Source organism: Lolium rigidum, unplaced genomic scaffold (genome assembly GCF_022539505.1).
Source record: "Lolium rigidum isolate FL_2022 unplaced genomic scaffold, APGP_CSIRO_Lrig_0.1 contig_7894_1, whole genome shotgun sequence".
Lineage (NCBI taxonomy): Eukaryota > Viridiplantae > Streptophyta > Magnoliopsida > Poales > Poaceae > Lolium > Lolium rigidum.
In genome coordinates, this window is record NW_025901512.1 from 1,662,412 (window position 1) to 1,723,966 (window position 61,555).

At 44.2% G+C, this 61,555-nt stretch overlaps 1 protein-coding gene and 1 long non-coding RNA gene across 22 annotated transcripts; both read right to left on the bottom strand.

Moving 5' to 3' along the window:
- Positions 1 to 31,613: 31,613 nt before the first annotated feature.
- Positions 31,614 to 39,145, bottom strand: LOC124682252. Of its 21 annotated transcripts, none has more exons than XR_006996212.1 (13): positions 38,718 to 39,144; positions 38,019 to 38,560; positions 37,487 to 37,534; positions 37,215 to 37,376; positions 36,625 to 36,731; positions 35,559 to 35,878; positions 34,387 to 34,608; positions 34,073 to 34,218; positions 33,528 to 33,601; positions 32,974 to 33,087; positions 32,497 to 32,860; positions 32,156 to 32,374; positions 31,614 to 32,074 (listed from the first exon to the last, which is right to left on the bottom strand). It is a non-coding gene; the product is annotated as an uncharacterized LOC124682252 (long non-coding RNA). The 21 variants fall into 21 exon arrangements; XR_006996210.1 differs by having other exon boundaries at positions 37,215 to 37,389; XR_006996214.1 differs by having other exon boundaries at positions 37,215 to 37,313; positions 38,718 to 39,143.
- Positions 39,146 to 55,581: 16,436 nt separating this feature from the next.
- Positions 55,582 to 60,482, bottom strand: LOC124682259 (transducin beta-like protein 2; the record flags this gene model as incomplete). Its single annotated transcript, XM_047216980.1, is given in 9 exon segments — positions 55,582 to 55,800; positions 56,080 to 56,124; positions 56,220 to 56,423; positions 56,796 to 56,886; positions 56,966 to 57,040; positions 57,126 to 57,265; positions 59,540 to 59,835; positions 59,913 to 59,973; positions 60,407 to 60,482. Coding segments are annotated over 9 exon segments (1,074 nt in total), but the record flags the coding sequence as incomplete, so codon positions are not given.
- Between the last annotated feature and the right edge of the window lie 1,073 nt (positions 60,483 to 61,555).

The window sequence follows — 61,555 nt, forward strand, 5'->3', positions numbered from 1 at the left end:
CGGGATGGACAATATCCCACTCTTGATCCATATGCCTCAACTCATACTTTCCGAATACTTAATCCCACCTTTATAACCACCCATTTACGCAGTGGTGTTTGATGTAATCAAAGTACCCTTCCGGTATAAGTGATTTACATGATCTCATGGTCGAAGGACTAGGTAACTATGTATCGAAAATTTATAGCAAATTGAACTTAATGACGTGATCTTATGCTACGCTTAATTGGGTGTGTCCATTATATCATTCATCTAATGACATAACCTTGTTATTAATAACATCCAATGTTCATGATCATGAAACTATGATCATCTATTAATCAACAAGCTAGTTATACAAGAGGCTTACTAGGGACTCCTTGTTGTTCACATAACACACATGTATCAATGTTTCGGTTAATACAATTATAGCATGGTATGTAAACATTTATCATAAACACAAAGATATTATAATAACCACTTTATTATTGCCTCTTGGGCATATCTCCATAGAAGGAGTATGTCATTTTGAACAAAGAGCTTGTGACCTACCATAGAAGGAGTTTGCAGGAGAGGGAAGACGCTGCTGAGACAGGAGTAGACCAAGAAGCTACGGGCTTGCGGGGAAATTTTCCCGGGGTGAGCTCCTCGAAGATATCATAGAGCGTGCACACCAACGACATCTTTGAGAAGCTCTGCCACGGGAGATTTCCCAACCCTTTCCTCCGGCTGCTGACACGAATAGACCAAGAATGGAGATGGAGGCGTTCACGGGTTTGCGGGAAAATTTTCCCGAGGCGAGCTCCTCGAAGATGTCGTAGCGCGTTCGCACCAACGACATCTTCGAGAAGTTCCGCCACGGGAGATTTCCCAAACCTTTCCTCCCTACCTTCTTGGTTGGCTCGTTGAGCTTCTTGCGATTTGCGATGCTCCTTTTATAGGTACTGCACCGCCTTATCCTTCATCTTGTTCCTCCGATAGGGCGTCGTGCGCTACATGCCTTATTCACCGAGCAGTGCGTCCACCCACGCGCCGATGGGGACCCTGATTCGATCTTATCCCACCGACAGTTTTGTCCACCTTTAGTCCCGGATGCACCCACCGTTAGTCCTCGTTGCACCCACCAACCGAGACTAAAGGTTAGTCCCGGATGGTGGCTCCACTATCTCGCCGATAGTTTTGTTAGATGGCGCAACAAACCCACCTTTACTCCCGGTTGCACCCACCAGCTCCCTCCTTCGTCTTGTTCCTCCGACAGGGCGTCGTGCGCTACATGTCTTATCTCGCCGAGCAGTGCGTCCACCCAGGCGCCGATGGGGACCCTGATTCGATCTTATCCCACCTACAGTTTTGTCCACCTTTAGTCCCGCTTGCACCCACCTTTAGTCCCGGTTGCACCCACCGGCTCCCTCCTTCATCTTATTCCTCCGACTTCCTCTCCTTCCTCATACGCATAAGCCATCCTTCTTGTACTCATTTTGTCCCTCCTCTGCTCACCACCAGCTCCAGATTCCTATCCTAAAAACCATCCTTCTCGTACTAGCAGAACCGGCACCCTAACCATAACCCTAAACCCTAACATCGGCGACATCGACTACTACAACCGCGAGGTGAAAGTTATTCAAATTCAGAAAATGGTTAATAGTTTGACTAGTTAGAAAAATTATTTTTCAAAACATAAAAAGGTTTTAGGTTACTTATTCAAATTCAAACACTTTTCATGTTGAAAGTATTGTCAGATTCAAAAATATGCAAAAGATATTAGTTCATACATTTTTAATTGAAAATGGCAAAATGGTTAATAGTTTGAATTGTTAGAATAATTAGTTTAGAAATCAAAAAATGGTTTTGGATTACTTATTTAAATTCAAACACTTTTCATGTTGAAAGTTTTGTCAGATTCAAAAATATGCAAAAGATATTAGTTCATACATTTTTAATTGAAAATGGCAAAATGGTTAATAGTTTGAATTGTTAGAATAATTAGTTTAGAAATCAGAAAATGGTTTTGGATTACTTATTTAAATAAAATACTTTTCATGTTGAAAGTTTTGTCAGATTCAAAAATATGCAAGAGATATTAGTTCATACATTTTTAATTGAAAATGGCAAAATGGTTAATAGTTTGAATTGTTAGAATAATTAGTTTAGAAATCAGAAAATGGTTTAGATTACTTATTTAAATTCAAATACTTTTCATGTTGAAAGTTTTGTTAGATTCAAAAATATGCAAAAGTTATTTAAATTCAAACACATTTGAAATATTTAAAAGGATGGAAATAGGGAAGCCTAAAAATATGCAATAGGTCGAGCACATGCGGGAGACCCTCCAACCACAGCAACGCCTACTAGAAATTACGGAGGAACTGACGGGACTTTTGATGAGAGAAATAATAGACGACAAGGGCTTGCTTAGTTTAAATAGGAGCTGGTGATGATCCCCGTGTAATAGTTCGAATAGACGACGGGCTCTAGTCCCGGTAGTCATGAGCTCCATGTATGTAAGGGACAAAATTTATATATTTTTTTTTTGAACAGGGGTCGGTCCCGAAGGACCTGGAGCTTCATTAATTTCCGTTGGTGGAAGTACATCTTACAGATAGGGCCTCAAGTACACAAGAAAATACAAACACGCCCTTACAATTTGCATCTAGGACCTCAAAGTAAAACTGAAAAAAGCAATCAAGTCCCACTCCTTCTCCACCATGACGAAACTGGAGCTTAGCACAGCCAACCTCAACGTATCCGGGGACGACACCACTTGGGACGTGGAGGCGGGAGCCTGCTGCACTACAGCCGAAGGGCCTCCGAAATGGCATAGCAGCCTGGAGGTTGTAGTAGACCATCTGATGCCGGCCGGAAGAAACCGTAACCGACGCCTGAGGTGGGAGCGGTCGCCTTTTGACCATGAAGAACAACGGCGGACTCGCCGTCGTGAGGAAGCTCCCAGGAGAAGCATCGTCGCTCCCCGCTGCAGATCTGAATACCACCAGGCGAGGGCAAGGAAACCCCTTTTTCCTCACCACCATGACGAGAGGAAAAAGAAGGCTCCCGGATCCGACCGAAGGATCCAGAACTACACGGATATTCAGCCTTATTGATGGAGGATTCCACTCGCTCTCTTCCTCACCACCTTCGGCTTCTCCCAACGAAGCTCCATGGCGAAGAGAAGAACAGCAAGACGAGCATGGGATCCGGCCGGAGAGATCCCACGCCAATCTCCCGGCATATAGCCAACTACGGGCAGAGAGCCAAACATCCATAAAGGAAACTACCTACTGCTATACAGGGACGGGTCCCTCACCCAGCTCGTCGCCGGCGACCGCCGGAGAGGAGGGGGAGGGGTCAAGCGGCCCGGATCTGGAGAGCTCTGGAAAGATAAGGAGGGTTCGAGAGGAGAGGAGGTGGGGGAAGACTCAATTTATATATATTTGTTTGCTCGATCGTAATACAAGTTATCTGATATATATAATGCATGAACATTACAAATATATGAAAATTATTTTGAAATGAAAAAAATGAAATAAAATGGGGGTGGTGGCAAGGGGGGTGGTGGCTGCACCCTGCCCCCTAAACCCTAAAGGAGGAGCATGCTGCGCGCGCCACGTAGAGGACCTTTTGTCCCGGTCTGTGTTACCAGCCGGGACAAAAGGGGGTGACCCCTGCGCGCCCCGCGGCGGCCACGTGGTGGACTATATGTCCCGGCTGGTAAGCGGGCCGGGACAAAAGGTTCAGCCTTTTGTCCCACCTCCGTTGTTCCGGTTGGCCAGCCGGGACAAAAGCCTCTTACGGACCGGGACAATAGGCCTGTTCTGTACTAGTGGAACGACCCTAGGATGCGGGAGCCAGCAGGCTACACAGCAGCCCCAACAGCCGTGAAACCGCAGCCCACCAAGCCCATCTAGGCCCAGATCAGGCCCTGGCCGCACCGCCGCCGGTAGCCACAAATTTGTTTTTTTCTTGTAGCTCAAAATACAATACAATGTCTAACGAAAGTTTGCACGAGTATTCAGAACATATATATGTATGTATTCACGGAATAAATGTGACAATTTTTTTTAAATGTAGATATATAATTTTTAAATATTTTGAAAACCAAAAGCACTGGTGCTCATGTGCACCAAATCTGCTTCCCAGTTATCTTGCCTTGTCATACACTCATATGGCAGCTCGTCGTATGCATTGCCGTTGCGCATGACAAGAAAAAATTACTGCTGGTAGCCTGGGAGTTTGGTTGGTTGTGATGTCATGCTGTGTCACTCCGGCCCACGGTTTTTTTTCTCGGCCGGAATTTCGGTGGAAACCGAAAATACCGCTACCCACCGAGAAATGTTGATACCAACCAAAAAAATTCGGCTACATTTGAATTTGAATTCAATAGTAGGTGAAATAGGCAAAGTATGTTACATCATTCATCAAATCTAGTTTGGCGTGGTGGTTTGATGGCATCTAATCTTCGTTAGGTCGTGAGTTCGAGAACTTTACCAAACGCAATATCTATTTTTATCTGGTTAATCTGAGTTTTGTGTAAAAAATTAGTAAACTATATGGAACCATGATTCGAACTCGCAACCTGCTGTTACAGGAAGCAAAAGTTCTACGCTGCGTTGCACATGAACTTCTGTTAGTTAACACTAAATATTTATTTTTTTGATGCCAGAATATTTTGAATTCAAAATTTGTTTGAAAAACTCGTTCGAGAAAAACCCGAGATTTCCGAGATTTCGTGGTAACCGTATTTTCCGGTGCCCTCCGGTAAAAAATTGTTACCGAGAAAAAAAACCTTGCTCCGGCCTCTATAACAGCCTCGGCCCCCTCTGCTTCCTATATATAGTACGCCATTGCTTCCTACGGTACGCCATTAATTCAGCGAGTATATAAACAACCCGTCCATGGAGGTATCGTTTTGGCTCAACCCGTCGTATACAAAATAATTAAAAAAAGTTTTAAAAATGTTAAAAAAAATTGAAATAAAATTTCTGGTGTACATCATGATATTCTATGTTCGTACATAAGTTTTCGTGGGAAAACAACATTTTATGTGATATGTACAAAAAAGATAAAAAAATGTCTTATACGTAGTCGTGTTGGAGCATCAAAATTTATCTTTTTTACACGAGACACAGAAAATATATTTTTTTTATTAAAAACTTGTGTATGAACATAAAATATCTAGATATACATGTAAAATTTTATTTTAGAATTTTTTAATACTTTAAAATATATTTTCACACAACAAATTTATATACACCCATGAGCGGAAGTGGATTTCCCCCTGTCGATCTGCTTCCTACTGCTAGCTACTCCCTCGCTTCCCCTCCATTGTTGCAGCACCCACATCCATAGCGTATCGAGCGAGCTATGGCACTGGGAGCGTTCAAGGCCATCACGACGCACAGACTGGCGGTGCTGCTGCTCGTCTTCGTCTTCGGGAACTCCTTCCTCATGCTCCCCGCAGACCCCACTAGCACCTGCGCTGGGTTGGTGGTGGCCGTGGCCGTGGCCCAGGAGTAGCTAGTACAGATCAGATGCCCAGGAGTAGCTAGCATGGATGCCCAGGAGTAGCTAGTACGTGGCCCAGGAGTAGCTAGTATAAATTGCCACAATGTATGTTCTGTTTGCCTTTACTTTGCTCTCTGCTGCTTGCATTACACTAGTAGAAAAACAGCCTTTGGCAACCGGTACCAATTAATCGGGACTAAAGCCCCCCCCTCTTTGGTACCGGTTCCTTACGAACCGGTATTAAAGGTGCCTCCACGTAGGCATGGAGGAGCCCGCGGGGTTGGAGACCTTTAATACCGGTTTGTAACACGAATCGGAACTAAAGGTCGCTAATATTTTCAGTTATTTGACAAGTTTAGGCTCTAACTACACTTAATCTCTAGTCAAATTACTTACTCGTAGTTAAACTTCCCGCTCGGTCACCCATCCTCCCACTACTCCAACACTAGCACGCTTAACTTCCGAGTTCCTTTCCGTCCCGCTTCCAAGTCATTCGCGCGCATGTTATTGATACTAGTATCATATTAATCCTATTAACATGTAGATCGATGTCACACTTCTTTATTGTTTGAATTCCAAATAATTATTTTAATAAATAAAAGTAATGATGTAATAATAATCTTGAATAAGCCAAATAAACATTAACTTTTTTAATTTGTATTATTTTTAATTTTTTTAATTTTCTTAAATTTTTTATTTGACAACCCTAAAACCTGAAAATTTGAAAATCTAAACATGGCTAACCTTTATGGTTAAGAAATAGTAATTTTTATGCAGGATGAAATTATTAATTTAAAAAATAAAAAAATATAAAATCCTGAATTTCTGGCAAAAACTAAAATGTTCCTGCTTTCATATTTCCATTTGGAATTTTGAGAATCTAAAAATTGACCAACCGGGTAAACCCCGGTGAATTCGGATGTAGCTTTTTTCCACGATCATTTTGATATATTATACGTTTTTTTTTCGATGTCGTATGCAACCAGAAATGCCGTTTTACCTTTTTCTAAACTTTTTTTGCAAATGAAACCATTCGACCGCATGTTTGCCTCAGCCACGTGGAGAAAATTATGCATGCCAGTAATGAACTCGGGACGGCGTCGGTCACCGTACATCCATTGTCGGTTCATCTGCATTATATAAGTATATCAAAAATCATTAATTACACAACATCATGAATATATGAGTTACCAAATTAATTAATATTCAAGTTCATCACATAAAACTAAGTTTTTTTAAAAAAAAAAACAAGAGGCTCACCGAGGTGGTGCCGGCTAGGGGACGACGCTGGCGATCGATGGCGGTGAGGACGGGGACGATACTAAAACCAACAAATCATACTTTAATTTGAGCTCAAATTGCATATAAAACGAATAAAATCGAACACCTTGCTAGCACTAGAAAAATGATACGAGTTAAACTAGCAAAGAAATGAGCTAAATTAGGAACGCCGGAAGAAATGATGATATTGCTAACCCTTGGATAGATGGGTGCCTTCAATCTTGACAAAATGGTGGAGAAAAATGCAGATTTGTTGGAGTGTGAGAGGAGGAAAATATTTGGAAATGTGAGAGGAGAAACAAAAATGGGGCTGGAGACCCTTTAGTACCGGTTCTTTATACGAACCGGTACTAAAGGTGCAGCGCTGGCCCCACCTCCGCATCAAATAAGGTTGCCGGCGTTCTGGGCAGTGAAACCGGTACTAATGCAACCTTTAGTACCGGTTCGTAAGGAAACTGGTACTAAAGGTCAAATCCTTTGGCTAGTTTTCTACTAGTGTTATGGGAACAAGTCAAGGTGTCGATCGGCAAAATACTATGCCGATGGCTTTTTATCGGTGCCGTCGGCATAGGCCCTGAATAAGGCAGGTCGTGAAGCGTCGGCACAGCAAAGCCGTCGGCATAGGAAAGTTTATACCGACGGTGGCCATCGGCACAAAAAAAAGGCCATCGGCACAAGCTCGGTCAGGCAGACGTCGTTATTTTTTCCCCTCTAGCCCTATGCCGACGGCCAGGCCGTCGGCACAAGCCTAGATTTTTTTCCCTCCAAGCACCCCCTAGATCGACTTTTTAAGTTTCAACTAAATGGTAGAAATTGATAAAAAAATTCAAAAAATAAAATCCTTCGAGATGTCCATGTGTTATGTCATCTAGTTGCAAGAGAATTTAACAAAAATGAATTTCGATCTTTTTTTGCAAAATTGCGTCGTGTATCGGTAAAATGGCATTAACTTTTGCATACGACGTCGGAAAAAAAATTAGTATATCAAAATGATCTTGTGAAAAAACTTTTGCATCTGAATTCACCAAGGTTTTCCCGGTTGGCATTTTTTTGATTCTCAAAATTCCAAATGAAAATATGAAAACAGGAAGATTTTAGTTTTTGTCAGAAATTTAGATTTTTTAAAAAATAAATAAATTAATAATTGCATCTCGCATAAAGATTACAATTACGTAATCATTGATGTTAATTTAAATAATTGTTTAAAATTGAAAATTATAAAGGGTTGTAATATCACGGTGTAGGAGTTAATAGGATTGATAGGTAGTATTATAAACAAGGTGTCATTTCTTTCTTGGAAGTTCAACTTGAAGGAATAGAGAAATTAAGCGCGCTAGGATTGGAGTAGTGTGTGGATAGGTGACCAATTGGGAAGTTGGATCATGAGTGTAATTTTACTTAAAATTAAGTGTAGTTAGAGTTAACAATTATCCATGTGAGAGATTAAGAAAATTTGAATTTTTTTTGAATTTTTCTATGCTGACGGCCAAGCCGTCGGCACAAGTTGTTGTGCCGGCGGCAAATGCATCTATACTGAGGATATATTGTACCGATGGCAAGGTGCCAACGGTGGCCGTTGGCACAGCCTATGCCGGCGGCTAAATTGGCCTATGCCGACGGCACCTTGACTGGTTTCCGTAGTGTTGCGTCTTCGGTTTTATTCTGTGGTCTAAGAAATAGTTGTCACAATCGGTGCCTAAAGTTGTCCCATCTTTGGCGTAACACCTTCCCATGGTTTTGATTACTAGATGAATTACTACACACCACAAATTTTAATATCACGGCTAATAAATTCAGATTCAAGTGTTGTTCGAAAAATTCTTTTCAGAAAATGGGAGAACTGGCTCTTATTAAGAACACTATAGGAATGGACGCATACGCCGATGGCCGGCTGCCCTCGGCGTAGCCACGCCTGGCCCTCGGCGTAGGCTACGCCGACGGTAGACCTCGGCGTATGGCATCGGCGTCTACCACCCTCGGTATAGTAGCCGGGCTACGCCGACGGCAAAACCGTCGGCATGCAAATTTTAAAAATTCGAATTTCCTTTTTCCAAAAAAAATTCAAAAAAAAATTTCGAAAAAAATACTTTTTTTTATATGCCGACGGCAATGTTTTAAATTTTTTCAAATTTTAATTTTTTTTACACTAATTTTTTTTTACTTGTTTATCTTTCACCCATACACTTTTAACTCTAAGTACACTTAATCTTAGGTCAAATTACAATCATGGTTAAACTTCACAGTCGGTCACCCATCCTCACACTACTCCAACCTCAGCACGCTTAACTTCTTGGTTCCATTCGGATGAGCTTCCCTTAAACAATTGACACCTTGCTGATAATAATAGCCTATCAACCCTATTAACCATTGGACCGTGATGTCACAACTCTTTATTTTTGAATTCCAAACAATTACTTAAGTAAATAATAATAAATATATAAGTAACAATGAATAATAATATTGAATTCTAATAACAATAAAATTATTTTATTTTTTGGTTTTTTTCTATTTAATATGGAATAATTAATATCTTTAAATCGAAAAATCAAAATTCCACAAATAATATGTCTAAATCGATCAGAAAAATGAGAGGAATCTAAATATAACATCCATATCATCATTTGAACCTAAAAATTAGAGGAATCCAAATATGACATCCAGTTTGCCATCTGGCCAAAACGGCCCCCTCGGGAGATGCGAAATGGCCGTACCGGGCGCGCTGGTGCACCGTTCGCCAACACGCTAAACGAAAAAAAATTAGCACATAAAGTGATGTGTTATAGAACTAAAAATATTTTTCGCGGAATTTATTGAGCGACGGAAAGTGTACCCCTATTTCAAACCCGATCAGTTTCCAGCGGATTTGGCGGGACGCCGCAGGAAGCCGCAGGGATTCCTAGATAGCTAGCGCGCACATATGGCATGTGATATGTGGTGCGGAGGTGGTGTCCTACCACTACACGGAGGTCTCGCGCAATACTAAAATACGCCCCATGTAGCTGCTTCACAAAAAAAAATCGATTTGCCACCCCGAAAATGAAAAAACCATCGCCCATAGGTCGGATTGGAAATCCGCTCCCGGGGCCATGCCTTCCTTCCCAGGGACCACGCACGTGCCAAATATGGCCTCGTTCCGACAAACTATGCGGTGTCACAGGCCGTTTCCTACTCATTTGCCCTAAAATCCATAGAACTCCGGATCTGATAGCCCTGTTTATGAAGGGTTTTCCAAAATAATTGCCGTATTCTAATTCCGACCTTTGGAGTGGTTACCAGGACACATAAAATGATGCCATGCGGCTCCAAGGGATTTTCTGACTTCGTTTAAATTGCCATTTGGCCAAAACGGGCCCCCACGGAGATGCGGTATGCCCGTACCGGGTGCGCTAGTGCACCTGTTCACCATCACGCTAAACGGAAAACATTTAGCACATAAAGTAATGTATCATAGACATAAAAACATTTTTCCTGGAATTTATTGAGCGACGAAAAGTGTACCCCTAGTTCAAATCCGGTCAGTTTCCAGCGGATTCGGCGGGACACCGCAGGAAGCCGCAGGGATTCCCAGATAGCTAGCGCGCACATATGGCATGTGATATGTGGTTCGGAGGCGGTGTCCTACTACTACGCGGAGGTCTCGCGCAATACAAAAATACGCCCCATGTAGCTGCTTCACAAAAAAAACCGTTTTGGCACCCCGAAAATGAAAAAACCATCGCCCATGGGTCGGATTGGAAATCCGCTTCCGGGGCCTTGCTTCCCATCCCAGGGACCACGCACGTGCCAAATATGGTCTCGTTCCGACAAACTATGCGGTGTCACGGGCCGTTTCCTACTTATTTCCCCTAAAAGCCATAGAACTCCAGACTTGATAGCCCTGTTTGTGAAGGGTTTTCCAAAATAACTGCCGTATCCCAATTCCATCTTTTCGAGTGGTTACTAGGACACATAAAATAACACCATGCGGCTCCGCGGGATTTTCTGACTTCGTTTAAATTGCCATCTGGCCAAAACGGGAACCCGAGGACATATAAGAAAGTGTTTGAATTGTTACTATGTTAACATGGTACTGTACATGATTCAAATATGCATGATTTTGACATAAACGAATAGAGGATATTTTTCTGAACATTTTGATACCTTATACGCATTTTTCTGACATCATATGAATTAGTTATGATTTTTACAAAATTAGACAAATTTAAAAAATATCTTACGCCGAGGGTGGCCGTCGGCGTAGCCCTGCCTACGCCTAGGACCAAATATATGCTGAGGGCTGCCCTCGGCGTAGACTTCGCTACGCTGACGGCAACGATACGCCGAGGGTCAGACGGGCTGGCTGGCCGTGCCGGGCCATACGCCGACGGCCCCGACATTTGGCCGTCGGCGTACGTCGCCATTCCTGTAGTGGAAGGCGGGTCGAGGCACCCGAGCCAGAGATGGCCTTCAGCCGCAGCTTGGTTTCTATCACATGTCCGTGAAGTAATACATCACATCACAACTAGCAGGATGAAGGAGATGGATGTGTGTATAAATCGGCTTGGCTAGCTTGTTCCATATTAGGTTTCTTTTTGATAAAAGGCATTAAATGCCCAACTTTAAATTAATAAAGCCAGAAGTTCAAGATGTTTACAAGCACACACCACCGCACCACCCCCGTAGGGAGGATGATCAACAAAACAAAATAACCGGGGATGGCCACCCCACACACATGCCGCAAGTACAGGAAGAACAAGTGCACTTGAAATCAACGGCGACATCCCTTTAAGCTTTCAGCTTCATGGCTTCATGGCCACATACAGCTCCCTTAGCTCTCGCACCATCCAGCTTAGGCCCTCCTTTTCCAGTGACTTGAATTTGATGCTCCACAACTGCAAAAATATGATAATTTTATAGATTAAGTCAGCTGGGTGGTTGAGCACCTTTTTCTCAATGGTGAGTTTATTATGGGTAGTCCACGGAGCCCGGGATTGTGCTAGGAAGAGAACCCATAGAACTCGACGTTTGAAACCCGTAAAAACGGATAGAATTGCATGAAATTGGGGGAAGTTTGCAGGACGCCAGTTGCACCCCAGCAACTGCCGCAGAACTGACCAAGAAAAAACAGCCAGAGAACACGATCCTCCAAGGCTCCACAGAGAGAGCAGCGGCCATTTGACGGGCCCTATCGAATAGCGATTTGTTGGCTGGAGGGAAGTTTGTCAAGCGCTAACTGCCAAGAGAAGATCTTTATTTTGAGCGGGAGCTTCGTGTCCCACATGTCCTTAAAATGGGCTACCGTTGCTCCTTGGGATAGGCGAGCATACATTGATTTGACAGAGAACTTGCCAGATTGTTCCAAGTGCTAGGAAATCTTGTCCCGCCCACGAACAAGTTCGACACCTTGGACACGCTGAACCAACTCTCTCCACTGGCGCAGGCCCTCCTGGTCCAGGGAGCGACGAAAACGGATCGCTAAGTCAAAATCGCGACAAGCACACGCAACCGAGATGTCCCGTGACTCGCAAATCGCAAATAAATCAGGGAAGGCGTCCTTAAGAGGGGCATTCCCTAGCCACCAATCAAGCCAGAAGCTTGTGTGAGTCCCATCCCTAACTTCATGCTTTGCACCAACCTTAAAGAGGTGCTTCACTTTGTGCAGGCTTTTCCAAAATTGGGAGCCGCCACCGCCATTGCCAGAAAACAAATCCTCCACATCCGCATATTTGGCTTTCACGATCTTGGCCCAAATCGTATCCTCCTCTTGGTATAATCTCCACACCCACTTGAGGAGAAGAGCCACATTCATCTTCTTGGTGTTGAGTAGGCCAAGTCCCCACATTTCCTTAGGTCTACAAATCGTTGGCCAATTCACAAGGTGATATTTACGTTTCGGCCCCGAGCCCTCCCAGTAGAACTTGGATCTGTGCGAGTCAAATCTTCCATGAATCCCATCATGCAAGAGCAACAAACCCATGGAAAACATTGGAAGATTATCGAGACAAGCGTTGGAGAGAATAAGTCATCCACCCGAGGACAATAGTCTTCCCAACCAAGGCGCAATCTTGACCGCAAACTTTCTAACCAAAAAGAGCCACTGCTCCAGAGTTAATTTTCTATCAAAGATAGGGAGGCCAAGGTAGATGAAAGGGAACTCTCCCAATTTGCAATTGAGTTTGTGCACGACACGAATTTGAGCAGCCATATCTTGGCCCATAACCATGACCTCGCTCTCGTGGTAGTTTATTTTTAATCCTAACATGTCCTCGAAACACATCAGGAGGAATTTGAGGTTTGTAATGTCTTCATCAGTATTTTGGATCAAAATCAGGGTGTCGTCAGCATATTGCAGATGCGAAATTCCCCCAGGAATAAGCTCTGGAACCAACCCATGTATGTGACCTGCCTCCATTGCTGCAGAAAGAATGCCGGACAGCGCTTCGCCAATGAAGTTAAACAATACCGGTGAGAGCGGATCCCCTTGTCGCACTCCCCGCTTGTTGCGGAAAAACGGACCAACGACGCCATTGATACAGATCGCAGTCTGGCCACCCGAGACTAGCTGTATGATCTGGTAAATGTATCCTTCATCGAATCCTTTACAACTCAAGACCTCGGTCAGAAACTCCCAGTTGACCCGGTCGTATGCTTTCTCGAAGTCAAGTTTTAGCAGAATTCCCCCTTGCTTCTTGATCCTGAGGGTATGAATGATTTCAATCAGCGCAAGGGGGCCGTCCAGGATATTCCTTCCTATGATAAACGCAGTCTGATTGGGGCTGATGATACGGTTCGCAATTGGATCTAGGCGAGTGGCGTAAGCTTTGGAGATGATCTTGAAAATCACATCAATGAGGGTGATTGGTCTATATTGGGAGATGTGTTCTGCCCCAGGAACCTTCGGGATGAGAGATAGAATGCCAAAATTCAACCTTGCGATATCAATGCGCCCCAGCACAAAGTCATTGAGAATATGTAATATACCAAGTTTGAGTTGTGGCCAGAATTTCTTGAAGAAAAGAACATGGAATCCATCTGGGCCAGGGGCCGTGTCCGTTTTCATCTCGTTGACTATGGACTCAAGCTCCAATTCCGTGAAGGTAAGAGCTAGGTTAGTATTCTCCTCCTCTTATACACGCCTAACACTAACCCATATGTTGGGCGCCAACCCACTTCCCCGTGGAGTCGTGGTACCAAGGAGTTCCCTGTAAAACTCATAGATATGTTCTTGGATCATTCTGGTCTCTGTGATGACGCCCTCTGCACCAGTGAGTGAAGTGATATGACATTTGCGGCGCCTCCCATTGGCCACCGCATGGAAATAAGCGGTGTTGGCATCTCCCTCTAGTGCCCACCGAACTCTACCGCACTGCCGCCAGTATTCCTCCTCAACCCTGTATAAGTGGAGCAACTGATCTTCCAAGTGGTATCCGATAGCCCAGGCCTCCTTGTCTAGCCCAGATGAATCAGCTTGGACATCCAGCTGCGCGATCTGAAGGAGCAAGGAAGCTTTTGATTCTTTTGATTCCTGTCCCAAGTTATGACTCCAACCTTGCAGATTTTGTCGAAGTCCCGCACTCATAAACACCCACTAGTCGATTATATCCCTACCACCCACCTTGGTGAGCAGCCTATCCCACGTTGCCGGCACCAAAGGGAGAAATCTTCCCGCTCAAACCACCCTGTTTCGAAAAAGAACCGATTACTGCGTACAGGGAAACCTTCCCATGTATCAAAGACCAAAGAGGTATGATCAGATCCCAGACTGGTCTCCGCTGCAAGCGAGCAGAGGGGGAAAACTGCCTCGAAGGAGGCCGACTTTGTCGAGAGCCGAACGAACATGATTGAGCTGGCGATTGGTCCAGGTATACCTCGCCCCCGTTCGAGGAATTTTCCTAAGCGCCCAAGAGGTGATGTTATCATTGAACAGGTCAATCAACGGCCAGTTCAGGTTGTCATTATTTTTATCTGCCGCTGACCTAATGAGATTGAAATCACCACCCATCAGAAGAGGTAGTGTTGAGGAGGTAATTTTTTCTGAAATTTCTGCCAAGAAGCCACGGGCCCTCCCGTGGTCCGCTGGCCCATAAATCCCCATGATTTACATCAAATGATTAGATGTTTGGTGAAGCACAGAGAGGCTAAGGAAGTGTTGGCCCTTATCCATCCTTCCAACCTCGAAAATACTGTCTCTAACCCCGGTGAGCATGCCTCCGGAGTGACCGTTTGCCGGAAGCCACCACCAGAAGAACTTTTCCCCAACTTCTAGACTCCGAAGTCCCGTATCTGTAAACTCTTGTTTTACTGTTTCTTGTAGGAATACCATGTCAATCTTGTGGAGGCTTAGATACTCCTTAAGGATGGTTCGGTGCCCCCTCCAGCCAAACCCCCGGATATTCCAGAATAAGCACCTCATTGGGAACCCTTCCCTAGGGCCCGTGCTTGGCGGGTAACAGGACGATGACCAATAGGATGGGGTCTACGAGCAACCCTTCTGCGGGTGAGCCGTGATGGCAACACTTTAAACTTCCCACTATTAGACAGGGGCTCGTCTTTGGGTTGTACCTGAGAAGGGTCGACAACCGCCCCCTGGATGGCTGCGGCCTGCTCAAGGTCCTCCTTAGCTTTTGCAGCATCAAGTTCGATTTGTTTCCGCGCTGCAGCAAGCTCCGCTTGAGCCAGTTCTCTGGCTTGGAGGAGGGCAACCATATGGGCTGGGGAGCCCTCCGCCGATTTGAATAAAATACAGATATCCTTTGCAACTTGGAGGAGGTGTTCGACGGAAGAGGAATGAAAGGCAGAAAAACTAGCAAGATCAGGAGTGGACGGGGAGTTACCTGGTGGCGCAGTAGCAGGGCCCACATCACTTTTTGGTGCAGCAGCCTTCGACTTGGTTGTGTTCCTCTTGTCTGCAACCGCACGGATAGCCCTCTCCAGCATTGGTCCTTCTGTGTGTCCCTTTCCCCTGGCACTTTTGCGTTACGAAAAAATTACTCTGGTACATGCATTATCTTTGGTCGATGAGAGAGATCGGAAGAGGGTGGGGTGGCTGTGTAACCTATCAGATGTGTGGTACTGTCAGAAACATGACTGTGTGCTAATTTTTTTACAGGATTGCATTGGGGCTATTGATGGTACTGATGTGACTGCAAAGGTACCGAGATCAATGTCTGCAGCATTCCGCGGGAGGAAGCACTACACCAGCCAGAACGTGCTAGCAGCTGTGGATTTCGATATGAGGTTCACCTACGTGCTTGCTGGGTGGGAGGGTTCAGCTCATGATGCGAGCATCCTAGCCGACGGCTTGGCAAGGCCTGATGGGTTGCAAATCCCTGAGGGTAAGTTCTACCTTGGAGATGCTGGATATGCATGCCGACCTGGTATTCTACCTCCCTTCAGGAAAACAAGGTACCACCTCAACGAGTTCTCTGCGAAGCACCGACCTCAGAATGCGAAAGAGTTGTTCAATCTGAGACACTCAAGCCTTAGAGTCACCATTGAGAGGGCCTTTGCTGCATTGAAGAACAGGTTCAAGGTCCTTGACCAAAAACCGTTCCACACTTTTGACACTCAAGTAAAGCTGGTCCTTGCTTCCTGCATTCTTCACAACTGGATCCTAGGTTGGGGCGAGGATGAGTTCTTCGAAGAGGTTGTCACTTATGATGAAGTAGAGACCGGCCATGGCGTGGAGGCAGGCGACAATGATGCCTGGAAGGAGAAGAGGCTAGAGTGGGCACAAGCAATATGGGAAGCCAGAGGCAACACCACCATCTGAGAAGAAGAAGTGAAGAAGAAGTGAAGAACCCCCCTTTGATCCCATGTTTCTCTAACCCCAATTTGATCCCCGTATGTTGAACTACTCCGTGATGATAAACTGCCATTCATAGTAGCTAGGGAGCATCGTGTTATGAACTACCATTCGTACTAGCTAGGGCTGATTTCGTCAACTGGTTCCTTCGTTAGTCTGCAACTGTAATGAACTGATATCTGTGTGATGGGAGGTAAGAGCATGGTAAGGCTACCAGTTGTACAGATGAGGTAACCTTAGGCACGCCTCGATGGTACCAAACAGGCATAATCTCATCTCCGTCGAGATTTCGGGTTGGCTGCAGGCAAACAAACAGAAGCCCTTTTTGGCCCAACCGATGCAACCCGACCTACCAAACAACAGGGCAATTCTGGCTCGTGGCTCGTTCTGGACGTGCAGGTGTACTTGCACCACTGCGCTAGTGAGCCAGGATTCGGGCCAGGCTACCAAACGCGCCCAAAGTGATGGGAACTACACACGCGCGCGCTGCCGTGCAGACAAAAAAAAAATCTTTCCTGCACATTTACACGTGCTATACTAAAGCAGGTTTCCATTCTTGCCATATGGCCAGCTACCTCGCCGCGTTTGTACATATGACCCATATTGCACCTCCTCGACCATATCTGGCTTGCATCTGATGAATGGCAAGAAAAAATTACCGCTGGTAGGTTGGTTGGCTGTGATGCGTGACACAAAGGAAACGTGTGCATGTTGGTGGTGACAAAGAGGACTTCATGCTTTCTCACCTAGCTTTACTCTCATACTGCATGAGCTGCAGAGGTACATACGCCGCTCATGTAATGCACGGTAACTCCGAGGCAAGTCAACCCAGAAACTATTTTTTTTTTCGCTCTGGCACCTGGCACGGCAATGTGTGACACTTGGTAGCAAGTAAATGAAGAAGGAAAGACTTTGCCGAACCTAGAGGCGCCATTGATGGCAGAGAGGAGATTCGGGCACGCCTACCCAGGGTCCACTGCCACCGCCGTCGCGCTGCTCACCATAGCATCAGAGCAGGTACAATAAGGTACAGTCAGCTGGCTATAAGAGATAAAATACTATTATATTTTGGCTTAGTTGGAGGAGTGAGAATAGGAGAGAGAAGGTAAGTGGGCTCTAATGCAAAAGCCAGCTCTAGCACGTGCTCATAGGCACTTTGTGAAAGTGAAAGGTGGGCCATAATTTTACTAAAGTAGTACATTTTAGAGTCAACTATTGTATATGATAGCTATAAGCTAGCTATAGATGGCATGGCAAACCACTATAGCCAGCAGCTGGCTATACTATTGTTCTTGCTCTCAGCCGGCTACCGCGGCCATTAACGCTACCCGAGCCACCACCCGGCTCCGATCTCCTTTGGAGACAGTCGGAGGACTTGCCCCTTGGGGATTGCCGATTAGGCTTGCCGCCAAAGGTGGTAAAGCCGGTCGGCAGAGCGGTTCAGGGCAGATGTTATGAGAAAGTTCTCCCTTTCGAGCCGCCCTAGGAGGATGACACGTGCCAAGGGTGTGAGCGGGGGAGGTGGCTGGGGAACGACCGGAGCCCCTGTCTGGTGGCAACGGCTGCTAGATCATCGGCAATGTATCCTACAAAGATAGAATAACCTTAGTGATATGTGTCACCCATGCACACATATAGTATTTGAGGCGTTCGTCATACATAGTCAATTTCCTTAGAGAGAGAGCTAAACTTTCATTGGCTTTGCCTATGTGACTACTACCTCCGTTTCAAAGAATAAGGTGCACGCTTTTTCAATACGAACTTTGACCATAAAAATTGAGCAACAAAATCTTGATTATATTATATGTAATTAGTATCGTTGGATTCGTATTGAAAAGTACTTTTTAATGATATTAATTTCATACAAACAATCTTTATCTATTTGAAGTAATTCTTGGTCAAACAAAAAGCACGTAAAACGAGGACGTCTTATTCCTTGAAACGGAGGTAGTAGTATACAAGGTTATTTCTTCCCGTTCTTGAAAAAATAGCAGCAGACGCCGGAATTACCGGTTACCAGAAATACCGGTCCAAATACCGTTCATGATTTTTCTAACAATTAATTTACCAGAAATGCATCCTGCCTTTGTGGTCGCATGGGAAGTTTAATTAGCTTATTATTTTCGTGTGTGGCAGACATACAATATGATCAATAGTATCATATAATTTCAAATCAAATCCAATGACTACAGGAACAAATTTTCTTCTTGCAAACTAACTGCTAATTAGCTCGAGCTGGCATATGTATCATGCACACGTGCACACATATAGCAATGCATGGAGGCATTTGTCATATACTATACGATAAAATCCGCTAGAGAGAGATAAACTTTCATTTTGTTGGCCTGTGCGAATATTATATATGTTAGAGCAAATTTATCCACACGTTCGGTTCATCGGGCATGGATCTAGAGGAAAAACTCACTCGGCGCGCCTACATACAAAAAAGACAATGTTCCTGTGTACACAGGCAAGCAATAAGTTGTGTGTGGTCCTTAAGCAAAAATGGTAGCCATGTGCGTGTTGTGTGGGTGACCGCGCGCACAGCACACAAAATATCTCCGACGATCATGTCTTTCAACTGTGTGCCACATCAAGTGCTACCTCGACGCGTTCGTCCGTGACCAAAATTGCAGATGCACCCACAATTACGAACGGACTTGAATTTTGATCCGCCAAAGCGTTGTTCATGCTGGTCGTGCCATATTTTGTGGAATGAATCCGAGGAAGTGATCCATTGATAATGGCACACGGTTGCAGCGATCTGCGTAGACGAAAGACAATCCTCTGTTACACAGCCCATGCAAAAAAGTGTTGTATTGTGGCATTTGAGCAAAAAAGATGAGCCATTGCCAATTTTTGGTCAAAGAGAGAAATGGAGAGAGAGATTGCATGGGTGACTATCTGGCCTGGTAGCCATGTGCGGGATGTGTGTATGAAAGACAGTGACCAGAGAGACACTGAGCTGCACAAACATTTGCCGTGCAGTGCCTACTGAGAGACATCTGCTGAGCATGTTCTACTGTCCTTCAATTGCACCACATCAAAAGCAGTTGCCCTTCTCGCGTATGGCCAGCTACCTCGGCGCGTTCGTCCGTGACCAAAAACTGCATGCATACATAATTGCATCTGCACCTACCATTACGACCGGAGAACTTGAGTTTTGATCCGGACACGCGTTCATGCTGGTCGTGCCAAAGTGGAGTGCGTACTGGAGATTCAGAGATATACTGTGTACGCTGCGGGCTGTGTCACTCCGGCCTATATAACAGCCTCGGCCCTCTGCTTCCTACTGCTAGTCTTCTAGCTACTCCCACGCTCCCCTCCATTGTTGCAGCACCCACATCCAGAGCGGATCGAGCGAGAGTGGACTGAGCGAGCCATGGCACTGGACGGAGCTGTACCTGCCCGTCTCCCTCCTCACCGGCTCCCTCCTCCTCACCACCCTCACTACAGGAACGCGCCGAGACGCCGACGGCTAGCTGCCCTCGGCGTATGCCTCGCAAGCCATCGGCGTAGCATACGCCGAGGGCAGCCCTCGGCGTAGCCCCTCGGGCTAGATGGGCCTCGGCGTAGGCTTTTTTGCCCTCGGCGTAGCCTGGCCGTCGGCGTAGCAGTTGCTACACCGAGGGCAGCCCTCGGCGTAGACAGGCCGTCGGCGTATATTTCGAATAATCAAATTTCAATTTTTTTAAAAAAAGTTATTATTTTTTCCTTTTTTTTCTCCTTATTTTTTTCATTTACTTGTTTATCACACTTTGAACTCTAGGTATAGACTTAACTCTAAGTTAAATTACAACTTCCCATTCGGTCACCCATCCTCACTCTACTCCAGCCTCAGCACGCTTTACTTCCTGGTTCCATTCGGGTTAGCTTCCATTAAAGAAATGACACCTTACTGATAATATTACCTTATCACTCCTATTAACCCTTGGAACGTGATGTCACAACTCTTTATTTTTTGAATTTCAAAAAATTACTTAAGAAAACAACAATTAATATATAAGTAATAACAATATAGAATTCAAATAACAATAAATGATTTTTTGTCTTTTATTTAATATGGAACAATCAATATTTTTAAATCCATAAATCGGAATATGGTAAATAATATGTCTAAATCGATCAGAAAAATGATAGGAATCCAAATATAACATCCATATCATCTTTTGAACCTAAAAAATGAGAGGAATCCAAATATGACATTCAGTTTGCCATCTGGCCCAAAAAGGCCCTTGGGAGGTGCGGTATGGCCGTACCGGGCGCGCGGGTGCACCCGTTCGCCAACGCGCTAAACCAAAAGAAATTAGCACATAAAATGATGTGTCGTAGACCTAAAAATATTTTTCCAAAAATTATCGAGCAACGGAAATTGTACCCCTTGTTCAAATACGGTCAATTTCCAACGGATTCGGCGGGACACCGGAGCAAGCCGCAGAGATTTTCAGATGGCTAGCGCGCGCATATGGCATGTGATAGGTGGTGCGTAGGCGGTCTCCTACCACTGCACGGAGGTCTCACGCTATCACCTAACTTGTTCCTTGTAGCTGCTTCACAAAAAAAAGCTATTTCCACACCCCGAAAATGAAAATACCATTTCCCGATGGACGGATTGGAAATCCGTGACCGGGCCTTGCTTCTCTTTCCAGGGACCACACACGTGCCAAATATGGCCTCGTTCCGAGAAACTATGCGGTGTCATATGCCGTTTCCTACTCATTTCCCCTAAAACCCATAGAACTCGATCCGGACGTGATAGCCCTGTTCGTGAAGAGTTTTTCAAAATAATTGCCGTATCCCAATTTTGACTTTTGGAGTGGTTACTAGGACAAATAAAATGATTCCATGCGAAGCCGCAGGACTTTCTGAATTCGTATAAATTGTCATCTGGCAAAAACGGGGGAGGTGCAGTATGGTTGTATCGGGCGCGCGGGTGCACCCGTTCGCCAACGCGCTAAACCGAAAAAAATTAGCACATAAAATGATGTGTAGTAGACCTAAAAAAAATTTCCCAAAATTTATCGAGCAACGGAAAGTGTACCCCTAGTTCAAATCCGGTCAGTTTCCAACGGATTCGGCGGGACACCGCAGGAAGTCATAGGGATTTTCAGATGGCTAGTGCGCGCATATGACATATGATAGGTGGTGCGTAGGCGGTCTCCTACCACTGCGCGGAGGTCTCACGCTATCACCTAACTTGTTTCTTGTAGCTGCTTCACCCGTTTCCTACTCATTTCCATCAAAGTTTTGGACATATGAATTATTGTGACAAACTTCATTATTTAGATATGCATGATTTTGATATAAACGGATTGAGGATGTTTTCCTGAAAATTTTGATACCTTATATGCATTTTTCTGACATCGTATGAATTAGTTATGATTTTTACAATTTTGTACAAATTTTAAAAAAGAGCTACGCCGAGGGTAGCCGTCGGCGTAGAGCCAAGAAAAAATACGAGGAGGCTATGCCGAGGGCTGCCGTCGGCGTAGCCCTGCCTTACGCCGAGGGCTTTTATATGCCGAGGGTGGCCGTCGGCGTATCATGGCCTACGCCGACGGCGCAGCTACGCCGACGGCTCACGCCGCGAGCTGACTTGGCTAGGGTCTACGCCGACGGTCCCGACTTTTGGCCGTCGGCGTAGAGAATGGCCGTCGGCATCTTCAGCCATTCCTGTAGTGCCTCGCTGCGGCCACCATCCTCCTGTACGTGCGGACGACCCTCAGCTCCGCGGAGGCCCAGAAGGCCAACGCCAGGCGAGAGCTGACCAAGCTGCTCCTCCTCGCCGTCGGCCTCTCCGCCGTGTCCACCATCCTCGCCGTCTTTACCTTCGGGTTCGGGGTTCGTTACCGCACAGGACATACCAGCCTGATATTTGGCTAGCCGGCTTGTGCACACACACACACACACACACACACATATATATATATATATATATATATATATATAATACAGTCTGACACCCTCCCTCAATCTTAACTATGGCCAGAGGTACTAAGCAAGTTAAGATTGCGCCTGCAACCGTCAAACAATGGCTGAGGTAGTGGCTTCGTGAAGATGTCAGCAAGTTGATCCTTCGAAGAGATGAACTTGATACGGAGTAGCTTCTGGGCAACACATTCCCTCACAAAGTGATAGTCAACTTCGATGTGTTTTGTTTGGGCATGAAAGACTGGATTAGATGACAAATATGTGGCACCGATATTATCACACCAAAGAACAGGAGATGTGCGCTGAGAAATCCTCAACTGTCTCAACAACGACTGAACCCATATAAGCTCTGCTGTGGCATCTGCAACCGCATTGTACTCAGCTTCAGTACTACTGCGAGAAACTGTAGCTTGTTTACGAGCACGCCAGGCGATCAAGTTGGATCCAAGAAATACTGCATATCCCCCCGTGGATCGCCTGTCATCAGGACTACTAGCCCAACCAGCATCGGAGAACGCAGATAGGACACAGGATGGAGTAGCACGCACAGCCATGCCATAAGACAAGGTGTGACACACATACCGAAGAATGCGTTTCACAGCTGACCAATGGGAATCAGTGTGAGCATGGAGAAACTGACACACCCGATTAACTGCATAGGAGATATCAGGGCGAGTGATGGTCAAATACTGAAGTCCACCAACCAAGCTCCGATATTCTGTAGCATCATCAGCAGAGAGAGGATCACCATCAAAGGCAAACAGCCGATCAGAGGCAAACATAGGTGTAGCAACCGGCTTGCACTGAAGCATACCAGCACGACGCAAAAGATCCTGAGAGTATTTCTGCTGAGTAAGAATCAGTCCATCAGCAGAGGAAAGAACCTCCAGGCCAAGAAAATAGTACAGTTTCCCAAGATCCTTGACAGCAAAATCGGAGCTCATAGCAGTCACCAGTCGATCAGCAGCAGTAACCGAGGAACTAACAAGAATAATGTCATCAACATAGACCAGTAAGTACATAGTCACCTCAGGCCGCTGGAGCAAAAAAAGTGACGTATCAGCAGTAGAGGGAACAAAACCCAGAGCCCGAAGAACAGCTGCAAGACGTGCATGCCAAGCACGAGGAGCTTGCTTCAACCCATAAAGAGCCTTGACAAGATGACACAAATGATGCGGACGAGCAGGATCAACAAAACCAGGGGGTTGCCGCATGTATACCTCTTCCTCAAGGACACCATGAAGAAAAGCATTCTGAACATCTAACTGGCGCAAAGACCAGCCACGAGTAACAGCAAGAGAGAGCAGAATGTGAATAGTCGCTGGTTTGACCACAGGGCTGAAAGTATCCTCATAGTCCAGACCATACCGTTGCTTGAACCCCTTGGCAACAAGACGCGCCTTGTATCGCTCAATAGTGCCATCCGCATGTTTCTTGACTTTAAACACCCATTTCGAGTCAATAACATTAACACCTGAACGAGAAGGAACCAACTGCCAAGTGTCATTTTTGTGTAGCGCCTGAATCTCCAACTCCATAGCAGCACGCCAGTGTGGAATACCCAGAGCAGACTGAAAATGGCGAGGTTCAGCAGTGGGATCAAGGGCAGACTGGGCCACACAGGCAGCAATCCACGCAATAGTTCCGTCAGTGCGAAGGCGTGGACGAACAATGCCGCTTTTGCTGCGTGTATGAGGACGCAGTGGTGGCGGTGCAGGTGGTGATGTAGACACCGCAGGAGCATTTGCAGCTGTCGTGGTGGTGGAAGATCCCGATGCAGAAGGGGCATCCATGTGCACCGGCGAGGAGGCAGATGGCCCAGGCGAGGTGGGCGGTGACGAGGCAGGGGACGCACATGGCGAACCAGCAGGAGACGCCGGCCCAGGCGACGCTGGCCTAGACAACGCCGGCCCAGGTGAGGTGGGTGGTGGCGAGGCAGAGGGAGCACCAGGCGACGCCGCAGGGTCGTCCAGCAGGCCGACAAGCAGAAGCCGGGACGGGGCCGGCGCAGACACAGCCCGCGGCGCATCCTCGAGAGGAGCAGCGGGAACTGCATGTCCCAGGCAGGGACGATGATCAACGTCCGGCGATGCAGGGGTAGATGCAGCAACATCTAGCAACTGAACACGTGCGCCTCGACCAGTACCTGCACCATGGTTAGACAACAAGCTCGGGGTATATGCATTATCATGGGGCTCGAGCAGGGCATCTGCGGTGGGTTGGTGGTGGTAGAGGCCATCTGCGGTGGGCTCACGTACTTGTCTGACCCTAGCTAGCAAGCTAGCTATGGCTAAGTGGTGGTCAGCTAGCCAACCGGCGGCGTCCTAGCTAGTAGAGATCAGGGTTGTGCTATGTTAATCAGTGTTTGCAAATTCACGTGTTTGCGCGAGTTCAAGTAGATGTAGCTTTAGTGAGTGTGTTCATGCGTCTAATGTGTCGAGAGGAAGAATGTACCGCCGGTTGATCCGCTTCCACTCCATCCGCCATCTGGCCTACTTGAACAAATTGTCACGATGCTTGTCTATTTTCTGTTTGCTTTTACTTGGCTCTCTACTGCTTTCGTCTTCGGTTTCATTCTGTGGTCTAAGAAATAATTGTCGCAATCGGCGGTTACTGTTGTCCCAGCTTTAGTGTAACACCTTCCCAAGGTTTTGATTACTGGATGAATTACTACACACCGCAAATTCTATTATCACGGCTAATAAATTCAGATTCAAATTTGGTTCGATAATTTCTTCCAGAAAATCGGAGAAGTGGCTCTTATTAAGAAAGCGGGTCGGGCGCACCCGAACCAAACACGGCCTTCTGCTGTAGCTGTTGGTTTCTATCAACATGTCCGTGCACCAGTATGTCACACCACAACTAGGAGGAATATAAGGTTCTACGTGTCAAAGTTGTAAAACTAGGATCCTTGCTCGACCCATTTCAGAAAAATTGCAGCATGCAACACCTGCTCAGGCGTGGTTTTATGGAGGGCCACACCTAGCGGGGAAGGAGCAGATGGATGTAGTTAAAAATTGGCCTGACTAGCTTGCTATTACTCCCTCCCTTCGTTCGATATTAGGGTATCGCTCATTTAGTTCAACTTTGTACTCAAACAGCGACAACTTATATAAAATCGGTGGAGTACTAGTATTGTACAAGAACCAATAGGGTTTGTTTTTCCAAAATGGATGAATAATCAATATGGATTATCCATGCGTAAGTTGGCATTATGCAATGCCGTTTCTAAAAGTTAAATGGGAAAATGGAGCTTATAGAGGTTGAACTAGAGATATTTCTCCGTGCAAGAATCTTGATAAGGTCAACTAGTAAAACATTCAGTGCATTCTATAAAAAAATGAAACTCCTATGAACCTATGTTCATCACCCATCACATGCTCAATATGTTTTTTAAAGGATGTTGAAGTTACATCAAAATGATGCACACACCTTTTTTATTATAAAATTCAACAATGTTGTACAAATAAATACACCCCCACCTTCTTTCGGCTATGTGAAAACCCACGTACTCTTCTCTGAAACAGCCTACCTACCTTTTGCTTTTTCAGATAAGTAAATAAGCGGACCTCCTTTCCGGAGAGAAAGTTTCTACTTGACTAACCATGGGGAGTGGTTGGCTGTTAACTAACTGGTCGTAGGTTCGAATCATATTTGGGGAGATTTGATTCATTCAGAATTTGAATTGATAATTATAGCTTTTGTAACTAGGCATTTGGCGCTACACCCACAAGCTGGATGATGAGGGTGGTAATGATCAGGGCACACATGCAGCCTCTTGTTTTTTTTAAGGAAAGCTATAGGGGCGGTTTTATTAATTCTCAAAGATAGTTACATCATCAACTAGAAGTTCATAGATAAAATTAGGTGTGTCATCAATCCACACAATAGATTGTGATCCCTCTGTCTTACTAGCTAAAGTATGAGCTACTCTATTGCTTTCCCTATAACAATGCTAAAAAAAACATGAGCAAAACCCAAAATTTATCCGCTTTCGGTTCAGCGGGCGTAGATGAAAAATTCACACGGGTACATGAATTATTTTTGGCCGATCAGAGAGATAAAGAACCGTGGGGTGGTTCTGTGGCCTGTTGGTATCCATGTCCGTGAGTGTGACAGGAAGTGAGGGGAACTGCACACACGCTGCCGTGGCTACAAAAGATCGCTGGTGCTCATTTACGTGCTATACTAAAGGGGTTGCTGTTCTGGTCATACGGCCAGCTACCTCGGCGCGTTCTTACCTGACCCAAATTGCATATGCACCTCCTCATATTTGCATGTCAGTTGCAATGCGTTGCATCTGATGCATGACAAGAAAAAGTTACTGCTGGTAGGAAGCGTGTGCTAGGTGGTCGTGCCAAAGAGGAGTGCATGCCTGCTAAAAACAATTCAAAGTTTTCATCAAAAGATATTATAAGAAACTTTTTGGGGAGCCGACTAAAAACAATTTTACCTTGATAGAGGATAGGGCTGAAGATATACCTCACCCCTCTCCAAAGGAAAATTCTATTCTCACAGGGGATTCAATGAGGATGTCATGAATCTTTTTGCTCCACTGCAGCTAGATGATCTCGAGTTATATAAGCTTTACTTCAAAGTAATTACCTTCTTCCTAAGAAGGAAGGTGTTGTTCGGATTCAGCCGTACATGCCTATTTGTCTACTAAACATGAATTTTAAGATATTCACCAAGGTAGGTACAAATAGAATAATTGGGGTCGCCCACAAATTTATTAAGCCTACGGAATCTGCTTTCATGCTAGGACAAATATATTTGAAGGAGTTGTCCTTCTACATGAGACAATTCATGACCTTTATAGGAAAAAAATGAATGGCGTTATTTTCAAAATTGAGTTTGAAAAGGTTAATGACAAGGTTGGATGGCCTTTCCTGTTGGAGATATGCCCAAGAGGCAATAATAAAATAGTTATTATTTATATCTTTGTGTTTATGATAAATGTTTACATCCCATGCTATAATAGTATTATCCGGAAACAGTAATACTTGTGTGTTTTGTAAACTTAATAGAGTCCCTAGTAAGCCTCTTGTTAAACTAGCTTGTTGATTAATAGATGATCATAGTTTCATGATCATGAACATTGGATGTTATTAATAACAGGATCATATCATTAAGTGAATGATGTGATGGACATACACCCATAGTAAGCATAGCATATGATCAAGTCATTTAGTTCGTTCTGCTACAAGCTTTTAACTACATAGTAACTTATTCCTCAGACCATGATATCATGTTAATCACCTACACCGGATGAGTACTTTGATGACATCAAACACTACTTCGTAAATGGGTAGTTATAAAAGTGGCATTAAGTATTCAGAAAGTATGGGTTGAAGCACATGGATCAATAGTGGGATTTGTTCATCCAAATGACGGATAGATATACTCTGGGCCCTCTCGGTGGAATGCCATCGAATTAGCTTGCAAGCATGTGACTAGGTCACAAGAGATGTCATATCACGGTACGAGTAAAGAGTACTTATCGGAGACGAGGTTGAACTAGGTATAGAGATACCGACGATCAAAACCTCGGATAAGTAAAGTATCGCGCAACAAAGGGAATCGTTATTTTATGTGAATGGTTCTTTCGATCACGAAGTTATCGTTGAATATGTGGGAGCTATTATGGATCTCCAGGTCCCACTATTAGTTATTGATCGGAGAAGTGTCTCTATCATGTCCACATAATTCGCGAACCGTAGGGTGACACACTTAAGGTTTTGATGTTGTTAAGTAGATATGAATATGGTATGGAGTTCAAATGTTGTTCGGAGTCTCGGATGGGATTCAGGACATCACAAGGAGTTCCGGAATGGTCCGGAGAATAAGATTCATATATAGGAAGTCATATTCCAAGTTTGGAATTGATCCGGTGCATTTATGGAAGGTTCTAGAAGCTTCCGGAATAAATCAGCATGGAAGGTGGAGTCCCGGCTGGACTCCACCAACCCTGGCCGGCCAACCAAGGGAGGGTGGAGTCCATGGTGGACTCCACCACCTTGGCCGGCCAAAGGACAAGGAAGGGAGCAATCCCACTCCACCTAGGTTTCACCCATATGGTAAGTTTTGAGTTGGACTTTTATTCGAATCTTGGGCAAACCCTAGGGGGTTCCACCGATATATTGAAGGGGAGAGGGAGGGGGCCGGCCACCACAGCAGCCCCACCACCCAAGGGCACCCAAGGCCGGCGCCCCAAATGCCCCCCCCCCCTCTCCCAAACCCTAGCCTCCCCCTCCTCCATCTTCTCCTGCGGTGCTTACGGCGAAGCGCTGCCGGAGATCTCCACCACCACCGTCACCACACCATCGTGCTGACGGGATTCTAAGGAGGATCTACTACTTCCGGTGCCCGCTGGAACGGGGAGAAGGACGTCATCATCAACACCGAACGTGTGACTGAGTGCGGAGGTGCTGCCCGACTGTGGCACCGTCAAGATCTTCTACGCGCTTTTGCAAGCGGCAAGTGATCGACTACATCAACCACGAGATCTATCTCATTAACGCTTAGCGATCTTCAAGGGTATGTTGATCATCAACTCGTTGCTACCATCTACTAGATTAGATCTTGGCTTGTGATTCGTTCTTGCGGTAGGAATTTTTTTGTTTTCTATTCTACGAATCCCTACAGTGGTATCAGAGCCGTGTCTATGCATAGTTGGTTGTACGAGTAGAACACAATGGTTTTGTGGGCGTTGATGCTTTTGTTATCTCCTCTTGTGTACTTTGCATCTTGTGGCATGGTGGGATGAAACGGCTCGGGCTAACTTTACATGACCGCGTTCATGAGATTTGCTCCACGCTTGACGTGCAACTTGTATTGCACAAGTAGCTTTGCGGGTGTCTGTCTCTCTCACCATAGTTAAGATTCAACTTACACTAGTGGCTTGACAACAACTGTATCAAAAAAATTCAACTTACACTAGTGGCTTGACAACAACTGTATCAATGTTGTGCTTCTTGTTCATAGGTAGATTGGATCTTACTCGAAACCCCAAGCCACGTAAAATATGCAAACAAAATTAGAGGCGTCTAACTTGTTTTTGCAGGGGTTGGTGATGTGATATGGCCATGATGTGATTATGATTATATTTGATGTATGAGATGATCCTTATTGTAATGTGGCAACTGGCAGGAGCCTTATGGTTGTCTTTAAATTTCGTTTCGACACATCATATTGTAATAGTTGTTACAAGAGGTGGACAACCATGAAGACAGCGCCATTGACCTTGACGCCCCGCTGATGATGATGAAGATCATGCCAGAAGATGATGGAGATCATGACCGTGCTTTGAAGATGAAGATCAAAGGCGCAAGATAAAAGGGTCATATCATATCACATTATAAACTGCATGTGATGTCAATCCTTTTATGCATCTTATTTTGCTTAGTTCACGACGGTAGCATTATAAGATGATCCCTCTCACTAAAAACTCAAGATTAAAAGTGTTCATCCTTAGTTTCCACCATTGCTAAGACTCGTTGTTTTGAAGCATCTCGTGATGATCGGGTGTGATAGATTTAACGTGTGCATACAATGGGTGCAAGCCAGATTTGCACATGCAGAAAACTAAGGTTGACTTGATGAGCTTAGCATGTACAGACATGACCTCGAAACACAGAATACCGAAAGGTAGAGCATAAGTCATATGGTTGATATGATGAACATGTTGATTGTTCGCCATTGAAGCTACATCATCTCACGTGATGATCGGACTTGGTGTAGCGGATTTGGTTTTCGTGTAATCACTAAAGCAACGTGAGGGATGTTGTTTTGAGTGGGAGTTCACCTAGATTGTTTTTTAAAGAATTAAAAATTAGAACTCAAATTTATCATGAACTTAGTCTTAATTATTTGTATATATGTTGTAGATTATGGCGACCCCTACCATCAATTTCAATTCGTTCCTAGAGAAAGAAAAGCTGAAAAACAATGGAAGCAACTTTACGGATTGGTTCCGTAACATGAGGATTGTCCTCACTGCTGGACAACTGCTCCACTAGATGACCCGGTGCGCCCCGGCGCACAGGCAAAAGAAGGACACTAATGTCCAAGAATAAATGGCAAAAGTAAAAGTAAATGTTCAAAAACATATGGTTTGGGAGTAGATAGTAGGTGTAGTTGTAGGTTTTCTGGCGACTTGCCGTGGTTTGGGAGTGGAGCACCGTCTTCTCTGGGCAAGATCTGGTGCGTTTGGTGGTGGTGGCGGCGCGGCGAGGTGCTCCGACGGTTGGAGACGGCGGCGCGGCCTTCTTCCCCACAGATCTCCATCTATAAGCCCAAGGTCTGCTTCTTTCCTCTGGTTTTTGCCTTTGCCCTTTCTGTCCTTCTCTCGCCGGCCGGCCGTGGTGGCGAGGAGTGGAGAAGGAGGATTACGGGCAGGTGGAGGCCAGAGAGAAGCAGGGGCCTCACCCTCCCGGTGTTTTGGTGCGACACCGACGAGCGGCCGAGGAGCGGCGAGCTCAAGCCCCTCAGGTGGGGGATGATCTTGTTTGCTCCTCTTGCCGAGGTCCTTCGCAATAAGCACTCTTGGCCGCAAAGCAGCGTCCTACACGTCATCAACATCGACCTGGCCGGCCGTGGCGGCGAGGAGGAAGATGAAGATGGCGTTGACGATGCTGTTTTCTGCGACCAATTTCTGCCGAATCTGTGGGAAGCTATTTTCTTGAGCAGACCTAAGGCCACTCCATGGCCTATCCAAGTGCCGGCGACGGATTCCGGCGATTCAACCTCCTTTGCGAGGCCCTTCCTGAGGTTTGCAGTCGCATACTACGGCTGCGTGGAGGCAAGTGGTTCCGTCCCCGCCTTTTCGCATGACGGCGGCGTAGCAGACCTCTGGCTCGATGGCGGGGAAAGAGAAGGACCTGATTGCTTTTCATCATCTTTTAGCGAGGTCTTTTCTGCAAATGCTAGGGACCTATGTGTATTTTTAGATCTTATGAGGTCCTTTGTAATATTTTGTACCTCCACCGTTTGGATTTAATGAGAAGCTTCCTGCCCCTTCGGGGCACTCCTTGTTCAGAAAAAAAAACTGCTCCTTCCGGAGTAACGGTCAAGCTGGATGAAAGGAGCACACAAAAATGCAAGGAAAGCACTGCAAGCAAGGGCAAGGAATCAAATATACAGTTTGACCACAATTCATGATAACGTGAAAGCACCGCAACTGAAGATAAAACAAGCTGCTGATATTTTGTAGAATACAAAACCCAACTACTGCCAACATCTTGTGACCCACTAAAATCATCACCATATATATGCAGAGCCAGAGAGCTCTGCTGTTTAGTAATATATTACAATCATTTCATCAAACGTCCGAGAGCAACACACCTTGTATAATCTGTATTTGTGCTTCGTCTCTTCTACTTGCATCAGGTAGGGTGAGATATGCGGCAGTAGAGGGAGATCAAATACATATGCCTAGATAACAACGAACTCGCTGGGCATTATTGGAGACCACCAAGAACACCAAAGAAAATAAGCTAGTGTCATCTAGCACCACCCAGCTCGCATGAGCTTGCTCCAACTTGCGGCCACCACCTCACCAAAAGGCGACACCGCAATGATCCTGGCGTTCACGTCTATCTGCAGTGGATTAAACAGCATGAGATACTAAAATGAAGAAAATTTAGTGGATGGAGTAGAGTAACAGCTGAAGTGGTGAACCACTGCTGGCCTTGCTTGGGTCCTAGAGGTCACGGAGGCTCAACATCATCTGTGCGCACAGCCCGGATACGTTTGATGTGTGGACCGTCGCTGCCCCATGGCCGTATCACGCAACCCCTCATGAACAGTGGGAGTCCCCATGACTTTTTTCCTGTTGATGCGCCATCTCATCAAGCTCGTCGATGCGCCATCGCAGTCACCACCGCCGGTCTGGAGGATCTGTTATGACAGCAAAACCAACATGTATATTAACACTACAAAATTACTGAAGGGAGAGCCGCTATATTTTAGAGAATAAAAGTGCAATACAACAATTGATACAAAGGTTTGGTAAAGCATACCCCAAAAGCCATCTTCTTATGTGCCTCTATCTTGGCGTAATTGCCAATTTCATTGCTGATCCCTTGACAAAATGATAAGTAGAAATGGCCGAGTTCCCTCATTCAAAAGGCTTTAGAGAACAAACTTCTTTGCAATGTGTCACCAGCCCGTGTCTCATTCCCAAAGAGCATGATCATTTTGACATAGCCCACCATGGAACGGAGCTCTCAGCGATAGTGGTTTGTATTGCATCGTGTCATACATTATTCAAGGGACAGCAGCCTCTGCACTTTAATCTCGGGTGGAGTACAAACTAAGCACATAGCACACAAAATCCTACCATTTGTCCCCTTCATATATCTCTGAAAGAAGGGTGTAAGCCATCTACAAAGAGAAAGTATTGTTAGCAAATGAAACAGAAGGAAATAAAAAGGCAAGGCACAGCGTACAAAGAAAAGATGCACACAATGAGAGCTACTAATGTCAGAAAATTGTACCTAGTAGCACATACGAAAGTAGTGAGTAAAACAAGAATATATCTTCCATTACATATCTGTCCATGGTAGAAATGAAGAGATATACCATGGTAGTCTGATCAACAACACATGCATCTGCAAGGACATAAAATCGAATAAGCTTTGTCTCCTTCAATTGAGTAAATTTAGAGGACATGAGAAGTAACTGGAATGCAAGAGAAAAGATGCATTCAAATACACTTCTTAAATACTAAGGAAACAAGACAGTGCATATTTTAATATACTCCTTAGAAGTGTGGAGTCAGCTACACCATATGCTTATCACACACTTAGGTGTCAGTACCAAACAATATGCCAACAAATTAATCGTACAAAATAGGAGACACCTGACTTTAGGGCTAGTATAATAAATATAGGCAAAGTACTAATATATTGTATCTAATGTGGTAAAGAAATTCTTCAAATCAGAAAGAAAATATCGAGTACTATAAAAGTGAGGTCATTTCTTTAATGAGCGCAGAGTGGCTAAATAATTGTTTTATCATCTATTTATTTATGTTTGACAATGTATTTACCAGATGGAATCTCTCCAAGATATGTTTTACCAGTATTGCCCAAACAAGCAATGTATCCAGTAAATCCACCAGACCTACAACAAGAGAGCTTCTTCTGAATTCTTGAATAAAATAATATTAAACTAATGCATCAACATCACTATTGGGGGAAAATCATGGTAAATTTCCGATTTCCCAATTGGATCTTTGAGTTTGAACAACCGTCCTGCGTAATCTTCATTGAATTCATGTGGCAAAACTTAGGACATCGGATTCAAGTCAAAAGAAAGATTAAGTCCCCATCAGTAAATCCGTGAGTGCATGACTACTGTATTTCCAAGATCCATATCTCCATAGGGTAGTATTGTATATATAAACTAATTGTGTTATTAAGAATGACTTTCTTCTATCTCCCAAAAGGTTAAAAAACCACAACCACCAAGTAGCAAGTAGCAATGTAATCTTCTAGCTTGTAAGGAAATCATCCTGTCCATCATGCAGTATTGAACCAAGTATTCTCTAGAACCTTATAGATCAAACAAATACAGCAGGAGACAATGAAGTACCTTCAGCTGCGCTACATCCTTCATCTTGTCCATCATGTAGTATCGAACCAAGTATTCTCTAGCATCCTTCAGAAATTAACCCATTGCAAAATTGCATCAACAAGTTGCTTGCCATTTTAGAAGCCAACTGTTTCATCCTAAACAACCTGTCAAACAATAGCTTACATTAATTGGCCTTTTTATATGTACTACTACAGCAACATCATCAATATTCTTAAAATTCCGTATATATGCCTTTTAGATGACCAATATTTCAGTCAAGCAAGAAGGAACAAACATAGCAACACACGGGAGAAGGGTCGAAGGAAGCTCACATTGGCATCGAGCAAGCTTGTAGTAGATCGATGTGGGCGTCTCTCCCCAAGCTGTGGCAGGCGTCTCTCCCCAAGATGTGCCTGTGGAAATTGTGTCGCTCCATATTATCTGGTTGCATTAAGTCCGAGGGACGTTTGACGTTACTTTTTCTCCCATCATCATCAGCTATATCAATGTAACACTTCAGAAGCTCATGAAGGTTACTTTTTCTCCCCCAAATTCTGCATAAGCAGTCAGTACCTCACCATCAAAGATAGTATTAGTAACGACAGGTAATGGTATTAACAATTATATTTCAAGGTTTTTAAGGCAGTAATACGGCCTAAGAAGTTCTACCCCCAGTCTGACGCCTAAGAGGGAGCCTAAGCACCCTAGCTATGCAAAGGAAAGATACATGCCGTGGAGCAATTAGATGCAAGTCTCCATGTTTTGCATTCTACTCATATTCAGTATATATTATTGTCTTTGCTTATTTGTTCAACAACAATAGTTACATCTCAATGATGCTACAAAGTAACAAAATAAATAAAAAAGGTACATATATTCATGGACACTTCAGAGCTTCTATGTTTAGTATTCAGAGCTTCTAATAGAAATCACAATTTACACCATTAAACTGAATTTATATGAACAAAACACATGTTTACTGAAAGGTCCTGTACATGCAGAATTAGATCTATTAATTAAAGGATTTACGATATCCAAAACTAAAAGAATAATGGATTGAGCAGTCCTTCTATTCTGTGGCATGGGGATTATTAAATGATACAATCAGCATTTACAACTATGACTGCACAATGATACACTACACTTAATAAACCAAGTACTTCGATATTACTTTACAAGTTAGATATGACAGAAAACCAAGCCAATAGAACTCAGACCAATTCTTATATTCAGACTGTCGCCTCGTAAGGCATCGGCTGCAGTTTTGTAAATCAACATCAAAAGTAGAAACTGGTAAATTAGGCAACTACAAATGTGGATTAGCAATGAGCAGCTTGACGTGACCATTCCAATGTCAAAAAAACTACAACCAATTAAAGCTCAATCCTCTCAACTACAACTACTGATGTGTTTTCTTTGGAAACAACCACTTTACTCTGCCTACAAACCCCTGCTCTTTACCTTACCAAAAATACAAATCTGCAGAAAAAATGGGGAGATGTACCTTGCTGCCTTAGTGGTGCTTGATGGGAGGGAGGCGTGGTGGTGCTCGATAGTTCCCACGAGGAAGCAACCATGTTGATGTGGTAACCAACCCACAGCACCAACAATCAAACCTAAAAACAGGACCCAAATTAAAGCAGACTGGGGATCAAGAAATCAAAGGGGGAATGGCCTCAATCCCACCGCACGGCATCCTCCTCCTCTCGTTGTGGTTGGGACACCCGGCCTCCTTCGAATGCCATCATCTGGATAGATCTTTATATCACCTTTCCTCACCCATAAGGTACTGGAACGTCATGCTGGCCAATGGCATCATATCTGCTGAAAAAGTAACAAGCTATTTTAGTCAAATGGCTGCCTCAAAATAAAATTATGAAAAAAACATCTGAACAAATGATTCCAATAGGCCAATATACACCGAATAGCCACAGCGACTCAATTCACCGATTCAATTCTCCCCAAAAAAATTAGCCTTCATGAGGTGTTGAAAGACGACAGAGCAATCAAAAACACAAGAGGCAATGGATATGCACAACGGCTGGAACAACATTCAAGCAAGCTTAAACCGCAACATCCCTTGATTACAGATACCACTCTTCTCTATGCTCTAGCATTCTGTTCAATTAATACCAAATATCACAAAACCATTTTCTGCAAATAAACTACAATGCAAAATAGGGCGCATTTCAGAAATTATAAATCATCAAAATTTACAAAACACAACTTTTAGTTATTTACAAAAATACGCTTTGCATAACCTGAAGCTAAAATTAAAGACATCACAGCCCAGCAGCAACAGACTTCCCATTGTATACATAAGTATTAGGATGTAGGACACGCCTGGCAACAATTTAATTTATAAGAAATATCATCACTCGCCGACTCGCGATCACGCATACTGAAGATTTAAAATTTCTTGCAGCACGGCAGAAACAAGGAACAAATATTACAGTGTGCAATAGTAAAGCCACCATAATGAAAACAAGTTGCTTGTGTATTTCATTACATTACTAATTGAACCAATCCTAAACTCACCATGATATTCTCTAGAGGGATATTTTACATACCTTGATGAAGAGCTTAGTCTGGAGCATGAAGGAGGCAATGGATCAGGTCTGAACCAGCCAAACTAAAACTATCTCGACGTCCAGCAGTGCTGCAGCAAACCCTCTGCCTACATGAAACGAACAAAAAAAAAGTCAAGGGGCATACACAAATGAATAGAAAAATAGAGAAGGGTATCATGTTAACACAACCCACCAAGGGGGTGTTTGTTGTGGCTTTTTTTGGCTTTTGGCTTTGGCAAAAGCCACCAAAAGCACCTAAATAGGTGCTTTTTTGGCTTTTGGATTTTGGAAGCCAAAAGAATAGGATCTTTGTTTTTGGCTTCCAAAATCCAAAAGCCAAAAAAAGCACCTATTTAGGTGCTTTTGGTGGCTTTTGCCAAAGCCAAAAGCCAAAAAAAGCCACAACAAACACCCCCCAAGTTGTGCTGCAAATAGAGAAAGCGCGGGTGAAATTCGCCGATGTATCACGGCCGCCATACAGCGATCCTCACTCACCGATTACTATATAAATGCAGCTGACAACTTGCTCGCCGATTAAAACAATGTCAGTATAGATACAAATAAATATAAGAATGCACAAAAAGACGTACTTTTTTGTCTGGGTCGCTTTCTCTGTAGGTACAAAGTGATCACAAAATTCTGTAATGAGAAGCATGTTCTTGTCATCTCAATTGCACCCTCGCCATCAGCTGAACAGAAACAAACAAGAACCTTTTCACCTGACAAATAACAACCTAGTACAGATGGTAGTCCTGTTGTAGGAAACTTTAGTTCATGTCATATATTGCATAGAAAATCATTGAAATAAAAGGAAGAACATTAAATGCAACTAAATAATTAGATTAATGCTCAAGTCACTCACCAATAGTCGTTTTCCATCCTTAAAAGCTGATTCTGTAGCTTCTTCAGCCTGATATCACGACGCATTAGTCTTTACATTGCACATGAAATTATTTCAGAATAAACAAGACCAAAGATACAAGCTACAATGAGTACAAATGATAATTACATTGTTAGTCAACAGAGATAGAATTTATATATGTCAAACTTCTCAGCCATAGAAGCCTGTGAGGGGAGACGCTGCCGACATAGTTAACCCAAACTCTAACATTTTTTTGCGGGGAACCCAAATTTGTCTAACCAATCTGTTATTTTCATGGATTCTATCTAAACTAAAGTTTCAATATATGGTATAGTGTTGAGTTATTGGGCACAGAACTCCAAACAACCTGTCAAGTTTTAACTCTTACAATAGATGCCCACGAAACTTTGCAGCACAAAGAGATGAATGTACATCTGCTGCACCAAATGTGGAACGTTGGTTTTCCCACCTATTGAATGTCTAACATCCATGTCCATGCATAGACCACATTTTTGCTTCTATCGAAGAATACCTGATAATCTGAAACGCAAATGACATAATGCCACCACTTCCGCTCACCATGGAGCGCCGGCGAGCAGATGTATCCACTGACACTCGCCATGGAGGCATAAAAAATCATTTCCCGTGGACATAATAACAAATAAGTAGATGCGATTTTTTCTGAAATTTTCACCATCAAGTGGAATTTAACTTTTCTACACAAATGTTCTTTCTTAGTTTTGACTTAATTGCAAGGCAAATGTGGCAATAATTTTAAAACAACATGATGGACATGGAAAAAAAAGTAGAGATTGACCATGCTGTATCCAATCCTGCACAACCCCGAAAGCAGCAGCAGAGATAAAAATCTTCACCTCAAATCCAAATACAGGAGAACAGATCATGCCAGTCCAGAAAGAGGAGGGGGCTTAGCAGCAGAGCCAGGTCACCTACCATGAACTCGAGCTTGGCTGTGAGCCGGCGACCTGCCCAACAAGTGTGTTCCCTATCAGCTAAATGTCACCAATAGCCAAGGAGATGGGCGCTCACCTCCAACCCTCCTAAATCCTTCCACTGACAGTTCATACACACACAAAAAACGAAACAAATTCTCAGGAGTGTGGAGAGATCTAAATCGAGATCGAGCAGCTGCTCCGACCAAACCAAGAGAATTAACAGAGGCTCCGATACAGGCAGTAAGTGGACAGAAGATGGGAAAAGAGAAACTAACCTTGAACCAGGCCTTCAACGACAGCATCACCGGCGCAAGAACGGCATGTGGCCAACCCACATCAGAAGAGAGGAGAAAGGCGAAACCATGGAAGAAAGATGATGTCGTACCCACTCCCGAGCCGTCGGCCTTCCACGCGCTCGATCTCCACGGATGGCTGTTCCGCCGCCTTCCAGCGCGAGGAAGGAGGAGGACGGTGTCACCTACCGCCGGCTGGAACTGCGAGGCGTCGCTGACTCCCGGGCTCGTGCATCCTCCTCCTATCCTCCAGCCGGAGATCTCGAGCCCCAGTAGCGGCGGACGATTTTTTCGTGGTAGCGCGCCGCGCCGATGCCGTGGACTCCACTCGATTACCACCAACACCCTCCGTGTAGCCTCCCTCCCGCGGGACGCTCCTGCAGTGCCTCCTCCCACCTGCCGCCGCAACCGTCCCGTCCGGCTCCGTCCGCCGCTCACCCTCCGAGAGAGGAAACGAGTGGGAGGCGGCCAGCCACCGCCGGACTACCGCAGTTCCTCCAGATGCGGTGCGGAAGCGAGGCGTCTGATTGGAGAGGAGAGAGAGGAGGCGATGATTGGGGGAGGAGAGGCCAATCCCGATCTAGGGCTTTCACCACTCCACGGAACAACGAATGAAACGAGCTACGCGGAGGAGCGCCCGCTGCTGCCTCCGGGCTGTCGGTCCTGCACGAAAACGGGCCCGGACGTCATAGACCGTGAACGAGCTGTGGCATGTAAAAGAAAATTGACCGCATCCGACGGCTGTGGTGAAAAGCGGGATTGGAATTTACTGTAGCTAGCGAAACGGACGGTTCAGATTGTTTTGCCCCTCTCAGGTGGCCTGGATGGCTGGGTAGTCTAGCATCATTTATAGGAGAAATGTGCTCGATGCACCGCTGGGTGATCCACCTGCACAGACTGCTCCGGATGAGGTTAAAACTGTTTACCTTACCCGAAAGACTCAATACTCCATAGTTCAGTGTGCCATGCTCTATGGATTAGAGTCAGAGCTTCAAAAACGCTTCGAGAACCACGACCCTCATGATATAATCAGTGAGCTCAAAATGATATTTGAAACTCATGCGGCCGTGGAAAGCTATGAAGCCTCTGAACAGTTCTTTAACTGTAAAATGGAAGAGGGATGCTCCGTTAGTGAGCATGTGCTCAAAATGTCTGGGCATGCAAAGAAACTCCAAGATTTGGGAATTACGATTCCTAATGCTTTGGGGATTCACCGCGTCCTCTAATCACTGCCACCTAGTTATAAGAACTTTGTGATGAACTACAATATGCAATGCATGAACAAGATGTTACCTGAACTCTTCTCAATGCTGAAAACTGCTGAAGTGGAGATTAAGAAAGAGCATCAAGTGTTGATGGTCAATAAGACCACTAGTTTCAAGAAACGGAGCAAGCCTAAGGAAAAGGGTAAATTCAAGAAGGGCGGCAAGAAAGCTGCTGCGCCTCCTAAGAAACCCAAGGTTGGCCCTAAGCCTGATACTGAGTACTTTTACTGCAAGGGAGAAGGACACTGGAAGCGGAACTGCACTAAGTACTTGGTACATCTGAAGAACGGCAGCATCAAGAAGAAAGGTATATCTGATATACATATACATGTTATTGATGTGTATCTTACTAGTAATCGTAGTAGTGCCTAGGTATTTGATACTGGTTCGGTTGCTCATATTTGTAACTCGAAACAGGAACTACGGAATAAACGAAGACTAGCGAAGGATGAGGTGACGATGCGCGTTGGAAATGGCTCCCAGGTCGATGTGATCGCAGTCGGCACGCTCCCCCTTCATCTACCGTCGGGATTAGTTTTAAATCTAAATAATTGTTATTTGGTGCCTGCGTTAAGCATGAACATTATATCTGGATCTTGTTTATTGCAAGATGGTTATTCATTCAAGTCTGAGAATAAAGGTTGTTCTATTTTTATGAATAATATCTTTTATGGTCATGCACCTGAGATGAATGGTTTATTCTTGTTAAATCTCGATAGTAGCAATACACATGTTCATAACATTAATGCTAAACGATTAAAAACTGATGATAATTCTACATACATGTGGCACTGTCGTCTTGGTCATATTGGAGTGAAGCGTATGAAGAAACTCCATACTGATGGACTACTTGAATCACTTGATTTTGAATCACTTGATAGATGCGAAGCATGTCTGATGGGAAAAATGACTAAGACTCCATTCTCTGGTATTATGGAGCGAGCTACAGACTTATTGGAAATCATACATACAGATGTGTGTGGACCAATGAGTGTAGCATCGCGCGGTGGTTATCGTTATGTTCTTACTTTCACAGATGATTTGAGTAGATATGGGTATATCTACTTAATGAAACATAAATCCGAAACTTTTGAGAAGTTTAAGGAATTTCAAAGTGAAGTAGAAAATCAACGTAACAAAAAGATTAAGTTTCTGCGATCTAATCGTGGAGGTGAATATATGAGTTATGAGTTTGGCATGCATTTAAAGAAATGCGGAATACTTTCACAATTGACACCGCCGGGAACACCACAGCGCAATGGTGTGTCTGAACGTCACAATCGAACTCTCTTAGATATGGTTCGATCTATGATGTCTCTTACAGATTTACCATTATCTTTTTGGAGTTATGCATTAGAGACAGCCGCATTCACTTTAAATAGGGCACCATCTAAATCCGTTGAAACGACACCATATGAATTATGGTTTGGGAAGAAACCTAAGTTGTCGTTCCTTAAAGTTTGGGGCTGCAAAGCTTATGTAAAAAAGTTACAACCTGACAAGCTCGAACCCAAAGAGGAGAAATGCGTCTTCATAGGATACCCTAAAGAAACAATTGGGTATACTTTCTATCACAGATCCGAAGGTAAAATCTTTGTTGCCAAGAATGGATCCTTTCTTGAAAAAGAGTTTCTCTTGAAAGAAGTGACTGGAAGAAAAGTAGAACTCGACGAGGTTATTGAACCTTCTCTTGGACTTGAGAGTAGTGCAACATCGGAAGATGTTCCTGTGCCGCCTGCACCAATGAGAGAGGAAGCTAATGATTATGATCATGAAACTTCAAATGAAGTTACTACAGAACCTCGCAGGTCAACAAGGGTTCGTGCCACTCCTGATTGGTATGATCCCGTGTTGAGTGTCATGTTGGTAGACAACAATGATGACCCTGAGACATATGAAGAAGCGATGATGAGCCCAGATTCCAACAAATGGCAAGAAGCCATGAAATCCGAAATGGGATCCATGTATGAAAACCAAGTATGGACTTTGGTGGACTTACCCGATGGCCGGAAGGCTGTTGAGAATAAATAGATTTTCAAAAAACAGACACTGACGGTAATGTTACTGTCTATAAAGCTCGACTTGTCGCGAAAGGATTCCGACAAATTCAAGGAGTTGACTATGATGAGACTTTCTCACCAGTAGCGAAGCTTAAGTCTGTGAGGATTATGTTAGCAATCGCTGCATTTTTCGATTATGAAATCTGGCAGATGGATGTCAAAACGGCATTCCTTAATGGTGACATTGAGGAAGAGTTGTACATGGTACAACCCAAGGGTTTTGGTGATCCTAAAAATGCTGACAAGGTATGCAAACTTCAGCGTTCCATTTATGGACTGAAGCAAGCATCACGAAGTTGGAATCAATGCTTTGATAAGGTGATCAAAGATTTTGGATTTATACAAACTTTTAGAGAAGCTTGTATTTACAAGAAAGTGAGTGGGAGCTCTGTAGCATTCCTAATACTATATGTGGATGACATATTATTGATTGGAAATGATATAGAACTTCTTGGGAGTGTAAAAGGTTATTTGAATAAGTGTTTTTCAATGAAGGACCTTGGAGAAGCAGTATATATTTTAGGCATCAAAATCTATAGAGATAGATCAAGACGCTTAATAGGGCTTTCACAGAATACATACCTGGATAAGATTCTAAAGAAGTTTAGAATGGATGAAAGCAAGAAAGGGTTCTTGCCCATGTTACCAGGTAAGACCTTGAGTAAAACTCAAAGTCCAGCTACGGCAGAAGAAAGAGAAAAGATGAACAAAATCCCCTATGCCTCAGCCATAGGCTCTATCATGTATGCCATGCTGTGTACAAGACCGGATGTCGTACATGATGTTAGTTTGACCAGCAGATATCAAAGTGATCCAGGAATGGCACTGGACAGCGGTCAAGAATATCCTGAAGTCCTTGAAAAGGACTAAGGATATGTTTCTATGTTATGGAGGTGACCAAGAGCTTGCTGTAACCAGTTACACCGATGCTAGTTGGAACACTAATCCAGATGACTCTAAGTCACAATCTGGATACGTTTTTATTTTGAATGGTGCAGCAGTAAGCTGGAGAAGTGCTAAGCAAAGCGTTGTGGCAAAATCTTCAACTGAATCAGAATACATAGCTGCTTCGGAGGCTTCATCAGAAGCAATATGGATGAAGTATTTCATTACTGAGCTTGGTGTGGTTTCTAGTGCGTTGGACCTGATGACCATCTATTGTGACAACATGGGTGCCATAGCCAATGCACAAGAGCCAAGGTCACACAAGAAGCTGAAGCATATCAAGCTACGTTTTCATTCTATTCGCGAATATGTCGAAGACGGTGACATAAAGATTTGCAAAGTACACACTGATCTAAATGTGGCAGATCCGTTTACTAAACCTCTCCCTAGAGCAAAACATGACCAACACCAGAACGCCATGGGTGTTAGGTACATTACCATGTAATCTAGATTATTGACTCTAGTGCAAGTGGGAGACTGTTGGAGATATGCCCAAGAGGCAATAATAAAATAGTTATTATTTATATCTTTGTGTTTATGATAAATGTTTACATCCCATGCTATAATAGTATTATCCGGAAACAGTAATACTTGTGTGTTTTGTAAACTTAATAGAGTCCCTAGTAAGCCTCTTGTTAAACTAGCTTGTTGATTAATAGATGATCATAGTTTTATGATCATGAACATTGGATGTTATTAATAACAGGATCATATCATTAAGTGAATGATGTGATGGACATACACCCATAGTAAGCATAGCATATGATCAAGTCATTTAGTTCGTTCTGCTACAAGCTTTTAACTACATAGTAACTTATTCCTTAGACCATGAGATCATGTTAATCACCTACACCGGATGAGTACTTTGATGACATCAAACACTACTTCGTAAATGGGTAGTTATAAAAGTGGCATTAAGTATTCAGAAAGTATGGGTTGAAGCACATGGATCAATAGTGGGATTTGTTCATCCAAATGACGGATAGATATACTCTGGGCCCTCTCGGTGGAATGACATCCAATTAGCTTGCAAGCATGTGACTACGTCACAAGAGATGTCATATCACGGTACGAGTAAAGAGTACTTATCAGAGACGAGGTTGAACTAGGTATAGAGATACCGACGATCAAAACCTCGGATAAGTAAAGTATCGCGCAACAAAGGGAATCATTATTTTATGTGAATGGTTCTTTCTATCACGAAGTTATCGTTGAATATGTGGGAGCTATTATGGATCTCCAGGTCCCACTATTAGTTATTGATCGGAGAAGTGTCTCTATCATGTCCACATAATTCGCGAACCGTAGGGTGACACACTTAAGGTTTTGATGTTGTTAAGTAGATATGAATATGGTATGGAGTTTAAATGTTGTTCGGAGTCTCGGATGGGATCCAGGATATCACAAGGAGTTCCGGAATGGTCCGGAGAATAAGATTCATATATAGGAAGTCATATTCCAAGTTTGGAATTGATCCGGTGCATTTATGGAAGGTTCTAGAAGCTTCCGAAATAAATCAGCATGGAAGGTGGAGTCCCGGCTGGACTCCACCAACCCTGGCCGGCCAACCAATGGAGGGTGGAGTCCATGGTGGACTCCACCACCTTGGCCGGCCAAAGGACAAGGAAGGGAGCAATCCCACTCCACCTAGGTTTCACCCATATGGTAATTTTTGAGTTGGACTCTTATTCGAATCTTGGGCAAACCCTAGGGGGTTCCACCTATATATTGAAGGGGAGAGGGAGGGGGCCGGCCACCACAGCAGCCGCACCATCCAAGGGCACCCAAGGCCGGCGCCCCAAATGCCCCCCCCCCCTCTCCCAAACCCTAGCCTCCCCCTCCTCCATCTTCTCATGCGGTGCTTACGGCGAAGCGCTGCCGGAGATCTCCACCACCACCGTCACCACGCCGTCGTGCTGACGGGATTCCGAGGAGGATCTACTACTTCCGCTGCCCGCTGGAATGGGGAGAAGGACGTCGTCATCAACACCGAACGTGTGACCGAGTGCGGAGGTGCTGCCCGACTGTGGCACCGTCAAGATCTTCTACGCGCTTTTGCAAGCGGCAAGTGATCGACTACATCAACCACGAGATCTATCTCGTTAACGCTTAGCGATCTTCAAGGGTATGTTGATCATCAACTCGTTACTACCATCTACTAGATTAGATCTTGGCTTGTGATTCGTTCTTGCGGTAGGAAATTTTTTGTTTTCTATGCTACGAATCCCTACATTTCCTTCAACAAGTTATGCACATCGGCTTTGAACCTGAATTGTGTGATTTAGTTGCTAGTTTTGTTCAGGGAGGGTCAGTGGGAGTAAAGATCAAGATTCTTCTGGCAAAATAATAAACATAAGTGTAAATCGGTTAACTAAATGGAATATTATATGTCGATCTAAAGACCAAGGGGGTCTCGGTGTGGATGTCTTAGACATTAAAAACATATGCTTACTGAGTAAGTGGTTGGTCAAGCTCTTAAATGAGTATGGAGCATGCAGGAGGTGTGTTTCCTTACTGAGTAAATTATATTTGGAAAATAAAGATACCACTGAAGATTAGGATCTTCTTGTGTTTCCTTTATAAAAAGGTGATTCTTACGAAAGATAATTGATAAGGAAACGTGAATGGATGTAAGTATTGTTTGTTTTGTGATGCTAATGAATCTACAAAACGTTTTTTGTTGTACCTTCGCAAAGCTTATCTGGAGAACCATTCAATATATATTTAATGTTTCTCCCCTAGCTAATGTTACAAATATGATTGGAAATTGGCTAAATGGAGTGGACAAAAATCCAAGGAACAAATCTGTACAGTTATGCTTTGACAGGGGCTATTTGGAATTAGAGTAATAATATTGTGTTTAATAAAAGTACGAATTCTCATTTTTTAAAGGTAACCCAAATGGTTACACACTGGATCCACGAATGATCTTATCTTCTACCGTCTAGAGAAAGGTCACTCGGAATATCTACAACACAGGTGTCTGACAGTTTACTAGAAGATTACAATATGCATAAGAGTCGCATTCTTTTTGTTTTCTGATGGTTATTTTTTATGTACACCTTGTGTGATCCATGAGTTGTATGAATCTTGAATATTGAAACTTTGCAATAAACATATGTGTACATCAATTGATCTAGAGGCTGGGGTGATATCCCCGTTACGGGAAAAAATGTAACTACTATGCTAGGTTTTTTCTTCCCGATCTTGAAAAATTACCGGTGGACGCTGGTATTACCTATTACCAGAAATACCATTTCAAATATTGTTCGCTATTTTTCAAACAATTATTTACCAGAAATGCATGGTGCCTCTGTGCTCGCGTGGAAGTTTAATGAACTAATTATTTGCATGTGTGGCAGGCATACGAAATGATCATTAGTATCATATAATTTCATATCAAATCACATGACTGCAGGAACAATTTTTCTTCTTGCAAACTAACACCGAATTAGCTCGAGCTGTCATATATATCATGCACACGTGCCCGCATAAAGTATTAGTAGTCATTCTTGTTATATAATGTGATAAATTTTGCTAGAGAGAAATATACTTTTATTTTGTTCGCCTATGTGACTAGTACCCCCTCTGACTGGAATTACCCTGCATTCTGGGTTTGGTCAAAGTCAAGCTCTGCAAAGTTTTACTAAGCATATAGAAAAACGCATCACCATTTGTGTTACTTGATACATGTACTCTGAAAATATATTTTATGATAATTCTAATAGTATTTCTTACACATTGTGGATATTGATATTTTTCTAAATGTGTAATCAATGGTTACGAAATTTAACTTTGACGAAACCCGAAATGCAGGGTAACTATTGACAGATGGACTATGTTAGAACAAATTTATGAACGTTCGATTCACTGGGAATGAATCTGGCCAACAAAATGATCGATCGACAATACTATGGTTACAGCGAACTATGTTGACCAAGAACTCACTCGGCGCGCGTACAAAAAAGACATTATTCCTGTGTTACACAGACCAAGCAATAATTTGTGTGTGGCCCTGAAGCAAAAATGGTAAGCCATTGCCAACTTTGTTCAAAGAGACACATGGCGATTGGTGAGAGAGAAATTGCTTTGGGTGGCTATCTGGCCTGGTAGCGTGATGTGTGTATGAAAGACATTGACCGGAGAGACACACCCACATTTGCCGTGCAGTGCCTAGTGAGAGACATCTGCTGGCGTGTCCTACTGTCCTCGACCTGCACCACATCAAAAGCAGTTGCCGTTCTCGCGTATGGCCAGCTACCTCGGCGCCATCGTATGTGACTAAAATTGCATCCATATAATTGCATATGCACCTACAACTACGACCGGACTTGAATTTTGATCCGCAAACGCGTTCATGCTGGTCGTGCCAAAGTGGAGTGCGTACTACATCAGATTCAGAGATGTATTGTGTAGGCTGTGGGCTGTGTCACTCCGGCCTATATAACAGCCCCGGTTCTCTGCTTCCTACAGTACACCATCGAAGCAGCCAAGCCATCCAGACCTAGACTAGTTTTGCTAGCGAGCCATCCAGAGTTCCAGACCTAGAGCTAGCTGTGCTGAGCCAGCGAGACATGGCCGTCTTCAAGATGATCGCGACATGGGAGCTGGTGGTGATGCTGGTCCAGTTCCTCCTCGGGAACTCGTACCTCCTGCTCCCCGCCAGCGCCAACGCCGCCTGCTGCAGCGACATCCTCTTTCCGCGCCTCGCCCTCCTCAGTGGCTTCTTCCTCCTCACCACCGTCGCTGCTGCCACCATCCTCCTGTAGGTGCGGATGGCCGTCAGCTCCGCGCAGGCCTACAAGAAGGGGGCGTCCCTTCGCACGCTGCTCCTCCTCGCCATCGGCCTCTCCGCGACGTCCACCTTCCTCGCCATCCCGACCTACGAGACCGGGTATGGCTACCGCAAGGGATGTGTCTACTCCCGCCATCCGCTGGCCGTGGTGGTCATGGTGATCATGGCGCTCGAGCACGGCTGCGCTGCGTTGGTGGCCGTGGCCCTGGACTAGCTAGATGACATCCATGCTCCCGTACCTGTGTGTGTGTTCCTTGCTAGCTAGAGCCTAGAGGTAGGTGGTGGTCAGCTAGCCAACCGCAGGCGTCGTCGTGTTAGGGATCAGGGGTGGTGTTATTAGTCTCCAAAATTGGCCTGCCGCAGGCCAATTTTTGGGAGTGTGTTCGTGTGGTTCCAGAGGAAGAATGTACCACCGGTTTATCCTCTTACATTCCATCTGGCCTAACTCAGAATAATTATCACGATGCTGGTGTGTGTACTGATTGCATCTACTTTGCTGTCTACTACGTGCGGTCTCACTTTCACTCTGTGGTCTAAAATCTGGGGCTGGATGGAGGGCCTAGATCTGGAATTTTGCTATATTTTATCCTAATTTATCTCTTGTTTTATCATAGTTTCTACAGTATTTGTTTGGAATCTGGTTGTATTTTCCTTGAATCTCTGTTGGTAATGGTTATGGTTTGAAACAGTAATATATTTCCTTGAACAGTGTATGAATCTCCTTGATCGTGCGCCTGCAATGAAGCAACAATGAAACTCCTGTGGCACATACGGAACTAGTATGCGTGAATATTGATGAAAAATTCACTTGTGAGGTTTGTTTCCGTGTCCTCCCCCTCACCATCCCAACCACTAAAGTTAAAATGATAAGTTAGCCAACGAATGGGTTTCATGATATTCTGTCCATCAACATGGGGCCAAAGTTTGGAGAGGGGAGACACCGAAGCAAAAGCCTTCACTTGTTGGGAGTACCTACTTTGATTTTTGTATTGAATATCGCGTCCCAGCCTAGCCACACTGTTTCGAATGATTTTCTTTTTTTTTTTTGCGATAGAATTTCAAACGAACTCAGCAAACATTCACTACACAGCACAATTTGGTAGTACCAGCCGCAATGAATGTTACCGCGGGGTAAAACATGTGAAGAAAAATGAGGTGTGGGGCTTGGGTAAAAGGTCAAGCTCTGCGTGCGTCCATTCCCAATTTCGGCCGATGAAGACGATGGGCAATATAATGAGAGGCTGCAGTGCATGCATGTTACATAATTGATGCATTCGTGAGTACGCCTCTCCCTATGCAAATTGCTAACGTGGCATGTTTGTCATGTCTGCTATAACCAGGTTCTGCACGCACAATATATTGGGTTCCATCGAGGATCCTTGGGAGGATAGGGATCTGCAGCTGTCGCCGGTCGTCACCTCTGCTCTTCATTATCTGCTAAGTCACAGGCTATGTTGGAGTGTGACTATCTGTCAAGTTTGATACAAACAATTCTTAACTATATAAAATGGACGTCGGATATTGAGCAGACGATTTTAGAGCAACCAAGAATTTCACATGGTAACTTATTTTAACTTGTTTTGATGGCAGTTGTCATCCACGGTCGACTGGAAATCGAACGGTTGGCAACTTGTCCGCTCCAATAGACTAAAATAAAAATGTTTTCTCATTATAGTTTTCTCGTAAAATTGATTCTGCAACTCAAGCAATATCACTTCTCTATCGCAAACGTAGGGAGCAATCTATGGCAACGCTCGCACATGGGTTTGCTCATGAATAATTAGTTTGCCAAAGATGAGTCGATCCAAAAAATCAGTACAACTTGCATGTTCCATAGACGGTATGAGCCACTGAGCTCGTCAAAAGTATGGGCCACTGGCCCATTCGTCCAAGGGAAAAAATGCCCTATCAAGCACACATCTAGTGCAAAAAGTTCAAATGTGCAACGCCCATGCCTAGCGGGGTAGGGTGGGACCAATAGGTTAGATCGAGACGGTTGGTTCTACATGTCAGGTAGGGCTAGCGGGACCCACACGTTAGGTCGGAACCTTGGTCCTACATGTCAGACATGGTGGCATGGGACCCATAGGTCAGGTCAGGACTTTGGTTTTACATGTCGAGTGGGGCAAAAAACACCCACATGTCAATTCGGGTCTAGTGCCCCACATGTCATGGTAGGATCATTCAACAAATCAATATGTGGATTCCTACCAGCAATGGGTCCCACATGTTAGAGGGATTCAAACAAAGTTCAAACAGTGACACAAATGAAAAATGTTGAGGTGGTTGATCAGTAGCATCAGAGTTGATGATGTTGTTGTATGATCATAGATATTATGAAAATCAAGTAAAAATAAGGTCGTAAAACGTGTCACCCATTCCATGATGGTTGCTGTTGTGGATATACTTCATGGGTATGCCAACGACGTAGTCCAAGATCCGGCAAGCCCGGGTGGCCCACATATGGTGGTGGAGGCGTGCTGCCCACCGGGTGGCCCATTTGCTGATGATCAAAGATGGATGAAGACCAACCCAGGAACAGGAGCCGGATCTATGCCAGAAGTCGGATCTATGGAGGCCCATGAAGCATCTGGATCCATGACGCTCTATTAGGAAGGAGGCGGATCCGTGACGTGCACGGCAATGTATGTACCTTAGGTGTTCTGTGTTCCGGGTAGAACTCTCTATGTAACCCTAGGTCCGTGCGCCTTTATAAGCCGGATCCTGGGAGCCCTAGAGGTAGGACACATCTCATTGTAACAACGCGAAAGCGTCCACATAATTCCAGACAAGCAGCAGTAGGCCCTGTCTCCGAGCAGGTGTTCCGAAGCTGGGTAAACCGCGTACCACCGACCCGATGGCTCTCCGCCCTTTGGCCCCTACTTCTTCTCCCCCTCGTGAGGATCCCTCCTCCGGGGTACCGTCGATTAGGCAATGACAGTTGCGTGTAATGAAATTATGACACTTTTTTAAAAAAAAAGAAATCATCTTAAAGTTTTAGGTTTTTTTTACCTCTACAAACGCCTTACGGCCATTTGGTATGAAATCGTTGTATATGCTCATTGTGGTGTGGAAGGGAGATTGACATCATCTTTTTCTGGTTTGTTATATTTGAAGGGTTTTTTATTAGATATTGAAATATTCGTACGATGAATAAGATAGAGCTATATAGTTCCCTAAGGCGCGCGTCTTAAGAAGTAAAGGGTTGGGTACATGATCACTATACAATTTAGACCAAAATTGAGGCACTCGTTTACATTGAACGAATGATTTTTTCGATACTGCAAAGATATTAGTATCGGGAGGTACCATTATTACACTCAACCTTTGAACCAACAAATTACCCCAAGACATCGAGGATGCGCCCGCCTGACCATTCGCATCACCGTATGGTTTTCGGTCGGAGTCGGGTCATTTGGCCCATGTGTGAGAGCTAGACGAGATGAGCCCATGAAATCTATGTTATGGGCCTTTCGGGGTTCTCGTTTATCTTCCCGACGAGCTGCTTCGCTCCACCGTGCGGACCGGCCTTCTGTCGCGCCGGTGGCGCGGCCTCGTTCACACCACCGTCATGATCCGACACTTCACGCCCGCCATGACCCAAGCTCTGTTCGCCCGCTTCGCTGCGTCACCACCGCTGTCCACCGTCGACACCGGCCTTTCCGATCCAGCCATGGAAGCCTGCTCGTTGCTGCGTGCCTCCGCGATTCTCTCGCCGGCGGAGTTGGTCTTCACCCTCACGCACTGTACGTTTTCCCGAATACGCGGCCCCTCCGCTGGACGTCGAGCAGGCTTGCTTCCACCGCGCCACCTCGTCCATCAAGCTACACACTGTGTCCACCCGCGGCGATCTGGAATCCTCCTATGTTTTCATGTCCCCACGGCCACGACCACGACCACGAGTGAGTAACACCACCACAGGAATCGACAGACTAGCTGTGGTCCGTAGCAGCAACACCGGCCCCTTCCCTGACACGGAGGATCGGAGGAATCACCGTAACAGTCGGTCACCGAGGGCGTCGGCGGCGGCGGGAGAGTTCAGCGATCTCGAGTACCGTAGCATGTCCCTCAAGAAAAAATTCGCCGACCTTGGTGCCATGCTCCACCGCTGCCCGTGCCTCCGCACAATCAGCCTGTCCTTCCGCGGCATCACGCCAGAGTCTACCAAAGCAACACTCACCTCGCTCGAGTCGGCGCCCGGCGCATCCGTCTGCCTCCTCGACATCTGCATCCATGCGACAGACCGTGTCAGTGCCACTCGGTTCACCTCGCTGCTGAGCGCCGCCACAGGGGTCTCCCCACACAACCTGGTCTTAACCAGGGCTCCTGACTTCGACAATGTTGCCATGGCTTTGATCGAAGCCGAACTGCCCTATTTCAACTCTGCCACATCGATCAAGTTGTCCTTGCCCAACATATGCTTCACGCAGCTGCCGGCCGACAAGTTCTTGGCCCTCCGCAAGCTGTCCCTCTCGGGGTGCAGAATCGTGGATCTTGCAACATTGATCACCCGCTGCCCGCGATTGCACGCGCTGACGCTCATGGCCACCGAGTCTACAAGCAACATCACCGTCCACTCCGCGACGCTGCAGGAGCTTTATGTCAATGCTAACACGGAATGCCAGAGTATCAACATCGTGACTCCGGCGCTTAAGGAACTGATTCTCACCGTCGATTGCGACGCCAACTTGAGCATATCTGTCCGGCGCCAATGGTGGAGCAGGTTTTCTGGAGGCGCACTTACATGGCGTTGTCTTCTGTGTTTCGTTTTTGGTGCCTCCGGTACCTGAGCTTAAATTCGGTTCATCACGTCACAATTTTTCATTAAATTCAACCTTTGTTTTTCAGGACCGTTTAGCTATAGACTTGGACTTTGCCCAGGAGCTGGAGCAAATTCCAGTTAGCCAATTCTATATGCTGGACCTACATCTCGAAGCAACCAATCATGTTCCTGGAGCGTTTGTGTCGTGTCTCCTAGGGATGCACCGCATTCGAAGCAATACGAAAAGGCTTAGGGTCATCCTAGAGTACCACCACTTCACGGTAGGTCTTCACGCTCTTTATGCATAGTAATCTTTTTTACAAACATGTGGTATGCTTGATAAACCCGATTTTTCTAGGAGCTAGGTTTAAGATTGCGAAGCATATAAGTTTTTTACAGGGATTTTTATTTGCTCCAGGAAATAAGAGAATGTCAAAATTGTCCTTGCGACCAACACAAGGACTGGAGAAGCCAAAGTATTTCCTTACCTCGTCTTGAACAAGTCGAAATTGAAGGTTTCAATGGAGAACATCGACACCTTGAACTGTTGTTAAGCTTCATGCACTAGCCACTTGAACCAAAAGTCCGAACTGATGGAAAGGGTTAGGCAATCCACATATACACTTCACAACACCCCCACTCGCGTGTGATGGGAGAAGAGAAAGTCAACACGTGAAAGAAGAAGAGCACACCGAAACAGGGCATCAGCGGTGGCTAACGAGGGGGCAACAGCAATTTTTAAGCTTAATTGTGAAAACCAAGATTTGAACTCGAGACCTAGGGCTCTAATACCATGTTAAGCTTCATGCACTAGCCACTTGAACCAAAAGTCCGAACTGATGGAAAGGGTTAGGCAATCCACATATACACTTCACAACAGACATTGGTATTGAGATGCGCACCAACACTTGCAGCATTAAGGTTGAAGTTGGCACGTGAGACTAATAGGGGAAACTTGAGCATTAGTAAACCCAAGGATTGGAGAAGCCAAAGCATCTCTTTGCCTCGTCTTGAAGTAGTTTGTATCACAGACTTCAGTGGAGAGGTTCAACAACTGGAATTATTGAAATTTATATTGAGATGTGCGCTAATGCTTAAAACAATAACCGTGAAGCTCGCACTTGAGGTTAATAGAGAGAACTTTCGAGGTGGCATCAGGAAAATCAACAATATTTTCTTGGGGTATCCTTCAGTGTGTTACACGGTTTATCTCTACGCTGGTGGACATTTTTGACATGCACAAGTTGAGCATGCTGCTAGTGCTAGCTAGATACAACAACAATGTACTCGTACATTTCATGCTCTAGTTACAATTTATTTTACCTTTGTAGGATATCTATATCCTTCTGTAATTACGAAGTTTTGTGGTTTGATTTCGCACAAAAGCAATTTAATCAAGAAAACTTCCATGTGGACACTTCAGGTTTCTGGTAGTGAAAACTGTATGCGTGTTGTCTCTTTCTCTAACGGGATTCTTATTAACTTTATACATATTTGTACAATATCACAAAATGAGAAAAAGTAACTGGGACAACAAAAAATGTACAACAACAATGTACTCACACATTTTATGCTCTAGTTACAACTTATTTTTACCTCTGTGGGATATTAATTAAGATCCTTCTGTAATTAAGGAATCTTCTTTGTTTGGTTTCTCGCGCAAGCAATTTAATCAACAAAAAATCGATGTGGATACTTCAGACTTCTAAGGGCCCTTTTGTTGTGGCTTTTTTTAGCTTTTTGGCTTTGGCAAAAGCCAAAAAAGGCACTTAAATAGGTGCTTTTTTGGCTTTTGAATTTTGGAAGCCAAAAATAAAGATCCTATTCTTTTGGCTTCCAAAACCCAAATAGGTGTTTTTTTGGCTTTTGCCAAAGCCAAAAAGGCAAAAAAAAAAAAAAGCCACAACAAAAGGGTCCTAATTGTACTTCATGACCGTTTAGGTATCGAGTTGGAGTTTGCACAGGAGCTGGAGAAAATGCCAGTTACCCAACTCTCTATGCTGGAGCTACATATCGAAGCAACCAATCATGATCCTGGAGCGCTTTCTCTTTTTCGTTTTTCTGGCGGACCTGCCGCGCAAGATCTTTGGTCTTCCCCTGGCCTACGATTCAGGTGAGATCCCATGTAGATCTAACTTTCTATTCACTCGTGGGATCCGGGCGGTCCGGGGAGGGTCAAGCAAAGGTAGCATGACCAAAAGTGAACCAACCCCTTGGACTGCTGCGAAAAACACCATCTGATTTCAAAGTAGCCCGATCTAATTCAAAAATTTGCCCGTTTTATGAAATATCTGCTGAGAAAGCAAAAAAAAAAAAATCAAGACAGGTAGTTTATCTATCACCAAATAGAGATGAATATTATATGATAGCAGCAGGAAATTCTTTGTCCTTGAATCAAGGTATTCAGGAAGAGCAGGTTGTTCCAGCTAGATACCGTCAAGACGAAGTTGAAGTTGGAGTTACCAAAGTTTGGGGAGTCGGTTTCGATTGAGTGTTGTGTCTCTTTGGGATGCACCACATTAGAACCAATACGAGAAGGCCTAGGGTCATCCTAGAGTACCACCACTTCAATGTAATTATGTCTTCACGCTCACGCTCTTTATATATCTTATTACTACATGCATGGTATCTTTGCATGTTAAAAAAAATTACGTACGAGAATGTCAAAATTATCCTTGTGACAAACACATGGACTGGAGAAGCCAAAGTAATTCCTTGCTTCGTCTTGAACAAGTCGAAATTGAAGGTTTCAATGGAGTTATGGAGAACATCGACAACTTGAATCACATCCGTTGCTAGGAGCCTACGAGATGAGGAAGACCATATCTCGTATGCACAACATAGTCAGGCGTATTAGAACAACTTCTAGTCAAAAGAACCATTCCAAAAAAAACTTTTAGTTGCATCTGAAAGGCAGCAGATTCAATGGAGACTATAATGCAATGGCAATGTACAGTTACACAGCACATTCCATCTCTTTTTCTGCAACTCTATATATGACAACTCCGAACCGAACAGGACTAAACAGTACCCTCAAACTCAAAGAAATTGAACTGTGATTTGCTTGTCTAATAAAAGTTCGGATCTCTCTGTTTCTTTGTCCCTTTGGGGAAGCTGCCTTGTAGAGGATGACCAGGATACGATCGGGACTCTCATGTTGAACTAACCTCTGGAGCTAACCACAGTTTCACCTTTTTGTCTTCCCCGCAGGTCGCCAAGAGAAAGGCAGGAGCGCCACCTGAGGGAATGAACAAAGTTTGATTTAGGCATCCGAAATGCATGTTCGGGCTTGGAATCTTACACCACAGAACTAAATAAAATGATTTGCCAATGGAGACAATGCGAGTGAGCACGACACAGAGTACATCAGCTATCAGATCATAAGTATATCAATATGCACGAGTCACAGGCTTAGATACTAAGAAGATCCAGAACACATATGCCATTTTATTTCCACTACAACCTAATCAGGTTTCTATGAGATCCAGATCGCAAAGCAATGTAAACAAAAAATTACCATTTGGAATAGTCCGTGGAGCCCAAGCAATGCCAGCTATATCACCTGAAGTATATACAGAGAACACTGTCACCCCATATATTTTTTAGAGCAGAAGAACATAAAGAGGATTGAACCTGGAAAATAGGAACTTTACGCACCTTCGTGAGCCTTCTCAGCTGTATCCAAAACTGCACCAGTTTCTGCACATAACCATTGCAACGTCGATCCACTTGTTACAGCCAGAACTTTGGCATCTGGGGAGATGCCCATGTGATTGTATAAGCAAGGAGAACCTTCTGAGTCATGCAGCGGGATTGCCAAAACTCTCAAGGTTTTTGGATCCTCGTCAAGGTGGTACCTTACTGTAAAACAGAAATCATTAACTCCAAAGAAAGAATAGAGAAGCAATATATAAAAGAACAGTACAAGATTAGCATAATGACTTATATAGAGGCTAAACTCTATTTTATCAGGAGTTCAGGACACGTATACAATACTGTAAAATCATGATGTTGATGATAAAATGATAGAGCATTTAACTGATATGGCATGTAACTGATATGGAACAACAGGGTAGCAGTTGATAAGTGTCATGACCTCAACTATATAATCAAGCACGTGACTGGTCACTACATCTAAAAAGCATAAAAAAATGATTGTTGCAACTGCAATATTTGACAAATTGGTTAATGAGGCAATCAAGGACAATGGAGGTTGGTAGATTAAGAACATACCATTGATATTCCATACTCGAATAGTACCATCTTTTGATGCCGTAATGATCTTCTCAGAATCCGGAGTGAAGCACAAACTAGTAACAGCACTCTGCATACAGAAGTTGTCAATCTCCGTCCAAAGGAACAGTGAAACTTGGATAAAAATTGTAACCAAAAACAAATTTGACCTTGTGACCCTTGAGTTGCATCACTCTGTTGACCTCCTTCACTGAACTATCCTTTGAGTAAACAATCTCCCACACCTATTTAACATGTAAATACAATCATAACTCGCGACGCAGTAAATGAGTAAAATAGTGAGCGTCATTACAGATGAACTCTACCAACCTTGACATCAGCAGTGAAAGCTGCAGCAGCTATGAAGCGGCCATTTGGGGATATGTCGGCCATATTGTTTTTTAACTGATTAGTGTCAACTGTTCCCAACTCCTTTCCACTCTTTCCATGCCAAATTTTGATATCAGTTGCTGCAAATAAGTTTTTGAAATAAATCTTAGTACAAAATAGAAGTTCTACCCTGGAATGAAGTCCTTAATGTTACACAAATTTGTTTAATATGACTATGTTAGGAAATAGCATATTCGTAATTCTTATGAGTTGCGTAAAAAACAAATGCATGTTCCCTCGAGCTTTTTTTTTGCTAAATCCCTAGGTGGCCTATTTGCAAATTAACTAATACTAAGAAGTCATGCGCTGAGTGCATTAGCTCATTTTACACGTTTTCCCCTTCAATACTGTCCTTGATATTAATTCTCCACCCCGATTATATCTCAAGCCACCAGAGTTTTCTCGCTAAACCCGCACGTGCTCCTCGTTATCCTCCCGTCTAATTAAAGCCTTGTCCAATTAAAGTTGAGGGAGTAAAGAGAAACGGGAGAGCAAGTTGTGTGCAAGGGATGAAGTAGTTCATGCAACATAATTAGGGAGAATGATGGATTAGCACTGGTTTAGACAGATTAATGAGGGCAAGGATAAAAAATCAAACCTGCTCCTAAGATTTGGAAAGTCGCCATCTAAATCAGAACTTCTTAAAAAATTATGCCACCCAAACAAATGGATCGGATAGTTCTTAAAAAACCAGACCATACCAGCGATTCAACTGGGAAAAGACAATCTGGTGTGTTGTCTGGTCCGGTTTGTTCAATGAACCTTTTTTGAGAGGAAACAAGGGAGAAACATCCAGCACTGGCCACTGAGTAAACTCAGAACCTCAACCTACAGCATCATGTATTCGGAGAAACCAAATACCATGTGGACCAACGATTCCTTCTAGGGGTATTGCAAGCAAGTAGTAACATATAATGTCTTTTTCAAAGCATGTAATATAAACTGACTAGAAACTGAGGCAAAATTAATAAAACGCAATATGCTGTAACGTGGACGGGTTGATTTGGATCACGAAACGGTGAGGCGGACTCTTGGCAAGTCATTTCTCACCTTTTATTTCACATATTCAATATGAATTGTTATATGCTCAGCTAAAACATCATTAAAATGGTGAGATGCAATAGTTAAGCTGATGAATTCTTCTTTTAAGAAAAACATCCAAATATGTAGATCTGACGATTTAAATCTGCAAGGCTTTAGGTCTGTTTGGCTTAGTCAGTGTAGAGATCATGAATTTGCTGTCACCTGTTGTACTGAATTTTCACCAAATCAGAATCGAGCTGACCAAGAAATGCAAAGGAGCAGTTGTGCAACATTGAGAAATCGGTGGTTAAAAAGCCAAGAAAAACAAAAATGGAAGAATCCAAAATCAATTGGAAAATATGGCCACTTTAAATTTGGATGGGGCAAGAGCACACACAACGCACCCATCCAATCGTGAAGCAGCCGTCCATCTTTGTGGGCACATTGTGCAAAGGGTGACTCGTCCATGGAAACAACCGAGCACCCGTTCGTCTGAGCCGTCTCATCGAACACCAAAACTCGCAGCTTCACAAAACAAAACAAGATCCAAGCGAAAAGATATTCTTTTGTTTTGGTGTTTTATAAAAAGTATAGACAGCTATTATTGCTTGGAATTAAGAAATGGATCTCCAAACAATATTCTCCTGACTCATCAATCTAGGCTCCATGCGCCAAACATGACGCCGTTGAAGAGGTGTGTGCTGTTGACCCAATATACTGCCCAAATCCATCCTGATTTAGCACTAATTAAAACGAGTAGAACAGAAACTACAATCAACCGGCTCCCTCACTTGTCAAATTTTACAAACTATGACAACTTTCTGTTTATGTTCTCTAACTTGGACCAAAATCCCTACCGGTCCGACTTCCCACAATCTCACTACATGCACCTCAGAGATCCAGGCTAATCAAAGATGTGTGAGGTGAAATGCACCAGCACATGACAATGAACAGCATATATTATTCCATATATAACTGAAACACGGTGACACATTCCCCAAGTTTACTACTTTACCAAATATCCTAAATGTCTACGGTATTTGAGGAATGGATCTTAATCACTACAGTAAAAGGCTCTGGCTGCATGTCTATAATAACAGAAAATATTGAAATAATAAATGCTCAAATACAAATTAAGATCCAATCATCCAAATGTAAAATTAAAATAGATGTTTCCACACAAACCGAACAACACAGTAATTGCACATGTTTTGTAGACCGTTATATCACCAAGATGCATGGTATTAAAGGCTACTATATTAAGCAGGTCAGATTCATGAGTAATAACTATTTAAAACAGAAACAATCCTAAGAAAGTACACAACCCATACCTTCAGAGCAAGAAATGACAATCGTGCTCCCATCACCAGTACCATGGGTCGCACGAGCTGCTGCGAGGTTCAGCACAGATTCTTTGCCATGAATCTTTTTGTGGTCCCACTTGATCTCGGGTGGGGAAAGCTTGCCCTGCTGTTTGTTTCCCCCAGTTGGAGGAGCACTGACATCCGCATACATATAGAGGGACGAGCCTAAGAGCGCTTGTGCTGCCACAATGACGGATGATGTCCCTTCCGAGAAGGCGATGGCAGTAGGATGTGCCCCAGCAGGCAAGTCTATCTTCAGAATCCTGCAAAACCGCCCCAGCATGAGCATATATAATATATTGTAACAAAGGGTAACTCGTATAGAATTAAGATGACTCACTTAAAACTCTTGCTTGAGGCATCATCGATCCTAAATACTCTCACAGCTCCATCGGCGCATACTGCCACAAGAAGCAACAACTGGTTAATAAGTATTATAAATTGAAAGAAGCAATCATGATTGGTAGATCAGGTGAAACAATTAATAACTGCACGGGTGAAGCCAAGTTTGAAAAACTTTATTACTATATCGTTAAGGCTTGCCATATCAGCCCAACAAATTAATGATTTATACGGAAAATTTTGAAGTTTTCGCGCGAAAAAAGACAGGTCCTGATCATATATAGAAATATTTCAATGTTTCACTAAGGCGTCCCACATCAGCCAGACAAATAAATGACCCACATTTTAAGTTTTAAGGTTTTCGCGCGAAACGACATACGTCCTGACCAAATGAAAGCAGAAACCTTTCAATTTACCACCAAAGCATGCCGTATTAGCCGTACAAATTTCAGAGCGGAACAAGACATATCATGATCAAGAGTATGGGCTCACCGGTGGCTAGACTGCCAGCGTCGCCGGAGAAGCTTAGGGCGGTGACGCAGTCGGTGTGCCCCCTCAGGGTGTTGACGTCGAGGCGGTGGTGCTTCTTTGCGGCTTCCTGCAAGAAGAAGAAGAAGAAGAAGAAGAAGAAGAAGAAAGTGCAACATGGTTGAGTTCAGATCACGTTCACTGTACAGTTGTATACATGAATTATGTGTACGGGGAATGCGTTGAGATTTAGGGATAGTGTGATGTGTTCCTAGTCGAATCGATACGATACCAGGGTCAGTCAGTCGGTGAGCGCTGGTGGTAGTGGACCACGGCATGGGGCTACTAAGTGTATGTGTGTGAAGGAAGGGGAGGGGGGTGGGAGATGATGAGATGGAGAACCTTATCGGCGGCAGCGGCGTGGTGGTGATGTGGGCGGGAACCCTTCCTGGGCTGGTTGGATTGGCGGACCTGCTTGGGAAGGTCCGGGGCGGCGGCGGTGGCGGAGGGAGGGATGTGCGCGATGTCGGCGCGCTTGCGGCGGAGGTAGCCGGCGAGGAAGACGAGGGCGATGGCGCCCCCGAGGATCGCGGAGAGGAGTGGCACGGAGAGCGCGGACGCGACCTGCACCGCCGGCGCCGCCATCTGCTTCCCCGCTGCTGCTGGCTGGCCGGAGAGGGAGAGGGAGAGGGTGTGTGGAACTGGATCTGTGTTTTTTTCGCTAGACAATTAAAGACTGCAGGCGTCTGTTGCGGGCCGTATACGCCTACCTTTTATTTCGGCCCAAGCCCGGCCCGGTCCGGCATGCAATCTTGGCCCAGCCCGACCCGAGAAAACAATTTGGGTTGTGAAGCATTTTTTAAACCATGAACAAGCATGCACCTTGAATTTCATTAAACCCATGAACTGTTTTAAATCCTTGTGAATATATTTTTGAAACACGTGAACATTTTTCGAAACATATTGAATCTTTTCTGGAAAATCTAACATTTTGTAACACATGAACTTTTTCTGAACACTTGAGCATATTTTTAGCAAAAAAAGATGTTATAACAAAAAAACAAAAAAAATGGCACATAAAATGAAAGGAACGAAAAAGAAATATAAATTGAAAATATAAAAGGAAAAGAGAAAAGGAAAAAACTATCAGAAAAATAGAAAGACCAAAACTAA